At 48.7% G+C, this 60,948-nt stretch overlaps 1 protein-coding gene across 1 annotated transcript; it reads right to left on the bottom strand.

Moving 5' to 3' along the window:
* Positions 1-1,357: 1,357 nt before the first annotated feature.
* LOC122402032 (frizzled-2-like) lies at positions 1,358-46,172 on the bottom strand. Its single transcript, XM_043404541.1, has 2 exons — positions 45,636-46,172; positions 1,358-7,525 (listed from the first exon to the last, which is right to left on the bottom strand). Exon 2 carries the CDS (start codon positions 7,476-7,478, stop codon positions 5,244-5,246), a length of 2,235 nt encoding a protein of 744 aa, XP_043260476.1. The 5' UTR covers positions 7,479-7,525; positions 45,636-46,172; the 3' UTR covers positions 1,358-5,243.
* Positions 46,173-60,948: the final 14,776 nt, after the last annotated feature.

Raw genomic sequence — 60,948 nt, 5'->3', positions numbered from 1 at the left:
TTTTTATATTAATATATTAACGGTCCGCGAGTTAACGATCTTTGATATATATTTTTCTTGTAAACCCGCCACTTATCTCGCGGAGAATTATTTCTTTTAGGGGAGCGTGGAACGTTTGGAGACCACTGCTCCGCTGTATATGTCGAGATTATTCGTGGTTTTATCTGGCTGCTTCTGTTCATAGTACAAACAGAAAGGGAGGAAGAGAGGATGGGGGAGAGAGAGTGGCGTTATAAACAATCCAGCCCCGTTCCCCGACAACTTTTCTGCCACCCTCCGGCCGATGCGTCTTAAAGACGGATTTATCTTCTCTAATGGATCCGCCGCGAGCGAAGAACAGCCTTCAACGCTGAAAACGCGAAATTTCGGTATCAACCCTTTGAGGTTCGGAGTATTCTTAGCTGCGCGTTTCCTTGGATACGGGCTGCTAGAGTCGGACTTTAGTTTGTGGCGCATTTTTCGTCGAAATAGAATTCGGAGGGCTGCTTCCGGTTCCTTGCGCCGTCGAGCAGATCTCCCGAAACGCGGTCAAAGTTTCAATGTTATCAGGAAAAACGAAATCAAAGAACAATCTCCCACTAAATATAAGATAAATTATCATTTTGGAAGCTATCAGTTTTTTCTTTACACGAATATTCCCAATAAAGATTGCATTGTCGATTAATGAAATTCGTATTTTCGTTGGAGGATGTTGGATCGAAACGATTAATTAACTCTAACGACGCTGAAGAGTCGCCGATGTCATAACTTGTTTAAAAGTACGACTCGTGTTTGAATTCCTTTCATAGTTTCGACTTCGCGTCGGGCTACTTCGCTTCACTCCCAGACAGAAGAATGTGGCCACTTGTTCGAGCCTCTTAAACAGAAGGGACCCTTTTTTGCTTTATACAAACTGAAGTGTGGGGTCTCCGGGACTTCTGTTTATAGTCAGTCGTGATTTAAAGCAGGAAGTATTTACTTAAGGCAACTCGACGATGAATAATTATTCCTCTCATATTCCACAGATCAAAACATAAATATTTTCAATAGGTCCAATTGAGAACGTCTTTGCCCCTTTTATGGACACCCTGTACGTTGTAAAGGACGAAAATACCACGTAAGAATAAAATTCAGTTCCACGACTTACCTTGCTCCACACTTTACGCGTCTCGGATTCAAATTTCGCGCCACAGACTCTACGGGCCCACGAAAAACCAGTAAGAAAATGGCGACCGGAAACTTATAACTGCAAGGATCGGGGACAGCTTCTGAGGTACCAAGAACAAACGCAAGGAACTTAAATAATAATAAAGTATATTAAAAATCGTATACAATTTTGATTTCAGTATATATATATTTATATAACGATATGGTCGTCGGTCATTCGTTAACTACTATGGCAACGTAAAAGTTGTACAAAGACGGTGTCGAGTACGGACCTCGAACAGGATTCGCGCGTTTCAAGGGGCGGGGGAAAGAACGTAAAAGCCAAACGAGGAAAACGTACAAAAAGAAAAAATGGAGGAAGACGCGTCGTGTTCGTTCGACTCCGTCCAATAAGCGCTCCCCTTATCGGTTGTTCCAACGGAAAAGAAAACGTCTCGAAAAGAGCCAACGTGGAGGAAATCCCGGAACACACTCGTTATACACACAGTATTTTCAATTTTATTGACAATCATCGTGACAAAAAGTGGCTTACAAATACTCGTTATAAACTCCTCCCTCTCGTTTCTCTAGCGTCGCGTTCGTTCGCGTCCTGGCGTCGCCGACGGCGTCGCGCACCGTCGACTCGTTTCCCCGACCATGTTCGTTCTTTCTTTTTTTCCTTTCTCTCCTCGACGTCAATCGTCCATCCACGAACGCGACGTTGTCCGTTTTCGCTCGTAACGGCTTGGCGTGATATGTGACACTAAAAGGTTTCTTTACTCTCGCTACTTTACAACATTACACGTGTACGTTTCGTTTGGCAGTGGTCCCCGTCCGGGATGCGATACGGGTCGAGTTCTCTTTTTTTTTTTTTATTTTTTTTTTTTTTTATTATTTCGTTTTCGTTTTAAGTTCGCTTGAGGCAGTTATCGTTTTTCAGTCCTGTCGCCTGTTCCGTTTTGCTCCCTGCGTGCCCGTTCCCACCTGGCTCTCCTCCACGAGAGACATCTCGCGGGACGATCGCGTGGCACGTTGAAATTTCAACCATGGAACGCCACCCCCCGTCCCCCAACACGGAAAAAAGGAAAACAATTACGAGAAGAAGTGTACACGGGACTGTTTCGCGTCGTTCTTCGCCGGTTTCCAGGGCTGTGCTCGAATATTTCAGTGCCAGGGGCATCAACGACACATGGGAGGCCCTTTGGGCTTATTTGTTTCACGATAAACACACACTACTATCTTTTACGCGAGTATTTTGCATCGTTGGAAGAACTTTTGGAGACAAAGTCAAAGTAAAACCATTTTCAAACGATCGATCATGGGAAACGTTAAAACAATTAATCGAATAACCCGGCAGCCCGAGGCACGTGCCCCTTTACGCCCCCAAATCTTGTCACGGGTCTGCTCAAATCTGAACCTCGAGACACGCGATTGGCTCGCGAGATGTTCCCGAACGAGAAGCACCGACGAGAGACGTTTACCCCGGGAATTGTCTATCCTCCCTCTGCTCTCTTTCAAGTGAGTATAAAAACTGTGAGATATCGATACCGTTGGTGAACAGCGCGCGTTTCTTCGACATATATATATATTTATATTTATATATTTATATGTATCTGTAATATTTATATATATACGCGTACCTAAATATATACTTATACACATGTCTTCCTATATACACGTATATATTTACGTACTTTACGATCTGCTCGTTTATGCGTGCATCCGATTTCGCACTGTGTCAACAGCTACTTCTAGATTGCGCGGACATAGACACACCGTGAGCGTGTACAAATTTGCTTTATCTTTCATTTTTTTCTCTCTTTCTCTCTCTCTTTCTCTCTCTCTCTCTCTATATATATATATATCTACTTCGGGGGGTACACAGAACTGTTTTCGTATCTTTCTTCTACGGCGTGCGCGTGTGTACGGCTGTACGTGTGTGGCGGGATCGTGTCCCGTGTGCGTGTGCACGGTCCGCGTCCCTCGGCGGGACCGGAAGCCGTGCGAGGTACAAAAACCAGGTGTCTCTGATGTTGTCACTATACATTTTTGCCTGCTACGTTCGAGACGCGTATATATACGAGTACGTAATATATAAAACGGACAAGGAGCATGGGGGAAAGGGACTTCGTTCGGCGTTAAAAAATTTTTCGACGCGCGAAATCACGTCGTCGCCGACCCGCGCGTATCGTTCTAAATGGTCCGTATATCACGATCATTTGAAACCTAGTCCCGAGTAAGTATCATTTTAATACGTTCTATCGTTGTTTTTTCAAGTTTCACCGTCCCACCTCCTTAAAGTAGAATTAAACTATTCTTCAAACACAATTTAAACCTCTATAAAAGAAAATGTACTTACGTGTTAACGATCGAAACCTCGACAGTTTCATTTTTGATTGTTTACCAAGATAATGCACGAAAATAAATATTTAAAAAAAAAAATCACCATCCATTTACTTAGAATTTATTTAAAACTATATAACAGTGGCGGAACATGTAATCATCGAAACTAAATCGCACCATGCCGATTCGCTTCTCTGGTAATAATTATTTGAGATTACGTTTTATGTGATTATGATATACAGATCATCGACGCGTTCCTTCGTCCGTGGCAAGACTAGCGGCACCTTCGAAGCTTCTCTTCGAGGTATTCCGATCGCTAACTGGGCATCCGTCGGATTCTCGTTGCGCGAACGAGCGAATTGTCTGTCTTTTTCGTGCCATTGACGTATCTCGAGGGACAGTCGGCGATTTTCGAAAGATTCGAGACGAATTCGAGGCTCCACGAACTATACGATAGACCAAGCGAAAGGAACGCGGCGTTCATCGGCGACAGTGACATCCACGCGTCTGCGCGACTTCCGCGGATCTACAGCTCGCGTCGATCGATACAATCGTTTCGACGATCGTTTAATTTTTCTCCCCCCTCTATTTTGTTTTATTTACAGCGCTTTACGTAACACCTAAGAGTAATATTTACAATTACGTCGCCTCGTTCTCCTATCTCTTAACATCTGCGCTATACACTCGCTCGTCGTGCTTGTCGACGATCGACGGCGGTGAGCCTGTATTCGTTACGAGTATATACTTTCTTCGTTTTTTTCCCCGTAAAAAGTCGAGCTTGATCGATCGTTACGACTAGCGACAGTATGAAATTATAAAAAACACGCGTTGGAATGCCGGACCACCGCCGCCCTTCGGGTACGAACCAGAAGAAAACCGTGTTTTACACCCTATATTCAGTTATGGCCTAGGTTAGATAAATAGACGAGACGATACACGTTAGACGGACATGCGGACTGTACGAGCTCCGCTACGGTATATAAGTAAGAAAGAGTAGAGATAGATACGTGTAAAAGAGTACCTGTCACACGTCCATTCGCGCACACCATTCGCTCCTCGTCACTTTCAATCGATGCACTAAAAATCACAATCTCACTAACCGAGCAGTCTCGACAGCCATATTGAGACCATCCACCGCCCTCTGGCGTCGACGCTTTTCCGAGGGTCCATTGCCGTCGCTGCGATGAAATTTCACCGGTAAATGTACGAGGAATGGCAAATGACAAAAAAAAAAAAAAGAAAAAAAAATATTGCAAGATCGGTAAACCGTCCGCGACTCTCACGCTAATGCACGCCGCGCACAGGCGAGAGAGAAGAAGGCGGCTCGAGACTCCCGGCAAAGACACGTACGGGCTAATACGTATATCGGGTAATCGAGAAGCACCGTCGCGAGTCATCGACGCCGTTCGAGGCGTCGCGGAGCGCCGCGGCTCCTCCGGGGCCTTGTTCGCTCGTTGACGTACCCGCTGTCGGAAATCGATTCAGACCTCGGTTGCCTGCGTGTAAGATGGCGCGAGTCCATGGGCCGGCGTGAGGGGACCAGTGGTCGACGCCAGCGACCTCCTCGAGTAAATGGTAGCCGCCGAGTGCGGCGTGTGTGGCGCCGTGTGCGGCGCTGTATGCGGCGTGTGCCTGCGCGAGGCCGAGGCGAAGGGCTAAATGGGCCCGTAGTTGCTAAGGGCGGAAGGCCTCTCCTGTTGCTGCACCGACTGCTGTTGTTGTTGCTGCTGATCGCAGCCAGCGGTGTTCATGTCGCCCCCCGCCGACTGGTGACGTCATACGTGCGAGAGAGGGGGTTGCTTGAGAACGTGGTGATGGAGATGATGCTGGGAGGCGCTCGCTACGCTGCCCGGGGGCAGCAGGGCGCTCCCGGGTCCCGGTGCCGGAGGATACGGGACTCCGACACGTCCTACGACGCCCTTGATGCTGCTGCTGCCGATGCCTCCGCTGACGCCTGTCACGCCTGCTACCATACCGCCTCCACCGCCTCCGTGACCGCCGCCTCCGCTCCCTCCTCCGAACAAACGCCTCCATAGACGTTTCCACGAGTCGACGGTTTTGCCGCTCCAGATCCACACGCCTGACGTGATGCCTACCGCGAGCGCCATGAAGTACTTGAGCATCAGGACGGAGTAGAGAGGTCTTGCTCTCGTCCGACACGGACAGGCCAGCGAAGCGAGCCACTCGCCTCTTAGGGCGGTCTCGTACATGTGGCAGGCCAACACCACCCCCGCCGGTAGAGTATACAGCACGCTGAACACGCCGATGCGTATCATCAGCTTCTCCAGCTTGTCCGCCTTGGCGCCCGGTTGCCGTTTTATCACCGATCGGATTCGGAACAGGCTCACGAAACCCGCGAGGAGGAAGCTCGTTCCCAGCAAGAGGTACACGAACAGGGGCACCAGGATGAACGAACGAATTCCGTCTGGTGCTACCGTGCAGACTCCCGCCACTGGATCCCCGGCTACCCCGCCGGCCACGTACGCCGAGACCGTCTGTACCGTGGGCGCTAACCAGGCTGCTAGGTGGAAGTACTGCGAGTAGGAGGCGATCGCCTCGTTGCCCCACTTGAGGCCCGCCGCGAGGAACCACGTGAACGCGAGGATCACCCACCAGACGGAGGACGCCATGCCGAAGAAGTAGATCATGAGGAAAACAGTCACGCAGGCCCCCGGTCCCTGAGCCCCGGACTTCAACGCTGGACCGTCGCAGGCGATCTCCTCGTGGCCGAAGACGCTCCTCGATAGGTAGCCGACCGATACCACGAAATAGCAGGCCGAGAGGAAGACTATCGGTCTCTCAGGATACTTGAAGCGCTGGGTGTCGATCAGGAACGTGGTGACGGTCACGAGCGTGCTTGCGGCGCACAGGCCGCTCCACAGAGCCAGCCATACGGCCGCGAACCCTCGCTCTTCGGGGGTGAGAAACGCCCCGTAGCACGGGAGCGCGCAGTTCGGTACTCCGGCAATGTCCTGAATGATGTTCCGCGCGATGCTTATCGGCGGTGCCGGAATGGCTCCACTTATGGCCATGCCTGCCAGTCCAGCCCCGTTGGCGATGTTGCCGGCGCTGCTGACGCTTATCGGGCCCGGTATTACCGTGCCCCCCGCCCCCAGGGGTACGAGGGGTGCCCTGCACCGGCACGCGCACTCCCTCGCCCTTTCCCCCGGGGGATGCTGGCAGTTTTTTTGATTCTTTCCTGGCTTGCACCGCGGTGGCTGGGTCGTCTTGGTCGGCCTGGTGGGCCTGGGTGGTGCTGCCGGTGGCAATGGCGCGCTGCTCGCCGCTCCGCCGTTGCCCGATCCTGGACCGGTGCTGCTCGTCCTGTTGTCCTGCTCCATGCATAGGTTGTCCGGGTCGCCGTGGGTCGGCAGTCGCTCGCAGGCCATCCTCTCCGGCCACGAGAACCCGTACTGTTGCATCAACGGCGCGCACCCCGCTCGTGCTCGCTCGCAGACGCTCCTGCAGGCTGGCAATGGCTTCGTGTACTCCGGCAGGCAGATCGGCGTGTACATCGAGCACAGGAAGAATTTGAGATCCGGCGAGCACTTGATCTCCACCAACGGCCAGAACTGGTGCACCTCCATGCCTGCCTCCTCCTGCGTATCGTGATTCAGTTCATTCGGCATCGCCGTCAGGTTGTAACCGATACCGCGACACATCGGGATCGTGATCTCCTCGCATCTGCCGTTTCCATTAGCCGCTCCTCCGCTCAGCGACGAGTGTCCACCACCCCCACCGCCGCCGCCACCGCCGCCCGCGACAGCACCCCCCTCCGATCCTACCATGCCCCCGGATCCCGATCCGCTGCCAGACACGACGCCCACCATCGACGAAGAGGAGGCGGAAGAAGAGGCCGACGATGCGCCGCTCGATATCGAGCCCACGCTGCTCGCCGGATTGATTGCTGATTCTAATCGGGCGTTCGGTAATGCTGCGAGCACCAGCAACGGCAACAGGGTCGCCATCGTTCGGCTTGGAAGCAGCTTCGTCCGTCGAACGAGTCCCATTCTGATAGATCCTTCGCTTACTCCTGCCTGCCTCGCATTACTCCGGCCTGCAACAATCAAACACTTTCTTCAGTTTATTTTACCCTTGATGCAATGCTTTTCAGGAATGTAACTGGTATTTAGGAATCATGGGGTTCGTTTCAAGAATCGTTACTGTACTGGGGTTATAAGAGACAAAAAAATTTGTAAATCAGATTCTATACCACTATGAACATTTGATTCTTTGATAATGTATCAAATACGGTAAACGATTTCCCTAACATATTAACCTAAACAATAATTCCATATTTCTGAAGCTAAAATTGACCCGATCTACGCGGCTAACGAAGAGCTTCCACCGACAGTATTATGTCGAGACACGTAATTAAAGATGCGCGATATCGGTGCAAGTCTCAGCGAGTGCCTCGTAAATATGTATGGTCGATTCGCAATCTTCTTTGGCCAACTATGACACGTACCCGCTCCATACTATGTACGCGTATCGAATCGGTTAATGGACAGATATTGTTGCACTCTTATCGTCCGCAACCTCTTTCCAACCACGCTTCGAGTCGAGTTCGCGCGTTCCTCATCTGAGTCAGACATTCCTCCGCGCGTATTCAAAAATACTCCGTGCCGATAAACCGGCGACATCGTTCTGATTCGATAAAGCGGCGGCCGGACGACGGAGCGACGCGACGAAACGGACAAGTCGCACGATTAGATTAAGGCGTTTCGAAGACCCCGCCGAAAAATCGCGTTATAAATATATCGCGCCACGAAATCACTCAAGCATCGTACGCGTACGACGTCCTTCGCGCTTCCCCCGAGCCACCGCGGCGACACAAAAACCGTGGAAAGAAACGGCCGACAAAAACCAGAATTTCTCTCCCCTGCGTGTCATCTATCTCGGAGCATCATCAGCCATCCCCCCTTAAATATAGTCATTTCTCCGTACGCTGCCATCCGAGGCATGGCAAAAACGTGTTCAATCTCGAGGCCCCTTACGGTGGTCCTAATTAAGCTCCGTCGATCCTCGAGAGAGAAAAAGAAAACGACCCGCCGAACTAGCATAACATTATATAACCCCGAAACACGATTCTAGACCGATCGCGGGACCTGGGTGTGTATTTGCATAACCCACCCGCCGACAGAACCTCGAGATTCGCTGGTTTATTCGTGGCCCGACGGACTCACGACCGTCTGCGACCTTAACGAACAAGGGCAAACGGGGGTTCAGGTGGCTGGGCGCATAAATCAACGTCCGTGCCTAGATCCCCGGCTAGATCTCGGGAGGATCGATCGGGATCGGGCCGGGAATCGGCCGCAGGGGTGAAAGGGTAAGCCAGACGGACGGCGGAGACGAGTAACGGGGGAGGAAGAACGAGGAGAGGACCAAGAGCAACGCGAGACGACAGCCACGGATCTTATAATAGTCGGGCCGCGGAAAACACGTGACCGGAGCGAAATGTTATTGTAGGAGGCGGTGTTAGTTTTACCGTTTGTTAACTGCTAGCACCCCGACACGCGCTCCGTGGCTATTTATAAGACGACAGCCAGCGTTGCATCTCAGCGCGGAGGAACAAGCTCAGGCTACGTGTGTGGCGACCAGAGATTGACGCGCGCGAGGAAAGGATCTGACGGACGGACGCGTCCCGGGACTCGCCGCGAACATCCTACGATCTCTGGATTTTTTATGGGAACAACCGACGATAATTACATCCGTTGGAACGTCTCGAGAAACGTCGGTGTCTTGACAATGGTTTCGAGACACCTGGAGAGAAAGGAGGAAGGTAAACCTTTCGTTCTAGGGTCGCCAGAGGACCCGGTGAGGCTACCTGACGGACCTTCGAGCAGTGTTTAAGGGTTTCTTGTACGCGATGCTAGCAGAGGGTAGACTTTGAATCTTCCAAAGTTTAATTCGAACGGGTGAAATTTTAGAATACACGAGTCAGGGTTTTGCTCTTATTTATACGATTCGATCTACGCGGGAAAGCTTCGGAACGATTTAATCGCATAAGTCGAGGACTTTGCCGTATATACCCGGGCTTTAATCGATCTCCAGCGATATGACTGGCTGTCACCGGCGCGCCTCGCCTGGGGTTCGCAGGATCCATCCATGGGGGGGTGACTACCCCTCCGGTAACTTCTCCCTGGTATTCGAAAACACGTGACTCATGCCACCGGGTCCCCAGCCAACGGACAACCCCTGGATTTACGGGAGACTCGTAGAACGCGTGAGTCTGCAAAGGTGCACCTTCGGGTTAATCGACGCGCGGCTAATGGATCCACTATTTCTCTCTTCCGTGTCGACGGCCATTGCTTGTCCCAGACCAAAGGGTGCTCCGAGTGGTGACAATGCCCAAACCTCTCCCCCCCTCTCAAGTTTCTTCGTTAGGGTACGGAAATTGTTAGGTTAGATTAGAGGGACCATGAATAATGCATAACGAATCAGGATGAGATTTCGACGCATTAGAAACGCGTTGCTACTTCGGAATAATAATCGAGAAATATTTCAGCGATTTCGGATACCGGGGATCGTTTGTCTCGTGGGAACGTACAAGATATGTACTTCGAAAGTGGGTGGTCAAAATTTAGGATAGGCAAGAACGACGCTACTGTACTCAATAGCTCTTTCGTCGTGTTTAAAAAATCGTTCGAATACCGTCTTTAATTGGCAAATTCGTTTTTAGTAAAATGCTTGTTAAAATTAAAGTTACAAGTGATTTTCTTTTTATTAGAAACGAACGATGAGAGTAGTTGGGTTCGAGCATGTATTTCTAAAACATTCTAAACGGATAAGATGACAAATCCTTTCACGTGTCATCTCGGATCTGCTGGTTAAGCTCGTCAGCGGGGCTGGTGTAACAGACAGTGCTCCCGACGCGATTAGAAGTTCAACCGGCTTCTATTTTCGGAACACTTCGGGCAAAGTTGCTACCGCGAAATAGGATAGCAATTTGCAACTATGACTACGTTTACTATGACGGACAAAATACACCGCAGAGCAGAGATTCTTGACCACTGCGAAGACCGTTACTGCCCTTCTTCGTGTTTTAAAATTTAGATGTCAAAATCTTGTCTCCATAACCATTTCGGATAGCGTATTTAATAGTTTGAAAAAGTTCGAAAAGATGACTCGAACTAGAGTCGAAACGTTTCGAATCAAATATAAATGTTAAGTTTAATAGAAAAATAGTGGAATATTTTCTTCTTTTAACCGTTCCGTGGGCTCGAGGTTAAGAATCGCTGCTTCGAAAATGCCAATCCACCGTACAGCTATTTGGGTACACCGGACAATCTATTCTCGCGCGGGGATAGCAAACCAGGTGTGTGTATCTTTATATCGTTTGACTCGAAACCTCGGCAAGTACTCCTCTTATCATTCTATGTCATCGTTTAACATTAAACGCATTGTGAGCTCGGGCAAGTATCGTTGCTCGACTCTTGGCGAACGATTCAATTAAGTTCCGTAACGTCGGTCGCGGCCAACTCCCACGACTTGCGACGCATTAACACGTTCGAGGCCTGGAATTCGCGTCCAGTTAACTCCACAAAACTTCCTTGATACGCTGTAGCGACGCTTCCCGCGCTCGCCAACAGAGGGAGACGATCGACTTGTCTCTCTCGCTAGTGCTCGATCATTCGATGTCCCTTTTCCTCTCGAATTCTTTGAAAGGAAAATTCGGGAAAAATAAGAGACCTTTGGAGCACGCCAATTCGAAAGACACAGTTTCATAAAGAGTTTGAACGAGTATGGAAAGACTCAAAGGCATTTTCTGAAAGTTCTGAAAGCGTTTATTTGCAATTTTCGGCATCGAGACGGGCCCCGTGGAGAGACCATTCGTGGAGAACGGAAACACGCGCGCACGCCTTTTCGATTATTAATCGCCACGTGGCCGGGACCATCGTAATTCATCTCGAAGCTGAATCGTACACGCCTAGCGAGCCTTAATACCGGAACACGGTCACGCGCGATACGAGCGATCGATCGTTAATCGTCGTACAACAACGTGCATGGCTTATTGACGCGTCGAAGCTGGCCCGTCGGGCCCCGGGAAATTATCGCGTTCGAAAACGCGATTGGAGCCCTGAATCGCCACGGGAACGACCGCTTATTATTCCCAGCCTCGCCTCCGCCGTGGATTCATGCTTCCTTCTACGTGACCGCCTCCAACGAGAACGCGAATCTCCGCGATGATATGCCCTCTTACTCCCCTATCCACCTTTTTCCCGCGCGCTATAATTTCCCATTAAGGAACATTTTCGCGGGATACTTTGAGCGTTACGGGGTCGCGGCAAGGACGGGGAAGAAGGAGGATCCCCGTGTCGGGGTAATGAATCAGTTTTAAAGGCCTCGCCCCTGCCAGGAATACGCTGGCAGCGCGTTGTTTGGGTTATGATTTACGCTTCTTGCATGTAAATTCCGTCCCTCTTTTTCTTGCCTGCCTTCGCGCGGACGTCTCGCCGCGAAACTCCTTCAAACACTGATTCCAACCCCGAAAAGCAACCGCATCGGTTTCTCTCGGTCCAATTTGGGTAAACCAACGTGTAAAGATACCAAAATTAAATATGGACGTAAACGTAAAGGTAGAACTCTCAAACGATCGCTTTTTAATCGTTGGATCGGCAAAAAACTGTAAGAGGAGACGAGTCTCGATCGTCGCGAGAAACGGGCAATTTGTCGACGCCCGTTGGAGCATAACTCATAGCGAACGAGGCTCTCCGCGAGGATCCGGAGGGCCGGAAACCGCGTGAAAAGGATCGTGGAACGAGCCGCGTCGACGCTCAGGCGTCTTTGAAAGGACGTCTTGCGGTGACACGCGTCCCTCTGACGCGGTTCCACGAGAGACTTTTTTCAATCCCGACACGGTCCACGGTCAAAGGTAAACCGTTCGCCAAAGACGCACCTCGGGGCAAAGGGACGCGCAGGACGAGAAAACGAGACGGCGTCGCAGTGGAGGAAGCCTCAAAGAAGAAATCCTGAGCGAGTGCGACGCGAGGCCGAAAAGATGCATAAATCAAAGCGATCCCGGAGATTTATGGCGAGGTATGGATAAGGTACGCGCGGTCCTCGCTCGTTAGTTGGCAAAACTGACGGCGCTCGGTGTCAGGTTTTATATCAAATCGCGCGTCACAGGCATTAATCTTGAATTCACCGAGGGGCCACGCTGCGAGAGCCAACGCACGGAGATACGGAACAACGAAATCTGCTCTCTGTCGTCGTCTCTGTTTCGTCCCTGTCGCGATCGACGCGAGCGTTCCTCGTCTCTGTTCCCGTTTATCTCATTGTGCGCCGTGGGTTTCGCGCGGGACACGATGAATACGCTCCGAGCGAGTTCCACGCGGAATGTTAATAATTGAAGCCCGTGGAAACGAGCACGACCGTATCGGCTCTGAATGTCTACGCTGAAAACAAACTTGTTAATCCTTTCGCGCGCCCGTCACGACTACGTCTGCCTCGAAATCCTTTGAGCGTAATAGAATTTCCAGGCGTTATTGTGCAACCCGCTTGGGCGCATTTGTCGGACGCGTATCGACGATAACACCGACTCGACGCCGGAATTAAACAATGCTCATTATCGCAAGACTACGGTCGACGAAACGTTACTCGACGCCTTCGTTCGGCGAAGACGTTAGCACCTAATACGGACTCGTGCTCCAAATAAGCCCGCTCCAAATACGCGGAGGCTCTAAAGTGGGAAGACATAATGTAAATGCAGTGGTATCTCATCGACGATCGTTGGGAAGTGTTTTAAACGATATACAAATTTATTCGACCGTGGTAATTTTGCATCAGTTTAATAAAGTGTAACTCTTGTATATTCTAGTAAAAATTACCCTGTAATAAAGGAACTCCTGGGATAACCTGGAATTTTTAGTTGAGACTGCTTGTAAAAAAAAACAGTGTGTACATGGTAATAAGTACTGAGAACTCATCAGTGAGGCAACCCTTGGTTGAAGAATGTATATGTAGGAATAGGTGAGCGCTTGCGAGAGAGATAGGTTGAGAGTAGCCCTCTGCTGGCGAGCATGAGAACTATCGTCACACTACTCTACTCGATAATAATTACAATTGTTCAGATTTTAACATACTCCAACACAAAAAGCAAGTGTTTACAATGACCCAACCTATTAAATTATTTCTCCGGAGGCCGTGAAAGGCGAAATTTTTATCCTTCTCGGAAAAAGTCCGCCGATATTCACGAGGGCATCCTCGTTATGCTATTCCACGGCCAAATATCGCGAGACAAAAAGGCCCGCTCGGTCCCCGGCGTGTCTCCTTTTCCACGAAACCGCATATTCCATTCGCGGTGTCGATAAAAAGCCAGGACGGCCCCGTAAGAGTCGTAATTCATCGTGAATAAACAGGAGACAAACGCGGATAGGGCCCCCATAAACGGGCGAAATTAATTCCTTCCGAGAAGCCTGGATCGGGGGCAGCGGTGTTAATTATAGACAAAACGAGCTTCGTTTCCCCATGGTACGGTTACCCCTGCCCCCGGAGTGCTCGCTGGCCAGAGGCGAAATATCTCGTGGCGGAATTTCGAAACGGCGTCCCGTCGCGCGACGCGTCGTTACATGATGGATCAAGCCATCCTCGAAGGATACACGCGAAACCTGCGGGAAAGATCGTCCACCGGTTGGATGACCTACGAGTTTCGGGGAAGACACGAAAGAAGCGCGAATAAATTCTATTCGCGCCCCCCCCCCCTGCCTGACAGCGTTTTTGCATAAATTATCCCCTTGCCGCGGGAGGTCCGACGCTGTGGCCTCTTCGAATCCCGATGGGGACAATACAGGGTGCCTCTGCAAAAATTAACACTCCTACGCAAGCATTTTTTGGGCAAACTTTATTCGTTTGTTTTGCTTTTATCCGTCGCCCCAAAGTGGTGGTTGCATACGAGCCTGTACGTGTGGTTTCAAATGCTCGATAAAACAAACAAGAAGTGGCAAAGTACAGCCGAGTCAAGTAACGTAAATACATAAAACGATATAATAGGATAGGAACGAAGAAGCGTGAAGGATCAGCTTTCTCGAAGAAGGCGTAAGTTTCGAGAGTTTCGAGCATCGGAGGATCGCAATAACGAGCAGAAGCGTAGGAGAAAGGGGGCTCGGGATTTGAAAGTATGATGAGCCGGGACGAGCAGACAGCATTTTGCTAATCATACAACGGAGGATTCATCTTTGTTTTATGTTTAGCAATGACGATTTGTCGAACGAGGGAGATATACGATCGTATTTACGAGTACAGGGTGAAAAACGATGACGGGAGTTCCGCACACCTTTGGTGCAGAAGGCAGGACACGTTTTCGATATTTAAGTATAATTGTATACAGGGTGAGGCATTTTAAACAGGTCACCTGAATAACTCGCTTGTTTTTGAAGATAGGAGAAAATGCATTAGACCAAACTTATTTGGTATCGGGGGGCTCATAATCTGGTATTACCAATTTTTTTGTAGGTGGAGGCGTCAAGGAGATATGAAGGTCAACTTTGTTTTTTTAAATGGAACAGTATATTTTATTACTTACATTCTGATAGAGTGTTTCAAGGCGAATACAATGACCTATTATTAAGGTCATTCAAGGTCACCCAAAGTCAACTGCAAAAAAAAATAATTTGTCTCAAAGCACTCTTCGAACACTTGGATACTTTGATACTGCTATTACAAGTGTTCAAAATGGCGACCTTGAACATGGATACATAGTCTAAATCGTTGCAATAGTGATGACACTACCTGGCAAATTTCATTTGTATCTATTACAGAGCAAACTCTTCTTATACGTTCTTGCATGTCAAGTTTGGTAGTTGGTTTTTGCGGTACACTTCTGCCTTTAATTTTCCCCACAAATAAAAATTGAGAGGTGTCAGGTCTGGGGATCGTGCCGGCCATTTGTTACTTCCTGATCGACCTGACACCTCTCAATTTTTATTTGTGGGGAAAATTAAAGGCAGAAGTGTACCGCAAAAACCAACTACCAAACTTGACATGCAAGAACGTATAAGAAGAGTTTGCTCTGTAATAGATACAAATGAAATTTGCCAGGTAGTGTCATCACTATTGCAACGATTTAGACTATGTATCCATGTTCAAGGTCGCCATTTTGAACACTTGTAATAGCAGTATCAAAGTATCCAAGTGTTCGAAGAGTGCTTTGACACAATTTATTTTCTATTGCAGTTGACTTTGGGTGACCTTGAATGACCTTAATAATAGGTCATTGTATTCGCCTTGAAACACTCTATCAGAATGTAAGTAATAAAATATACTGTTCCATTTAAAAAAACAAAGTTGACCTTCATATCTCCTTGACGCCTCCACCTACAAAAAAATTGGTAATACCAGATTATGAGCCCCCCGATACCAAATAAGTTTGGTCTAATGCATTTTCTCCTATCTTCAAAAACAAGCGAGTTATTCAGGTGACCTGTTTAAAATGCCTCACCCTGTATATTTGCATCCGTTATTGTGCCTTTTTATTTCGACTTTCTCCTTTTGCAAAATTAATTCGAAATTAATTTTGCGAAATAAATATGTTGATACGATACACACGTGTTATCGGTACCTTTGAAAAGGTTACCACCATATAAACGTTAACATTTTTTTCGAAGCACCCTGTATTCGCCCGAAGCTGCCGTGTATCCGGCGACAGAACCGACCGCGGTTGTTTTATTTCTCGTCTTCCTCTCGTTCTGGCCCGTGGCCTTTTCGTTTCTCGGCCCCATTGGTTTTATTGGTCGGTCGAGCCACGGCCGAAAAAATATACGAGCGGAGATATTTTTTTTTTTCTCTCGTCCCGCGGGAAAGTAGTAAAATGTTTAACAAGATAAGGGTTTGAAGTCTGTGTCTCGATCGGACGACGCAACCCTATCTCCGCTCGGAGCGTTTACGCGAGAACCAATCGGATAGTTATCGGGTTTTGGGCGTCGAAGACGTTGATACGGTAATGCGTTTCCATTCTCGCCCTCGGACGCTTCGCGATCCCTCCATTCTCGCATTTATTCCAGTCGATCCGGACTCCGAAAGATTTAGAAATTCATCGGATCGAACAACTAAATTCAAGGTGTACAAAATATAATGTTGCCTCTCGTTTTCGCGAAGTTTTATTATACGAAAAATCTGAGACGAGAGGCAAAAGTTAAAAATATGTCTCGAAGCAAAGGGGGATGAACGGACAGGTCTGCACTTTGAAACTTTACACCTCCGTCCGATATCCTGTTTCACGACTACTATATTCAAAATAACGACAACGATAAATTACCGTGTCAAAGCACGGGGGCGTGTTCGTATCGCGAAGACGGGACGAGAGGGGGGCAGAGAAAAAATCTCACGACGCGATACTCGAATTTATGCGCCTTCTCACTCCGTAGCTTTCGGATCGAATTTCCAGTTTCTCTTGAGAATCGTGCGATTGGGTGACGATTAATTGAAATTATCGCGCATCGTCGCGAAGGATTGAGAGGCACTGAGGCCGGCCACGGTGCATCGGGAACGAAGAGACAGGTAAAATATGTCTGCTGTCGCCTTAACATTTTGCACGTGACGAAGATATACGTCGATGCCCGGACGGGGACGTTACGAGCTCACGAAAGAAACGCGAGTTTCGCTTCGCGGGACACGTGTGCGCCCCGTTCGATGAAAAATGTCATGGCGTTTCTTTCCCCGTACGTCCGATCGATTCGTTCCTCGACGTCGAATCGCCACGGAAGTCGATCCCTTCGATGATTCTTCTCATGCCTCCGGAACGACGAGTCACGTCGCCCGGCGATTTTTCACGCGCGGATTCCGATGCAAAGCGCCTGCTCGCCGGAACGCGACGTTTTCGGTGATTTCGCTGAAAGACATTGGCATATGTGTCGTTGTAAAATGTTTCGAAATCGAAAAGTATGAGTAACCATTAACCCTTCGAGTTCTATGGACTTACTTAAGCATGTCGACCAGGAGTCAGTCATCTCCAAGGGTTAGTAATTCTGTTATTTAGCGATTCGAGTCGGAGAAACTGATGTAATTTTTGTTATTTTATTAGGAAAGCGTGAAACGGAAGTATTTTTATACGTACAAACGTGTTCGAACGAATTTATCGAAACGGCTGAAACCTGTTAAGTAAATTTAGTCTGGAATTAATTTGATACGTTGAACGAAGAACGAAAAACGGCGAACGCGCAGAAAATGAAATCTCCGACTAATAAATCGCGGATAAAAAGAGGAGACCAAGCTAGATTCGATGGCGACTATTATTTCGAAACGCACGAATCCCGGAAGGAACTCCGTGGTTCCGGCGCGAACAACGCGCCACGCGAGGCATTGAAATCTCCGAATGGTGTATTCCGGCTGGCTTTTTGCGGACAGTGGTATCGTAAAACACTCCACGAAAGCGTGTCGCGACCGCGTTGCTATTTAGCGATCATTAACGCAATTCGTGTAAACACAAATCACGATCCGCGTTAATAACAGGATATCCTGGTATTAATTAACGCCTCTGGCGGGTCGACGCGACGCAAAAGTGGCCCGTAAATTCAAATTAAAACCAACCAAATATGTACGATCGCGCCGCGTTCAAATTAAATGCGCCGCAACCGGAACGCGGTGCACCCGAATCATGCGCAGAGAGATTCTTACCAACGAGTGGCTCGTGCATCGCTCGTTTTCACGGATAAATGGAAAACGTCGACTAATGAAGCGCGGCCCAATCGCCGTTCGCGATATAATTTACACCGGCGCGGACGAAAGGAATCGAACGACCGATGAATTCCGTTGGGCATGCGATCCATCGATCCTCCCTGCATTCGGGCGCAGTCGACCGAAGTTCTGCCCCTCCGGAGGAAATTTACACCGAATGGATATAGACCAGTCTGCGGCAATTTATCAAACGTAAAATGTATCGTTGTTCGTTTTACATTTTAATTTCTTTTTATTTGAATTTCTCAACATTATGTACGTTAATGCCTCGAGCGTTGTAATTTAGAGCGATTGTTTGTAATTTTGCGTATTAAATGTGGTCGTCGTCGCGCGTGGGAGGATCGTTTCGAACGATGGCGCGAACCACGGGAGGGATATCAGATTTTTCGAAGCAGAGGGCGACGAGTGGACGAGCGGTCCTCCGCGCGTCCATTTCCCTAATGGATCCAAAATTGCCACGTTTCCCCAATATCAGCCTATGCTAAAGTTTTACGAGACCGCTCGTCCCGTATTTCCACGTTGCCGGGAACAGCTGCGATATCCCGTACGAAATTCTAAGCCCACCCAGGAAGCGGCGCACCGTTATCGCGAAAAAGGCGCGTTTCGTACCCGGAGCGTTTCTAAGATTGCCCGTACGCGGCGCGTAACAGCCTCGGATACGAAAACCTCGATTTCGCTGTTCCGCGACGAGTTTATTAAAGCCCGGGGGGAGAAACCGGCCGCGAGAAAGAGAGACAAAGAGAGAGAGGGAGAGTCGGAGAGTCGCGAAAGGACCGATAACCGGAACTATTTATTAGAGCCCCGGGGCGATACGCGTTCGCGGCGAACGATGTACCACGAGGCCTTTATGCGATTATAAAGTACGCTTTATACGTTTCCGAGCGTGGCTAGTGTCGACCCGCGACCGGTCGTTGCTAATAACTCTATATATCTTATTCGTGGGGCAGGCCACGGGAGGCACCGGTGGCATGCAACGCGCCGCGTTCCTTTTTCGAACACCGGGGACACGCAACGCGCGATTACGCGCGCTACCAATGGACCCGACCGATAAAAAGCGCGGAAGGTATTCCTGATACTCGCCCACGTCGTGCTGCGCCACGGTGAAATACGGTCTCTCCCGCTCTTCGTCGCCCCGAGTCCACGGTCGTAGCCACTGTGAAATCCCACCGCCGGGATTCCCCAACATCGAACAGCCAATTCGTCAATACTCCGAACGCCAAACATTATTAACACGTACATTGCTACGTCTGTACAAATATCTTCGAAAATTTAGATTTCTACCTATTCTTCGCTAAAATACGCGTAGTATACGCATGTTGAAACATTAAAATCGTCGAAACTGTTCAGAAGTTATGACATTTTTCTGACCAAAAATTATATTTTAGGTAAGGAATTTTTTTCTCGAAAATGTGTAGGATTTCGGGGGTATGTCTATTCACCAAAAATGATTGTAATTGACCATAATTTGTAATTCAACCGAAAATAATTTTTTCAGAATGATTTAAAAAAATTGTATCTTCTCGTATATTTTGGCCTCACCTTCTCTCCAAATAGAATTTCATAACCGATTAAATACACACGCGCGCAATTTTCTAACCGGTTTTTTGGCACGTTCGGGCCCAAAGTGCCTATAAAGTAAATCGATAGTAGAATTTCGGTCGATAGGTTCGCGTCCGACGTCGGCCGGGAGAATGTGAAAAAAACGAAAGATGGACGGAGGCACGCCGGCCGTCAAAGAGTCCCATCGGTCTCGTCCAGTTAAGAGGGAGTTCTCTGAAACGCCCAACACGGATCCACGGTTATGTTTGCGGGCTGCTGCCTCACCTACGCGGCCCGTCGCGCTTTTACGCGCGTCGAGACTATTTCTACGACACGCGGCCGTTTACATGGCCGCGTTGCTGCTGCGTGTCGACTCCGGGAACAGGATACGACAACGGCTGATGCGCGTATTCACGCCGCGAGAAAACAAACACGTATTCGTGTTACGGTCCAGGACACTAACCGGCGACGGGTTCTGGGCAACGTGTCGCGCTCTTTTTAGCACGGCTTCGTTTTGCTGCTCGAGAGGCCTCGCCACCTCCGTCCTTCTCCTCCCCCTCTTTCTGACCGTCTGCTCACCTCCTCGCGTACGACGCGAACGAATCCGAGGCGAAGGTGAAACCCGAGAGTCCGCGACGCAGGAAGTGGTCGGTATTGGGATCCACTTTAAAGTTGACACCTCTCGCGTTAAGCCCGTTTTCAACGTGCCTCGTTAGAGTTGAGGGGGGACGCTACGGCCGTTCCCGCCGAAATACCGGTTGCGTGTTCCGGTGTGCGATTACCGACCGTCTGCATCCTGATCACGCGACACCGCGCGCCTTCTTTCCTTTCTACTCTTGTTAATCGCGAAATACTACCCCGGGATGAATGCGCGGAGGATGGATAAAGCAGACCAAAAGGAGGCTTTAAGAGAACGGCCCCCGGTAAGTTTTTGTAGCGACTGACGGAGCACGCCTCTTTCAGCTTAACCCATTAACTGCCGAATTATTGTTTTCCCTTTTCTCTCTTTTTTTTTCGCGAATTCGTGTTTATTTTGCGGTGATTATTTACCGCGTTAACGACCTCGTCGGATTTTCGTCTCGAGGGGGAGGCTCGTTGACGAGGGGAGGATCCACGACTTGACGATCTTGACACGATGTTCGCGGTATGCGTAAAATATTAGGTGTAGATGTTCAAAGTACAGAATTTTGTTTAACGCATCGAAGTGCTTTTATGGAAACGTTTATTCAAAACTGTGTAAAAGTGCTCACTGAATCTAGTAACATTTTTTGTTATTGATACCGATTGGTAAGCGTTGGCGGTAAAGATAATAGGCTGTCCAGGTGACAGTAACGAAGGAACAAATGTTTTCTTCTCCCCGTGCAAAAATATAAAATAAAAATCGAAGACAGTCTCGAGTGTTGACCTAGCTGTCAATTACCTGATTAAAAATGAAACGCTGCGTTGGTCGTGACAAGTATACCGGCGTTCCCGCTAAAACGCGTTAGTAGCCAGCGAGGCTAGACCACTGTCATTTCCAACGCGAACAATAATCCAGCGGTTAATAGCAGCGGCATGCCAGAAGCGGTTCGCAGCGGCTTTTGTCCTAGCTGGCGAGTTTACAGCTCGTTCGTCTCGTCGGGCACGAGCAAACGTGGCCAGGAAAGGAAGGATTACAGTAGGCCTGTGTCACGCCTCTCTCTTTTTCCGTCGTTCCGCTGCTCGTCTCCGTTTGCTACGCGTTATATACACCCGCCCCAGCCGCGCTGCCCCTTTCTCCGCGCGAGTACGCTAATTAATTAGGAGTGAATTATGGATTCGCGGGGCCCGTTAATTGGATCCGTCGCTCCTCCCGCGGAAACGACGCCGATGCGTGTTCCGCTTCTCCGCGTTTCCTCTCCTCGCCGTGGCAACACGACCGGGGCCGTGACTCCTTCGGGGCGGATGCGCCAAACGACCCGGTACACGCTCGTGACTCGCGCGCGAATATCGACGTTATCGAGCGTCGTTTCGCCACGACGGAGAACGCGCAGGGCCGCAGCTCCCCAAGAACCCGGATCAACCATACATTCCCACCTATCGACAAAATTCTAGCAACTAATGTGAAAAAAACTAATGTAAAAATGTTTATTTTATCGTCAAGTTATATCACAACGTAGAGGCTTTTAACTAGTAACGGTGAAGCTCGAGAATTTATGTTCAATTAATTCTAACTAAATTTACGTGCAATCTAGTCACTTTTTGAAACCCTCAACTGTGGTGTTTTGAGGTACTTCGACACCCCCAACGATTAAAATTTCTTTCACTTCTACTGGATATTGCGACCGTGTAAAATGAAGGCAATCGTGCGAGTTGGCCACTTTCTATCTTTTAGTAGTACATTTTAGTAGTTATAGCGAATATGAGATACCAGTTGAGGGGTATGTTTTGTTTCGTTATTAATAAAAAAATTAAAAATACATGTATATGAGTGCTGACATTAACTGCGGTACAATAGTCTTATAGACTTCCTTCCTTTCAGGTTTTAACTGTTTAAAGTTTTCTTCAGGCACTTAGACCTATAACCAGGATTTCCTATCGCGTCAACACCTACTGCAAGTACATAGTTCCATACCGGTTATAAGAGCGATCTATTATACCAATTTACTACAATCTTCTCTATCATTTCTTCCATCATCTACACGCGAGATTTATATTCTCATATATTTAGAGAACTCGTCCAATTTGTAGTAATAATAAATACGTGAAAAATATAACGATAATGTACCATAAAACAACGGGAAGGAAAAAATCAGTCTCGTTAGTTTCAACGTCGCATTAACACGCGACCTTGGTTCATTGTACATCTCGGGACCGATTCTACCAGTTCCGAATGTAATACTCTCCGTCAGATTGTCACGAAATTATCGCAGCGACATCCTGGATGGAGCCCGCTCGGCGCCGCGTTAACTGTATCTCATTCGCATTCACTGTTCATCGCTCTGTTCCCCGTACACAAAGCCAAACAAACCGAAGAGATAACAGATTGAATTTCATCCACCTCTCTGGCAGGTTGTTGCTGCTCGACGCTGTAACAACCCGACAGGATGTACCGTACAATGCATTACATCTGTAAACCTGCGTTTCCAGATGCACAGCGCGCAGAGCTAACGCTGGAACGCCCTTCAACCACCTTTTTCACCGGGCTCTGCTTGCACGCTCTTTAAATAAATGCATGGCTGAATCGAACAACTCATTATCTTTTTTGATGTTCGGGAATGGAAGACTCTGTTGTATTACATTTATTTTGAAATTAAGTACTAAATATTTGAAAACACCCCTCGAGCAATGCTTGAAATTTTCTTGAAAAATTTACCTAATCCAGAACTTTTATGAGAATTAACTTAGTGGATCTGGCGCTTTGGCGACCATTATAGAACGCTAAAATCCTCAACCCTTCACCTTGGACACTCGATATACCAAAGAGTGTAGGCTTAGGAGCTCCCTAGGTACCTCCACATTTAGAGCCAATCAGTCAACTAGAACAACCGTGTAAATATTTCTGTTTGAAAGTGGATTCTATCGTGAGTCCCATAGTTTCTAATATTTTGCTACAAAAGAAATTGTGGATAGAACCGACTGGGGTGAAAAGTAGGCTACTTAGGGAAAAATTTTAAAACGAAGCTTAGAGAAATTGTGGTCTAGACGGGAATGGTCGTTTAATGCTCCGCTGGAGGAGCCAGCGAGGTTGTTCCAGGAAGCGAAGAAGGTAGCCGAGCGCGTCCCTGTTAGCTGGCTAGAAAGTACTGGCACCGTCCGTTTTACCTGGGTCTATCTCTATCGTTTAGCCAGCGGGCAGCGAAGGGCGGTGCAACGATGACGCGCTGGGCAAGTCGTTGCCACGGCTGGCTGTTTACTTTTCAAGAGCTGACCAGCAGGCAGGCAGGCGAGCAGGCAGGCGAAGCAGGCGTGCACCGGTCGTCCTCTGCTCGTATATACTCCGGCGAAACCAGCTCGAAAGATCGAGCGGTCAGGTAGGGGCGGCGAAGGGAGAGAAGGTCCTGGTCTCGACCTCGGTGGATAGAGGAGCTTGGAAAGAGGCTCGAGACCGTAAATCATCATCCCACTCTGCCCCCTCCACCCCTGGCCGCCACGAAGATGACGCATCTGATGGAAAAGGGAGGAAGCGAAGAGGGAAAAAAGGGAGAAAATGAAACAGAAGCGAACGACCAAGGGAACGAGGGGGGTACGAGGGAACGGAGGATCGGAGAAAGGGAACGAGGAGACGGACCCGGTGTGCTCGTTATACCTCTCTTGCTGCTCTTATCCGCGACGATCTGTCTCCTACCCACGGCTAACCTTGAACCCGGGGTGCGCATCGCCCAACGAGAGACCCACCGATGGCTCTCTCTACTCTATCTCTGTCCGCAGACAGCAACACAACGGACGCAAACGCGGCTCTCGATGGGTACGAGAGATCGACCGTTCGATGGGACCGAACGGAAGCTCTAATCCAAGGGGAGAGCACCGGAGTGTCTCGATGACACTGGGCCAAGGTGTCGTCCACATGTGCCCTTAATTAGGAACCTCCCCCCCTTCCTCCTTGATCGCGATGGACTCCGATTTACGGGCGAGGATGCGAGGCTCCCTTAATGAGGGGATGCCCGGGAGATAAACGGCTGGCGTGTTTCGTGTTTACAAGCTCTTTAAACGGCTTGTTGTCACTTAATTATGTTACGCGGAGGCGAGCTGCGTGACGGCGTACGCGTCGAAGGCGGAACACTACGGGGCTACGCAACACGAACGTCGGGAAGTGATGAACGACCGTGACGTCGCGAAATGTTCAGTCGCCTCGATACCGGGTAATCGTTGGAAACAATGTCCCACGGGAAGAGGACGGGACCCGGGTGTCTCTGATATCGCCTTGGCCAACGGGACGCGATAAATCCCGCGATCCACGGGATCCAGTCTCGGAGCAAACGATACCTAACACCGACGCGTGGGAAGCGCGTGGCTCGCGAGACAAATTGGCCAAGTTCGCTAATGGAATGCGCAGAATCCCCGCTACCGTCCCTGAAATTCGAAGCTGGAACCGTTCGATCCCGGCGCTGGAATTTATTTCGCGACGTCTTGGATGCCGCGAGTTGCGTGTCTCGGGATCCCCGACTGTCCAGACCATTCCCGGGAATTTCGGGGCCCCCTCGTGTCTCCCGAGTTTCCTCGGTACCTGAGAATCGAAGCTTTTTAGCGGCTGACTGACGATGCATCTTTTGCATAGTTACTTCTGTAAAAAATTCTACGGTGGATGCCAAAGATTCGACAGTTGCGACCATACGAAACGAAGATGGCATCAAAAAGGCAATTGGTAAATGGGAAAAGGTCATACGTCGATGACTGATAACGAAGTATTAATTCCTTGTACCCAAACATTACTTATGGGATAATAGTTGGAACAACTGTCACCGATGCGATTGTTTCAAAGATAATTGTACGAGGCGGAGGGTCGTCTAATGAAAGTACGCCACTGACTTGTGGCTACGATTCCAACTCGACTAACAGAGCCACTATTATTGCAATATGCCTGTTCCGACCACTTTTGCAGCGATGGAGGTTCGGGTAATAATCATGGTACCCAATTGTAATCTCAAAGTCTCCAACAAAGTATCTCCAGTACAGAGCTTCGATCATTGCACGAGAGGAGTCTTGTCATTGCAAGAATGAATGGTTAAGCAACAAATAAAATTGCAAATGCCACGTATGGGTCATAAGTAGTACCCCAAGCGTACTCTGTGTGGGGTTGGTCGTCATTGGATCGGTTACCTTGATTATTGCAGGAATTTTCAGTCCCGATTTCCTGCGATAATCGAGCTCTACCTATGGTTACTACTAGCACTTATTCCCTCCGTCCAACTTCACTGTGAAGCAACAATCTCTTCCACTTAGAATAATGGCGGAAATACTTACCCCCCATGAGCAAGAATTACATGTACATACGTACATCCCACTACACATAGTTTCAAGCGAATCTGTGGTTCCGAATTTGTCGCACGAAAACGGAAACTAAGCGAATGGATACGTACGGTTCGATAGCCTTAAATAAATTTACAAAAAGTAATATATCGTTCGGTGGAGGAAGGAGAGGAGATTGGGCACCACTGGCGTACGCAAACATGGACGTCCATCAAACCTTAAAGATTCAACTAAATTCTTTTTCGTCGTGCCTATAACCATCAATCTGAAAGAAAAAACCGGTGAAGCGATTAAGCGTATAAACTCTGTAATCACGTGGACGCGAGTCCGGCCCATAAAGCATGGAGGCAAAGAGCGTTCCAAGGCCGACGTAGCCTTATCGAACGGATCTCGTCGAATTACCCAGCCGATCGAACGTCCAATTTTCACGAGAATTCCCTCTCCGTTTACCGAGAAGCGTCCTCCGAGCGTCCGCCGGAGTAACGGTGAAACGGTTAATTCCCGACCTTCGCGGACGGTTTTTGCCAGTTCCCCGAGGACCGAAGGTATCTCCCAGAAGGGACGAGGCTGGTTTCCGTGCTCTCGACGCCAATGCAAATCGCTACCGATGCATCACCGAGCTGTCAACCGTTCGTTGCTTCGCGATAAACTTTCCCGCTCGTCCGCTCGAACCGGCCCAGCAGGGAGAAAGAGGTCGTGCACGACCGATACGCACGCCTGCCTGCCCTGCGTTCAACGTACGCGTATCTGTGTGCGTGTCTGTGTGTTTACATGTGTGCGTTCCCGCGTCCCGTACGATATCGCGCGCGCCAGAACCGCAAAATAAAATTCACGCGGCTGTAAACGGCGGAACAATAGCGTCGTCGTTCGCGCACCGTTCCGCCGGGTTAATCACCTGGGGTTAAATTTAGTCCCGCGGGAGACGAATATTCCCATAGTCCCGAGGGATTTATCGGCAAGATTCCGATAATACCCGGCCCCTATCTCCGCCGTATTGGGAAAGATTACAATGGCGTACGCGTCGCGTCCTGTAAAACACAGCCAAGGATCGGGCAGGAAATTGATTCCGCGGAAGTTGAACAAAACGAAGGAGAAAAAAATATGGAATTTTTCCCCCTCGAAGGCCTCCGGTTCACGAGGAAATCGATTTCGAGTCCGGGGGGGGGCTCGTTGACGCGGGGTTAATTCAGAATCCGGGCTTGTCAAACGCGCGGGCTCCGATCAATTTTCGTGGCCCACTTGACCTTTTTATAACGGTCGTGCTCTACGGTCGAGCCTTTATCTTTTCTTCGACGCCACGGCATCGATTCGCCGCGGATAATGATAATCCGCCTTCGTGATTAGACAACACGCGATTAGACAAGTTGAGGATTTTATCGTTCCGAACTACGCTAAAAATGCTGTTTTCCGTATCGAAATCGAGAGTTCTTCACCGTTTTTTTATTGACATTCCGGAGACGCGTTTCCAGGCGAATGGATTTAATTGCAATATGAAATTTCGAGAAGTTCCGGCGATTTCAACTCCGCGATATTTGCATAAGCGAGTACTATTTAAACGAGCGCGTTCGACCGACCCAAATATTCCATGGAATCGTTAATATTTTATCGATCAATATTGTGCCCAAAGGGGAACCAATCGTACGAGTTTCGTGCGACTATCGATCTCAACGGCGCAAATAGAGTTTCTTTCATTAATATTGAAACAGTATAAAATCTAGTTCCCGAGACACGCAACCTTCTACATGCATACACACGTGTTTTACGTATTTTTTCAGGCAGAGTCACTATTATATCTGTGACATGCGTGACATATTCGAAAGTTTGTCGAACAAACGTCGTGTAGAATGTTCTACGACTAGAAAATAGGAGGGAAAGACCTTGTATAAACAGAGGTATAACGATTCTTTATTAAAAAGGTACAAGAAGATACGATACTCGAACAAAAATAGTAACCGGTTTGTCGTCGATAGAAGCGCGTCCAGTCGTCGATGTTTATCTTATCTGTTTATTCAAGTCGTGTTTACTATTTGAGATAATCAAGGCATCGTTTGATCAGATTCGTTCGAATCGCCACACACAGACGACGATTTAAAATGTAAGATTAGGCGAGCTTTGCCTTTCCACTTATTTACATTGCTTCGATCTACGTACACGAGTGACTTTTTTTACACCTTCCGTATTTTGCTCCAGTCCGTTTCCCTAAAAGCAATCGAATCGGATCGAGACTCGAAGAAATTTTTTAACACCGGCAATAACGACGATCGAAAAATTGTTTTCTTTATTGGAGTCGGTTTGTTTGTCGTTCGCGGTACACGATTTTTTAATCGTTTCCTGGAACGGAGCGTTGCCCTCCGCGCGATACCTATCGATTTTCCGTCCCCAGACACCGGGGCTCGCGGATCTTTTTCGCGATTATTTCGCGCCGACGCTTTCAGGTAAATGCGAATTTGCAGGTAACGCCGACCAGCCTCTGCGCGGAGAGCTTTTTCCGCATTCGTAGCGATTGGAAAACGCCCGGAACTGGTCCGAGCACGGCGATGAAAGGCTGACGAAGTCCTCTGCGAGCGCGTCGAACTGGATTCCGCGAGCTTTATTACAGAAAATCTCATCTGGTCATATGTAATCACCGGATTTAGAATCGCCCCAAATCCGTAAAACGGCGGAAAGTTCCGATCGACTCCAACGTCGCTCGAATCCTCAAACCCCATTCGATCCGGACCGCCTCGAAAAGTAATTTCGAAATCGAAATTATCATCGATCGCGTAGATAGTACGTTCGAGGGAGAAATTTCGAAAAATACGAAGCGGCGATGATGACTCGGTGATAGTGCAGCCATCCGAGGCATCGAGTGCACAAAACATGGCTTCGAGGGCAAAAATTGATACACTCGAGTGGCCAGCAATTTCTCTGGGCACAAACCACATCGAAAATGTGTGGGGAATCTGGTCAGAACAGTTTACCGCGGACAAAAGAGTTGGGATCGGCCACTCGTGACACGTCTGGGCCCGACAAAAATCAGCGAACGTGGAAAAAATCATTCGATCTGTTCGAGAAAATTGTATAAATGTCTGCTGTGAAATGGGAGTCTCACAAATTGTATTTTTTCCGTTCGTAACCGATCTGATTGGAATCCTGCGATTACTTTTAAGGATTTCTATTATCAGAAAGCTCGGGAAGGGTTTGAGGGATGTTGAGAACCGCTGATTTATTAGATGGGATTCGAATGCGAGAGGCAGAGCGGGCACAAGGCTCGCGCTTGTTCCATATTTCCGTGAACGGGAGCATCGATGGATCGTCGTGTCGCGTCGACGGGAAACGATTCGTCGAAATCTGTCGCGATTCCTTTTAATCACGCGCGTCGTCGACGAACAGAGACCCCGATCGAGATTAATCCCCCCTGATTTGGTCGTTATCAAAGTTTTGCACGACGCTTGGAAACGTCGAGTCAGTTGTTCACGGACGCACGACTTCGGACACGTTTCGGAGGAATTCACGTCGCCGCTCGCGGGAGACACCTGTCCAATTAATTCTATTCCCGAGGGAGGTCGAGGAACGACCTATCGCTACACTGTTTCAAATTTTATCGCGACGATTGTCTACACGAAGTTATTCTAATCCCTCATGTCAGCTCGAAAAGTTGTTGCCGTTTTGTTTTCCACTTTAGAAAGTAAGTAAATTCTTGAAAAAATAAAAATTAATTCTACAGATGTTAGCTGATAATACAACGGTGTTATGGTGTTGGTACGGTCGAGAAATGAAAGTTAAAATAATTGTATATTCGTGGAATCCGAGTAAAAAATAAGGTTGATATGCCTGGACCGAAACGTAATTCTTCTTCCGGTGTGCAGAAACGCCGTGATAGAATTTTACGCCACTAATATTTACGTTTTATTCATAAACCTTTCACTTGCCCCCTTTCAGTATCACGTCGAAGCACAATCCTTTCAACGCCGAACAAAAAACTATCGCAATCTAATTTTATCACGGACAGAAACCTTCGATGGAAGGCTGAGACTGCGTTCTCGATACCCGCAAACATCGCGACTTTTTCGAAATATTATCGTCGCCCCGAGCGATCTCCGATCTTCAGATTAGAACGATACTAGCGATTGGTATCAAATCGTACGAGATATACGTGAAAAATTGCAAATTATCACTACAGAGCGCCCATTTCATTAATTCTATTACCAAAAATATAAATTTGCATAAGATCCGCAGTCTAATCGTTCATATTCGTGACACGGTTCTAACAGAGAATGATTGGTAGCATTCGAACCGGAAGTAGGGAGGCCTGGAGCCCCGAAAAAGCAAACCATCGAGCCAAGACCTTACCAAACGATGCCTTGGGCTGGCTGAAGCCACGTGCTCGGGGCAATGTGGCTATTAGAAAATGCTTATTCTCTTAAGCATATACAATAGATGGATAGAATAGAATATAGATTGGTTTGCCCGTCAAGGATGATGTATTAGATCCTAAAATTGTCACTGCATACTTATGAAACCGAGGGTCGTTAATCGCTTCGTCTTAGGAATGATAGGCTGGTGCAATAATAAAGGTAACCAATCCAATGAAAAGTAGACTCACACAGTGTATCTCCGCTGCACATGGTTCACTACTACCAGTTACTTTCCCCTCCAGTGTCACTCATTGCTAAGTTCACTTCACCAATTGACGATCCCCTCCATTTACAATAATGGTAGAAACACTTACCCCGTGTCATCCCGCAAAAATTATCGACACCGTACGAATGGGAGTATGGCTACGCACCTGGAACAGAATTAAAAAAAAATACGGTCAGAATCAAACGAAAGCAGTGGAACGGCGAACGAATTAAGCATTTATTGCGCATTAATGTTTCTCGTTTTAATGGCAGGGAGCATCGAATTATTAGGGGCAGATCCAACCGCCCCCGATCGATACGTACCGTATCGATGCGGAGGCTAACGACGTGTCGAACACGGCGGTGCCTTATCACGCGATTGAAACGGGAGTCGGTCGCCCGGTTAGCCGCGCGTGCAAACTAAAAACACACCTCGTCGAATGGGACGAGAGCAAGTACGTCATTATTTTGCGGCTCGTTTATGGAAACGGTGGGTTTTTCGAAACCGCCGCGCGCAAAAAGAACCTGTTCGCCGACGACGGTTTCTCCGCTATGGAACAACACCGGTACCTACCGTATGCACGACGGAGGACGCAACCGGAATCTCCTTCTGCGACGCAAAGAAAACTTATTTTCCCCTGCCTCTCTCCGTACGGGTCGCCTCCGACAGAACTGGACAGTTCAACCCTTTCACTGTCAACTCTCGCGACGGCTGCTTCGACTCTTCACGCTTTGCTCCTGAATCTCTTTGGTGCCTCGTAAAACTCGACTTCACTATCCAAATGAAAATTAATTTCGATCCCAACGATACGAGTACAATTTTTTTTTTTTAATATAAGACATTACCAAGAATTTAATTTAAAAAAATTTGAAACTTTGTAGACGTTCCATGATGAAGTCAGGCCCAATTTTAGGAGAGGACCTAGAGATTGAGAGGCACTGCTCTAACGCGTCGGTTTCGGTCAGGTGGCTGCTTCGAAATAGGTATCCCGTGCACCGTGTACGGTGCACGGACAGGGAAAGGGTTGATTGATCGCAGACAAAGCGAACTGTACCGATCGGTCCGTTGACCAATAGAGGAACTTACGAGGTCGTTTCTTCGTCGTTCGCGATGCTGTTTCTTCTACGGCTTCGCGAGGAAAACGTTAATTAAGACTCTGTGTTCAGCCGATCTCGATTCCGCGGAACGACCGCCGGTTATCACGAAACCAGCCATCGGTGGCCGTCTGTTCAACCGTGCTAAACGAATCGACCACCGTTTCGAGGCTCGTTTTTCGCGGAATCCCTTCACCAAGAAACACTGTACGAGCCTTCGAACGTTGATGTTAATGAAACCTCGGATAGACGTTCATTGGTTTCATCCAACAACTAGAGATCGTATTTAGTTCAAAGTTAATTGTCGAGCTTCAAGAATTTTACAATTATTCTTTTATCAATTCGCTGGACAAGAACCGTAGCCTGACCCAACTACTAGAATCACCCTGTATACTACGAAATGTTCTTTCGGTGCTACTACTAGAGTATTTTCTTCCAAACGTGGTGCTTGGCCCAACGTAAAAGGAAAAAACGAGACATCTGGTTGCACAACGCGAACGTGTTAACAGATTGACGGCATGACGTAATTTAACACGCGAGTACTGTGCAAGGATCCTAAGTAAGTACCTAGAGCTCGTTCGTGACGATTAGATCGCCATTTATCTGCAATTTTTTCCTGCCAATCGACTTTTTAAAATATATTGAAAACGACCAGTGCACCATTTTGTAATTACAATTGTATCTTCCGTTTGGGGAAATATTTAAAAAAGGGGGTGAGTTTGCGAGTGGAAAGAAGTGGCCTTTACAAAGACGGACGAAGTTCGAAAATTCGGGCGAACAATGGCGGGTTGGTATTGATTCGAAGAAAATTTGAACCGTCTGCAGGAAGTATGCGGTGTATCCTCGTAGATACCAATGCGAAGGGAAGACCGTAATGGAAAATCTTATGGTGCGGTGACGACGTTCCTCGTTGGCACACGGTCGATAGGGCCGCCACTCCACCACCACCATTCCAACCACCGTTATTCCACCCACCATCAGTACTCCCCTTAGAGAAGCTTTTCGACCCTGCCGGTGCTATCGACCCAACAGCTTCCCGTGAGATCACTAAAACGCAAAATTTCGACCTAACCCAAAAACCATTGTCACGCACCGCGGCTCTATTCGACGACCAAACATACTAAAGATTCTTTAGCAAGTTATACTCGTTCTCGTTCAATTTTCTGTACATTACAAATTGCGTTTTAGATGAAATAGAATTTGGATTTTGTCGTGGCGATAATTTCGAATCGAAACAAGGAATAATATATCACGCGCACCGCGCAAAGAAGCTTCTGCTATACCGTGCCTTATCTAAACAGACAGCCTGTTTAAACTAATTATACGTTAATCAAATATCGTGTAATTGCAAACTGTTCAAACGATCGAACCGTTATGCCAGATGAGTATTACACTCGAGCTCGACAAGCACATCTGGAACGAAACCCAATAATTAAACTCGCGTTTTGATTAAACACCGATTGCAAACTCTCGATTCCTCCTTCACGATTCCGTCGAACAATGGCACGCGGAGGGCGAAATTCGAACGCCAAACTATACGCGTACGATATTCTCGTGGTTTCGCTATCGCGGATATTTAGAACGATGTGTAATCGATCGAAAATATATCAGAAAAAATTCTCTATTTTGATATATTCCGTGTTCCTAAACGGTAAGCGAAGAAACTGCCCGGCGATTCGACGGCAATAAACTAAACGTCCGACGAACTGCGCGTTAACCAGTGTCAGGTATCGGTTTCCGCTAGCGGGAAAAAAATCAATCCACCGGTACAGAGACGGTGAAATATAGATCCCTGGAACGTGGTCGGCGGACCGAGTGTATTCGGAGATTACTGAAATTCACCGCGGTTTCGTGAAACCCAATCCTATTCTTTGTCGCTGGCCAGTTCCGCTCCGCGTATCGTCTTTTTCCCCCGAACCTTCTCCCGATATTTCCCCGCGCAATGATCGCCCGTACAAAAGGGAAGCTACTTATTTCGAGCCGCTCAAAGATTCCTCGAAGCCGGCGGTAAGACAAAGAGCACCGTCGGGTTACGTTTATTGCCATGGTTCCGTACTTTTTCTAAGGATTCTGCGGCGTAACGCGACACCGCGAGGAAAACGCCGCAAATTTCATCCGGCACTCGGCGGAGCCACCGACCCGACAAAGTGCCTCCTCGATCTTTATCGCGGCCAGGTTCGCTAGGACCGATCCGCAAGAGCCTTAAAAAGCCCCGGGTAACGTTTACCAGTTTCGTGTTACCTTCTGGCCACGAGGATTCAAAAGGGCCCGCGCTGGCGCGTCATCGAGCACCATCTACGAGGAGGCGGCGAGAACCCTTTTGGCATTCTAACGCCGCGCGTCGCTTCGCGGGTCCTTATAGGGCTGTGCATTTCGTGCACGATCCATTTTAACCATGGAAAGGGTTTCCTTTAAATTTTGATTTATTTTCATTATCCTATAATTTCGTAACGTATAGTGTCAAACATTTTTTACTCGTTGCGTATTCACATTTTTTATCAGCGAGAGCAACTGTAAATATTGTTTAAAATTAAAAAAACTACCGTTAATTTGCATAATACGCAAAGCAGCAGATGTTACACGCGTCGAAGTATAAACTCGCGGCTCGACTGGCCCGCATAGCAGCCAGCACGCTGTCGGCAACCTCCATTGCAGCGAAAGGTTTGAGCGTAGATCGTAAGATACACACGAAAAATTCTACCATAAGAAACGCGAGCGTAATCCCAATGGGGGAGGGCGCCACGTAACACCCGAGAATTTTGAAATTAAATATTTGGAAACAAGGTTTCGGAAAATCCCATTGAAAAGCGAGGGGACCATGAATAATTTCGACGTAAAATACTCGCGAAACCGCTAATCGTTAGTTGGAGTGTTTCGAGGACTATCGTTGCGCAAAATCCCATTAAAAAGTCGAGCGTCACACTGGAGGGCCTCTCGTTTGCAAGCAACACTCTGAATCGGCTCTTTATTTTGTTGCTTCAATTTCCATCGCGTGTCCCCGCGTGCTTCGTCGCCGGCCACGGGAGCCACTGGGAGACAACAAAGGAACAATTCTTTCCCTTCGACCGCTATCTCCTTTATTTATCTATCGTTCGTGGAACCGAGCCGAACCACGGATTCCTCCTCCTTCGAAGAGTTACGATCGCCGATCTCGCCAGGATTCACGGAGCTCTCCTGACCTTTCGAAGGGGACCTAGCCCTCAGCCTTTCTCGCTCCTACGTTCCTCTTCTATCTGCGTTTCGATGCAGATTCCAGCCGGGGCTGGTCAGAGTCGAACGAAACGGGAGAGAAGCGGAGGATGAGGCACGGAGGAGCGGAAGGTAGAGGCGAAACAACCGAGCAAACGGCCGCCAACCGAACGGAGGGGAGAAACCAGAGAGAAAGGAGGGAGTCGTCCCGCAACTGGTGTTAACTCGCATGGCTACGGAGAAGACGACGACCACGACCACGGCTGCCCATTTTTTTTTTCCTCCCTTTTCAGCCGCACACCCGTTATGCAGATACGTGGTCCGCGAGCGGTATTCCGTGAATCGCGCGGCCCACACTGACACGCACACTCCGATACCACGCCACTCTAGCCACGCTAAATGGATAATATCATAATACTTTCGACGTTGAACTTCGCTGCTCGCGACACGATAACGCGAGCAATAACCGATCACCGATTAATTAACCCTTTGGGCCATCGGTGAGCCAAAAAATGCCCCGCTGAGTTCTCAAAACACGAAAAATTGAAACAACTAGAATTACTAATATTATATTATTTGAAGGGGGAAAATGTTTGTATAATTATTGGTATAAAAAGGGGTCTTTGATAACGAGTTCTAGATACTGCAAAGCGAAGTTGGGTTGTTAAAATGGCACACGTGCTGTGGGACGGGGCCGCAGCAAAATTATGCGGAATTGTGTAACCGGGATAAAAAGTGGGCCTCGCGCGTAGGAAAGCCACGCGTGGGAGGATATAATCGAGGCGAGCGTTGCGCGAAACCGGGCGAAAAATTTCGCTCGGCGAGCCTCGGTTTCAGAATTACGCGCGGTAAACAACTCGCGGGAGGATATATTTTACGCTCACGAAGAGTAATGCGCGCTTAATTTACTCTTGCCTCGACGAGTCGAAAATCGTAGGCGCGGTAAACAACTCCCCGGGAAGAGCGTATTGCGTTATGAGAAATAATGCGCGGTTAATTGTCCTTTGGTACCGTGGCGTTGCGCGCCATTGTAATTCGTTGTTAATTCGTGAACGTTATCGTCGACAAGTAGAAGCATCGAAACGGGGACAGACGTTGAAGCATCGCGTGCATAGCATATTTCAGAAATGGATCGCTGTGTTTCGGGGAACAGTAGTGGAAAATTTGGTCCGCCGGATGTAATTTGTAATAAGAAAAAAATAAATAATCCGAGACTTATTTTTTTGTTGCTAGAGACGAGTAGGTATAAGAACGGGAAAGAATGGACAGAACTGAGGGAGTCTAGAACACACTGAGATACAAGAACGCGAGGGTGGTTGGCTTTTCGAGGTATTTAAAGGAGAAAGTGGAATACGAGAGAAGATACGAGCATGGCAAGGTTGAGTGGCGAAGAAAATGGTAGCAGGTATTGGGAGGATTTGGACGAAAGGAAATGTGAATTATGTGGGAAAGAGAGTGAAAATACTGGAGCACTCCAGCGTGGAAATGTAAAGCTCCGGGAGGAGGAGGAGGGTTGATGACTTGCTGGGGATGATAGGGACGAAGCATTGGGAGGAAACAGGAAAATGAGAAAAAGATTGCGAGGATAACGGGGGTGGACGATGAAATTCGAGAAGGGGTTACATGACTGTCGAAATTTAAGGGTGGTAGAAAAATATAATTAAAAGTCAAGAAAGTAGTCTTAAAAATTTTCGGAAAAATTCAATTCTGTATTATCGAGTCGACGGAACGAAACGTTTGCATAATTATCGGATGCAGCGGGTTAATGCAAGCGTCCCGAGTAAATTCGTACCTTTAATTAAATTCTGGTTGCACCAGAAGATTTCGAGCGAGCCTCCTCGCGATATTAACGCGCAGTGTACCCAAATTATCGGCACACCTTGTAGGTTCCCTTACAGAACCGAACTGACCGGCGTGCGCCAGCTGTTGCCGACTTAATAGATTATCGTAATGCAGCCGTGTGAAATTACTATATTCACGTAATTCCTGAACAGTGGTTTAATTCTTGTACCTAATAAATAGCCTCGGCGGTGTGTCACCTGCGCGGAACAATATATACTTAGCATATGCTTACGAGGGAAGGGCTCAACCTGTCCTCCTCCGATTTCAACCTACTTTTATAGCACGCTTTATCACGGGTCCCTGTCGTTACGTGGAAAATATTAGGTGCGGTAACTTTACGCTCTTAGAGATATTACTAATTAAACCAGCATATCCAGGTGCGTAGACGAATATCAATCTCTGTCACTATGACTTATGCGCCCCGGGTCGTGGGTTCGAATCCTATGTATGTTTTCTAAATTCCTTTCATTTACAACCACATTGACAACAATACCAGAAATTCTCGATCCTCCACGCGATCTCACAGTCTCTTAAACCTCGTCTTCGAGACAAGCGTAAATAATATTTCTTTGGGATATTCCCAAGGAAGTGAATGACCAAAATTTCTAAAAATCTGCATCACCAGCGAAATCCTCGTAAGTGGGTCAAAATTGTGGAGCAGGTCGGATTCATCCCTCGTTATCGCACGCGTAATTCCTCGCCGCGGCGTTCGGCATTTAACGCGTGATTTCATTAAACGAGACGGAACGCCGCGTCTTCGAGCGTGGAAAGGTTAATCCACCGTCTGGAGGCTTCTATCGTGAACACCCATACACACACACATACGCGCGCACACGCACACGTACAGCCCGGAGGGAACAGAGCGTAGTTGTGCCTGGCGTGCGTCGATTACGGTTTCACCTGCCCACCGTAGAGAAGAGTCAAAGGGACGGGTGTCGCGTACGCTTCTTCTCGCTTCCCTGTGTGTGCGCCACGGCAAACGACCGTGCGCGCCAGAAAGGGGAAAAGGGACCAGGGGGGGTGAGGGGCGTACGAGGGGAGGGTTGGTTGGTTGGTCGTGGCGCGACTCGGCGAGGTTGACGCGACATGAAAAGCGCTCAGAGTGTCCGGAGGAGGGGCGGCTGCCAGGAGGAAAAAGTCCCGTACAGCGGGACGCGTTCGCCAAGTTTTTCCGCGAAACAACAGCGAGGAACAACGACGTCGCTGGTATAATGCCCGCCTCGTTAAAAAATAATTCATTTAACCACTATGCTTCGACGACGTGGCAGAAGCAAAAGTTTCGCGCCCATGCTAGACGAGCAACAACCGCATCGAGTCTTCTCTCACGACCCCCTCGTGGCGATACGCAACACAACCTCCCCCACCCTGGTGTCCGCCCCTCTTTGTCTCGCCCAACCACCCCACCCCCTAACGCCGCTCGGCTCACAATAACGCGGCACCATTGCAGGCGTTATAGCAAGGGAAAACAGCTCGTTGTAATTAACGCAATAAATAAGCATCGCCCGCGATTCACGTTTTGAGACGAACCTCCAAGGGGGAGACTGGATATATCTCCGCGCAGTGTTTCTTTTCCTTTCGTTCGCGACAAATTGTCTGCTATCTGACACGAGCAAGATTCGTTTACACGATACAACGTTTAAAAATCTTTTTTAACAATGATTTTTAACGCCGAATAATCTCGAGTTGCAACCCGGCCTGTTTCTAAATTTGAAATTACATCGTCCAAAGCATAAATCTTACTTAAATTTAACGAGTCGTTACAGACGCGTTAAGGAAATCAATTTTTATTCGTTCGCGACGAGTTTGCCAAGGCTTTCCCGACCCGCATAGAGGAAGGTGAAATTAAAGGGTTAATAGGGGCCATAGACGTAACGATTTATCCTAAGAGACCTACTACGAGCTGCAACGACAGACAGCCACGCGGTAGTGTGCTATAACCCACCTTCGTGCACTAGTATCGACGATAGTTGCACGGAATATCGTGTATGCCTCCTATAACGCGTTGCAGACGGATCGCTATACGTCTCGTCTGTCCTGCGTCAGCGTTCGAAGACGGATCGCGACGTGTACAGATGGGATACAGGAACATCAATCCTAGGAGAACCTAGGAATTGTATTAGACCAGACACCTCACGGCCGAGCAAAAATTACTCGACATTATCCACATTCCTCGCGAGCAATTTGCATCAGAAACGGAAATATCCGTTCGCCTCGCCTGGATATTATCGCGTACGGCCCAAGCCAACAATCACGTGTTTTGTGCTCCTTCAATTTTATTCAATATCAAAGTAAAGAAAAACCTTCGGTGATACGATCGCATCGAGCGTCCTGAAAATGCAAATTGGCCAGAGGCTGACACTTTGATTATAATTGGAAACATCAAAGACAAAATAAGGATTACTCGCATAACTTTACAAGATCAGGTTTTATGGTTACTTATCAGAATGATTTCATCGGTTTCGAGGCGCACACAGAGTGCCCACATCGTCTCGCTACGATTCCGTCCTATCTGCGGATTAATTTATCCACGATCCCTTCAAAGAAATCGGGTCATTTATATTTAAATACTCGGCCAGTGAAGTTTCTGAGTTTCAGAAAATTGTCTCGACGGTTGTAAAGTTGCACCGTAGCGGAAGGCGCGAGTGTCTGCCCCACAACGTATGAATAAGAACGCAGGTAAAAGGATAAAGATATTGACATCTTATTGAGCGAGCGACACTCCAGTTATATTAAGAAGCACTTTGCTTTCACGTTCCAGACTGCACGCGAGATTTACGAAACTTCGAATAAAGGTAGAATTATACCACGTACGAATTAATGCCAATGCACGGCCACGGTGAATGGTGCGGAACATTGTTCGGTTTTCGGATTCAAAAGAGTTCGTAAACGCGTGGAAACTTACGAGAACGTAGAATAACGCAAAAATACGAGGTACTTAAATCTGTATCGTTCGTGTATCTGGCTATGAATGTCTTTCAGAGCGTTTAAAATGTCTGTTGAACGCCATTTTGGGTTTACACACGCGAGCATTGAATTTGTCGCAAGACTTATGATCGATGGGGACTTTCAATTGATAAAATGTGGCGTTTCACCGAATCAAAATAATTCTTCATCTTAGCTGGTGTAACCCTGGTGAAAAAAAAAATGAAAATTAATATTATTTGAGCGAGGAGATATTTCCATAGGAAATGGCGTGTCCACTTCGACCATTCTTTCATCGGAAAACACTCCGAGGGAATATGCTCCTACGATCGATTGGTCTAATTCCATAAAGCTCCGGTAGATTTATTGAAATGAAAGAAACGTCTACGCGGGAGAGGCGTAATTCGTACTTATTCGCACACATAGGAAAACACGAGGGAAACCGTTCCCTCTGTCCGGAAACGATTGTACGTAGTATTTAAAATCGTCGAGGAGCCGATACAACGAGGGTCGCAACGAAGGGTGCGGGGGCGTTCAATACACTCCTCGAGAAGAAGCATCCCTGCGAAACGACTGAATTATAAAAACTATTTCGTCGAATTGTCGTCAATTAAAGCGGCATCCAACTTGAATAAATTCATAAGCACGGGGACGGGGGCGGCGATCGATACGAGGCGAAGTCGCGGTTGAATGGAGACGATCCACGATTCAAATGATAATAACGCGCTCGCGCACCGTTCATCCGTTTTTATCCATCGTTTTTCTATTTTCTTTTCCTACCGATCGCGTATCCCACGACGCGAGCGCGCAATTTTCAAGAAGAATCGACTATGGCCGAGGGCACCGATGTAACCATTGTCCGTCTCTTTGAAAGCGTGTCACGGCCTCAAACGCACCGTTCCCGTTTCCGTTTTCGCCCTTTCCAAACATTTTCTTTCTTTCATTAAGCGCTCTTTTCACGCTGACTCCGGAGAGAGACCCGACCGTTCACCTTCGCCTTTCATGGGGGTTTCACGGGCCGGGGAGCCGTCGAGGGTGGACCAAAAAGGCCATGGATTCTCGGGGAACCCGTTCGCATAATGGGAGGCACCTCCAGATGTAGGTTTACCGGATACTAAAGCGTGGAACGCGCTTTTTTGCTCGACCCAAGTGGGACGACGCGCGAAACGACGTCGATAATGACTCCCGGGGCCCGTCTATTCGAGCGCCGCGTGCCCCACGGATCACCGGCACGACCCACCTTTCCATCGGGACCCGAACTGCCCACGGAATTTTAAAAAACAAACCAACGTGTCGCGGGGAAAAAACATGGAAACACACCGGTGACAAATAAGAACTAGAAAGTTCCATTCAGGTAACAGGTTACGCGAAATCGTTCGCGCGCGTTGATCTCGCCTGCCTTCTACGGCCGCGTCCGTAAAGTTTCTCCAACCTATGCTCTCTATGCATTAATTACTCCTAGAGAAAGACGTTTTTAACATCTCTAAGAGAGGTACGTTCGCAACCTAGATAAAAAGGTGACAAACTCTGTCAGATAAGAATAGATACATATTAAAAAAAAAACAAAAAATAATTATTCGAACGATCCCCGAGATTAATTGAAACGATGGCGACGCGTCGCGACGCTGTGAACGAAAGAACGGAACGCCGCCCGCCTCCGTTGGACTTTGCTCCGCGGCGACGACCGATCTAATCTAACCGCCGAAAAAAAAAGAGTAAAAAATAAAAAAGATACGAAAAAACCTCAGCGTCGTTTATCTCTCGGGCCTTTTTACGACTATCGTGCGGCTTCCTTCCTGCCTGCGTCCCGGCGCTCTCGTTAAATTTGCACCAGCTCCGCGCGACGGCGATATTTGCGGCCGTATATTTTTTCTTCGCCCCGGCAGCGGCCGTCAGCCCCGCCGCCGTCGACGATATTTATTCCGGCGTGTCGTTCGAACGGAAACGCGAAACGATAAATCGGAACGTTTTCCACGGAATCCGTCCGCTTCTATCAGATACTCGACCGCCCGTGCCCGATAACAGCGGACCGGGCAGCTTCAGATTACGACCCGGATTTGCGCGAACGCGCCAAGACTTTTATGCCATTTTACCGCTCAATGCCGACTCGTGCACTTGAACGTTTTACGCCCGGGACTCGATACGCGAATATTTAGAGGCAATCGCGGAGATAATCTTTATTCGTTGTTCGACATTTTTATCTAATCAATCGGTGACGTTTCCCGTTCTCGTCGTCAGAGCGCATGCTCTCTCCTTTCCTTTTCTTCCAAATATCTCAGAGTGAAAAGGGTTTGTAAGAGTTATTCGCGAATTCCTAATCATCTGTTGCAACGACGGCGGTCGTATTCGGGGTTGTCGGAGAGATCTTGGCCGGTGAATCGCGAAAAAGGAGCGAGAATCGCGGTGAACCGGACCGCTCGCGACGCTGGTTGTTTGCGTGAGAAATTACGGGGGTCCGGGAAAGCGTCGTTCGCCGCTGCAAAGGTAAACTAGACGGCACCGAAGCGGGACAGCAATAATTAGTCATGTTGCTCGGAGACCGTGGGTCTCCGTTGCCAAGCCAATAAGAAGTCGATCTACCCGGCTCGTTTCGCGTGATATATCGTCGCCCAGGTGGGTGATGTCGAGCCGGCGAAACTCCTAGCGATCGTTTTGCGCGCTTTCGGGAAAGGGGCGTCGCGATGAACACGTACGGGGCGCGACTACCTCATTCTTCGCGTTAAAGACTCGGTTAAACGCGTCCCCTTGCTATAATAAATAGCGCGAATGATAGATCGCTTCGGGGCTCCGTTGCGCGTTGGGCCGCCTGGTACCCCCGTGTACTTCGAATAATAAATAGCAGTGTCTTTCAAACAACAAATAGCAGATAACACACGGATTAAGTCTGTTTACAGGACTCGGTGAAATATGGATTTCAAACAACGCGCAGCAGATAGCGCCAGATTAGGGCATGTAAGGGAGTGGGTACGACATACCTTTCGAATAATAAATAGTAGATAGCTGCTGAGATAGCCAGATTAGGAGCCTGGTGGAATGTCAAAAGATCCGGGGAGTACGAAACGCTGCTTGGAAAATGCTGCGCCAACGTGACGCGGGGGAGGGGATACTTTCTCGGAACGTAGAGGGAAACTGTGGAAATATTGAAACGTCTCGATGGGATTGACAGACGCTGTTCACCGATGCCATTTCATGACTTACGACACGCATACCACGTAAAGTTCACGGTTTTATACACGCTATAAATAACTTGACAGTTTCCTCCTGCTGCATTTTCAGATATCATTCTATATAAATAGCATTCGCTATAGTATATCCTCTTCTGAACTCGTATCATAAGATAACACAAATACCAAATCTATTTATTCGACTTCAAACTATTATCAAATCGGTACACCTATTTTTCTCAGAGACGCTAAAAGTAACAACTAGTTTATCTAATCGTAGAGCGTAGAAAATTTTTGCACGTGTAACTTTGAACAGTTCTACAAAATTTATGGGCCCCTTTTACTCTCCGGGTCGAAGACGCCTAGTGATAAACAAGGGTCTTCCGTCTGTAGAACTTTGGTTCCTGAGATACAGCGACTTGGAGTTGTAACGATAGGTCAGCTACTGTTGGGAACTGAAAAGAACTGTCCCGAGGGGTATCATTAGGTAAGAATGCTTCTCGAGTCTACTCGTGGACTACAGTTTCTTCTACCCCGTTCGGTAGCTGTATGTTAATGAATCTGAATTCTACATCCGGCCAATAGGCAGCATTCTCTCAGGGGTCGAAATTCTGACCAATAGAAACCACATTCCTTGCAGAGTGGTTCTTACAGCCTTCGACGATATACATACGGCGTCCTCGGTCGCTGGAAGTACGAATAACTTCTCTATTTGCAAGGTCGGTCGGTCTCCATTAAACAGGTCTGGTCTAAGAAACGGCAGGAATTGCGAGAACGCGAAAACAATGTATTCCATACAGTGGGAAATCAACCTGTCGATAATAGGTACACGTAATAATACGTGCGTGCAACGGTCAATAATACGGCGTATCGACGCGTGCGTAGTGTATGAGGTAATCTAGCATGCAACGTGTATATAATACAGAAATTCCACTATTGGATTAATCGCCGCGAGATCGTTCCTCGTGGATCGTTCGGAGATCATGAATGCATTTTAATTGGAACTCTTACAGCGACCATAGACTACGCGCGATAATTTGTATGCGCCGATCGATCGTATCTCAAGGTTTACGTAAACATTATGGTAAAACAAGCTAATAAATTTTCATTAAAATTGACGCTGATTTAACGTTTCGCTCGTTCAATGTTTCGAACGATCGAGCACTTTTGGAACAAAATTATATTTGTCGCGTCGATCGAACTCCTATGCTGCGTTTATGATGTGCAAGTTACTCTTTAATGCCCGTTTGTAACGATTCGATATCAGAGGGGAGGTCAGCCGAGTCGCGGTATTAATAAACCGGAGCGCCGATAGCCGAGCCTCAATTAGCGCGGTGAAACAAGTTTGAGAAAAAAAAAAAAAACTAAAGAATCTTTTGTCGAACGCTTTGACGCTTTCACAATATTTTTCAGTCTAACGACTTTCCCCATTTTTCTCGGTCACCGTTTACACGGTCCGTTTCACGGCTGACGATATAAAAATAACGAGCACAAGAGTTGTTGTAAAGTTGCAACACCAGTGCCCCGTGGGCCACTGGTCGCTTTCGTGTCGTTAATTCTCGACAATCGGACCCGGCCAACGAGACTTGTCAACTTTGTTCGCCGATGACATCTGCGCGCTCTCGTAATTGCGTACCTGCTATTCATACGCGATGAGCTCCGTTTCGAATAAGGACTTCGACGGAGGACGCTACCGCGACCACGGAACCAGCACACGATCATGCAAATAAAATCGAGCAGACATTGTATGGGATCGCAACAACCGTCGAGAATCGCGATTCCTTGTTTCCTCGAGATCTGAACAGTGACAGAAGACTGATATCGTATTCACGGTGTCGCGAAACGGATAAACAAATCGTGGACATCCTTCTGTTATTGATTAAGTAATTTTTAGATCGGTTGCACGATAGATTCGAGCTAGAATTTTGATCAGGAGTATATTCCCGTCGGAATCTATGTGAGAACTCCTGTAACAAAAGTTTCGTTTCAACTGTTTTGCTCGATGAAAAAGTTCCGTAACTGTTTCGACCCCGGATCTCGATTGTTTCCCTTCGAACGCGCGTATGCAACGGAATGGAAACGACGCGGAAACGTAACGAAGTTACTAATCAACGCGTCGAGCAAAGAGAACGAGGCAAATAAATGTAGAAGAAAATAAAGATAAGCGAGACTGATACTCCATTATTTATGAAGTGCCAGCAAATGATGACTCCGGTACACGAAGATATTCATCTCGGACATCGTAATTCCATAATAAAAAAAATGATTAATGCCCCTATATTATGTTCTAATTATTGTACAGAAGATGAACGATAAAGAATAACAATAGGAGACTCTGGATTAAATATCTACGCAAAATAAAACTTACAATGTCCGACAGGATAGAAACGAGAACAAGAGGAATATGGAGTATTGCTATCGAATTCACGCCCGGAGCCAATAATCTTGCTACTCGCTGTATACGATAATCGATCCGTACCGATACGTTGGTAAAAATATCGAGCAGGCATTCTGTTTCGAGCGCGCACGAAGCAACGCGACGCGAAACAATAGTATTTAGCATCGAACGTCGCTCCCGGTGCGCTCCACAGCCGTCGTTCCGATCGGCAAGTGTTCCGAAAAAACGAAAAAAGAGAACGTAACGGCGGTCTGTTTACCGAGCAAAGGCCCGTATTCCTAAACTATCGATCGCGTTTGCATGTATGATTTCGCGAAAAGAGAAGAACGACGAACGAAGGAGGTTGGCGCGCGGGAAGAGCAAAACGCGGGAGAGCGAGAGAGGACGGAGGATCGTTGGAAGATTCGGTAGGCATCGGTAAAATAGAAGGGGAATTGGAAGCAAGGTCTGTCGTTCGGCATTCAGAATGCAGAAAGACCGAGAAGAGGCAAGAGAGAACCGTGCAGGGTGGCTCGAGTTCGCGTGCATGTGTTTCTCGTTCGTCCCTATGCACGAGTCCGGCGAGTCGAGAGAGGAGACAGGGGAGAAGGAGCAAAAGAGGGAAAGGGAAGGAAGCGAGAGGCCGCAAAATATATGCCGCATGCTCGTGGATGCTCGTTTGCAGCGTTCGTGGAGGGACGGAGATAATCGCGAGCGCGGCCACGTAGGTCGGAAAGAGACGGCGAAAAGGAGAACGTGGAACGGTTCGGCGAGGAGGCTGGTCAATGATAGGCCGGCTATCGGTACACCCTTCTCGAAAACAAAGCCGGATCTCACCTTGATTTATCGCTGAGTGCTGCCGCGCGTTGTTGCTGCTCCGATCCGGGCGAAGCCGCCGGGGTGAGCTCCCCGGCGAAAATTAATCCATTATCGGCTCGACGAGAGAACAATAATAACAAATCAGCGCCGATGCGTAGGTGACGCGCGGGCACCGCGTAGCGAGAGGGCACGCCGTCGACTGCTCGTTTCCGGAGTCTCTCTCTTTTTTCCCTTCTGTTCCGACGGTTCCTCCTCGGTTGCCCCGAATCGCCTATATACACACCAACGAGTAGTATATGCCCGCCACTAAATCAGCTCTGTAAACGTATGCACGGTGTAACGTGAGTCACGGCCGAGGAGTCGAATGCTTGCACACGGCAGCGGAGATCACACAACGCCGTTCCCCACCGCGATCCGCGCCACGGCACAGACACACCGGACACGTTTCTCCAAATATTTTCCTTCGTGCGCACGCTCCTGTTGACGACGCGTCCCGACGCAGACACGACGATATCGATGCACGTGCGAGACACGACGGCAAGTCACGAACCACCCCTAACGCCGACCGAAAACGCACTGACGTGAACGAAACCGAGGAAACACGAAAGCAGAGATTCCGATCGAGTCCGTGGCCGGTGGTGGGGGAACCCGCTCGGATGACTTCGGGACACTTCGGCGCGCCTGATCCCCACTCCGCGGCCCGCTCATCGGTGTATACAGTGTACAGTGTAGGATCCTCCCGTTCCCTACACGTACACACACGTGCCCTCACGTAGCCTCGCGGAGTCAGTTCCGACGTGTACTCCGTTACCCCTCTCGCCCTTTTCGCTCCCGCTACTCCCCTCCCGCGGTGTTGGAGCACACGCACACCTGTTTGTACGTTCGTGTGCACGCGACCTGACCACCTTACCGAGCGGCAGGCTCTACACGCGCGGTGACGTCACGCTGGGCGCCGTGGCGTGGATAACGAGATGGCCCGAGTCTTCCTCGGGACCCTCGATCGCTAATTATCGTCCTAGAGGTTTCGCCTCGTTCCGAGGGCCGGTTTGCTCCTTTTTCTCCCCGGTTGCTGGCAGACGGAGAAATCGTGTGGCCCGAGAAGGCACCCGGGAGTACAGCCACCCTTACCTCGCGCGGACGTGGATTTTCGTTCGGTCGCTCGTTCCCCGGTGGCATTAATGATGTCTCGTGTAGGTACAGTCACGACCGGTTCCTCGAGACCTACCTCCTATCAAGATCGAGTATCTACTAGCGGACTACGTGGACACCGTACCCGGGGACCCCGAGGAACAACAATTCCCATCTTAGGTTTCACGCGGTGTGTAAAACACATTCTTTCGGCCCCGAGCGACGCTCGTGATTTTAACTTTACCGTTTTCGAACACTGCCCGGACCAGGACGGATTCCGTGAACCGCCACGGGGACGCATGCACGCAAAAATGACCGTCACCTCACGACGTATAAATAACGAAACACCCCCTTGCAGGACGCAGCGAGAGCCCGTGCAATAAATAACGTCCGACCGTAGCACACCTGCAGCGACAAGGCGTGTCCGATGGACGATGAGGTTTAACGTCCCTTCCTCGTTTATTTCTCTGCCCAAAGCTATTGCAAGACGCGACGCCAATAAAATGCTAATCGCCCTTCCTCGTTACGTCGCGCCCGCTGTTCGCCGGACCTGTGTACCCTTTATCGCGATTTGAGATACGAGCGCGTCGCGATCCCCCGGCCAGGATCCGTTCCTAAAAGACGACTCGTGTCTCGAACGTCCTCTCGAATTAATTTCAAGACTAACCGAAACTCCGGTTCGTTAACCGATTCTTCGTTCAGGGTGGCCTTTTAACCCTTTCGGGCGTTTCTAATTATTGTAACGATCTTTGTCCAAAAACTTTGTTAATTCCTTAAAGTGCAAGTCCAAAGGCTCTGTCGCGTCGAGGATTTATTAACGAGAATTGAGACGTAACGCAGGCTCTCATCGGACGATCTAATACAAGCGGGACCGCCTCGAGCAGGTGTGCAGGTTACTCGCAGCGCAAGGGAGATTGGCCAGCATGGCGGCAATCGGATCAATTGGTCGAAAGTTTTATTTTTAATATACGTGCACTTTAATTTAAAGTCTCCCTCTCCCGAAGCTCGTATCGATTGAAAGCTGGGACCGTGATATTATATTATTTGAAAGTAACGATGACTCAGGAACAACGTCGTAGCCAATTTTTCTTACTTTTACGTCTTCGATCGATTGCTTAAGTGGGTTGCGCGCGTCAGGATCTACCCTATATTCCGTAATGTCGAGTTTTTCCTGTCTATAAATAATGACGGGAGCCTTCGATCCGGGGCTCTTTGCGAGCTCTAGGCTGTCCCCTCCCGTAGACGCAGTATCCTCGGCGTCTCCTCGCGCGAAGGGAACTCCGAGCCCTTGGGGCCACGGACACTTTCCCCCGGTGCTCGCGCAATTGCCGGGAAACCGAGGGGTAGCTCTTTTCACCCCGAGAGCCAGCCAGGCAACGGCGGTGCATAGGAACGACGAGCGACGGAGGATTGGTTCTGATTATGATCTCGCGTCACCCCAGCCCGAGGACCGCGACAATGACGATGACTGTAATTCCACGCACGCGCGCGCGCGCAAGGTGGTCCATCATGATCCTTCGACTGGAACGAGAGACGAGACGCGGAAGAAATTACCGAAGGAATACGTTTCTCGTTCGTTCCAGCGTACGGTGGAACAAATTCCCCCAAAAGCGGTCGAAATTCGAATAATCCTGCGTGTAACGCGAACGGAAAGCGTGAGATATCAGTCGCGGAGCGCACTAAACCTCGTTCGAGATACTTTCCACGAACACGTTACTAAGATACCCATATATGGCAATGCACAGTCACCATCGCCACACCCAATGCCGTTAATAAGACCATCGAATCTAACCTCGATAGGGGATTTGTTAATCAGAGTTTGAATCGTCAACACCGTTTCTATTATCTAAATCGCGAAAACCCAGTTTTAGTTCGTTTCAAGCATGCTTGATCCTACGCTTGTAAAGTGTGGATGATCCTGGCGAAATAAAGACCGTGTCTAATGGGTCCTTGGAGCTATTCTTCAGGTTTCCAGAAATTTCAGGGGAAACCTGTGGAGCCTGTAAAGTCTTTAGTGGCTTCTTGAAATTCCTTAGGGCATTGATCAATGGAGAGGAGTGCTGCTACACGATGGCAGGTCCATTAACGAGTTCGTATGACTTATGAATGGAAGCAGGTATATGAACCCAGAAATAATCTGTTAGATACAGTTTGGCTATAATATCGACCGAGTCGCCAGTGATCAGCGAGTAGGATCAAAGCTAGCCGCTGGCGAGCACGTGTGTACGGGCCCATATTTTCTCTTGTATCTAGTGGTCATCGGCGACTTGGTCGACAGTGCGTAACGGGTCTAATTGTAAGGTCTTTCGAACTATGAGAGCTGCAACGATCCGCAGTTAATTTTTTTCGGCTCGATTATTTCTATTTGAAAAACGCAGAGTTACCTAGCACTGAATGTTACTACCGGCTTGGTCGAAGTCTTTATTACACAGTCTGAAACGTTTAATATCGTAGCTGTTAAACCGTGTATCGGAGAAAACGAAGTGCAATCTGTCGGTAATTTCTTGTTCTAGGCGAACGCGTTGTAAATGTCTATAAACGAGGGCTCGGATAGTTTGATCGTTAGCTATAATCGAGTTTAATTTAAGACTTTCGCGATTGTTCCACTGCGCTCGGCGCTCCTTATTAAATTCGCGGAGGTTCATTACCTCCGGCCGGAGTGCTCGGATTTTCGAAAACTATGCGACCCCGCGGGTCGCTAGCAGTCCTCGATACGATTTATCGAGGCTGATATTAATTAACGCTGCAAACAGGCAAAGATTCCCGGCGCACAATGGCTGCAAGTTTCAGCCGTCGAACTCGATAAGCCAGCCAACCGGCGCATGGGTGGGGGGCGGTGAAAACGAAGAATTTCCGCGATTGTTCCGGCAACAATGCCCCGGCCAGAATTTACCGTCGAACTTAAATTTTAAGAGTCACCGGCACGATCGGACTTGCCGACCGTTAAAAAGCGTTTTCCCCTACGGCCGAATGGACCCGCGCGGTCCGCAGAAGCTTGCTTTCCGCGCGACGAATTATTCAAGAGACGGAAACCGATCCCCGGAACGAAAGTTACCCAGAACTTTCCTTCGTTTTTCCATCGATTCCGCCGATCAAGCGTCTGGAGCGGATTCTGGCCGCGGAGTTGATCGTAGCTCGCGGTCGTTCCGTCGATTCAGTTACAGTTCATTCTCGTCGAACCGAGGGGACCCGAACCGAAGGGTAGGCGTCAAAGCGAAAGTTTCCATTGTGACGCCTTCGTGGCGATGCTTCGTGTCCTCCTCGTCGACCAGAAGCCAGAGAAGTTGCCCAACGGAACGCGAAAAATAGAAGTCGCGATGGCGTGAAAATACCCTCGTGACTTCGCTACCCGACTCTCGATGTTTAACCCCTATTGCACACGGTTCTTAAACTTTCTCGTGAAACTAAATCATCGAAGCTGGTATCAGCGAATCAGCACATTGACGATTCTCTCTTGAGTTTTAACGAGTGTGTAAGTGAGAAGTTCAATGCCAAATTGTGGGTAGGCTAATTTAAGGGATTTGGTGGTGGCTACGCCGCCAAGTAAAGGCTGAGGGCAAGAAGGGAAGGAAACTTCTGTTTCCCCGTGTTTTTCTACGCGTGACAGACCAAGGTCTGTCGGGGATGAAGTCCTCAGAAAAGCGACGTTCTGGCGGGCAGGTCGGAAATATCGGTTTTTGTCGCCCCGATGGAAGTTAAAGTCCCCGTTACCCCTGCGGAACCGCGTGGCAGTGTTTTCTGTAGCCATTGTTGGGTCACGGTTGACATTCACGGCCGTCCATGCTCGTCTCGGCGACGACACCAGGATTCTCGAGGGAGGCCTTTGCTCACAAAGGATCTGCCCGGGCACCCTCGAACTTCCTGCGCCGTAGGACCTGCTTTAGAAATCCCCCGAAACCAATTTATCTTGAGAAGCCCGGCACCGAGCTAAACGGATTTTCTCGTCGGTGGCATTAGGCGCTTTTATTCGACGTGAAATTAGCTTACGGGCCGGCGCGAGCGGGCGCGTCGCGAGGATCGATCGTCGCGAATTACTCGCTCGTTCCGCGAAAGAAGTCGCGAACGGGGCTCCCGAGAGCGTTCCCGCGACTCCCGAATCGCGATTCCAATCGCTCCCACACGAGCCGCATAACGTCTTCCCGCCATTATCGAGCCGTGCGAATGTCGATCGTCCCTTGAAACCGCCATTTTATCTAAGTACAGGAGTGATTCTCAAAATGAATCCAAGGGGGATTCCCCCTGGTCGGAAGGGGTAGAAACGTTCAATTTACGAATCGTAAAACCGAGTGTCGATGCACTCGAGCATCCCGGGGGACCTAATCTAAGGTCTGGGAGGCGAAAGAATAGATTCGAAGGACCTCGAGGCACTCGGGCTGTCTATCTCGTACAGCATCGAGCAGCTCGAACGTTCCGGAGTGCGATATTCAATGAAACTAACGACTATCGTTCCTGGAACCTCTTCCCTGGTCGATTCTTTCGCTTGTTTGTTTAATGCATAGGAGAATGGCCTTTGCCGGGCCCGGGGTAAGTGGTAAGTCTGAGAGGGGCCTAACGGGTGTGCGATCGAGGCGTCCGGTCGATGATCGCGGAGCGGCTGGATTCTCCAGAAGCGAGATTACGACTTCCTGTGACCTATCTTGCAGGGTATACAGTGCATCGTGTGCGTCGTGCTGACCGTAGAGCGCGGCCGGGTGGTCGGGACCAGGAGATAACGCGGTCATATCGGCGCAACGAGGAACGTGATCCAGGTGCATACACACCGGGACACTCTCTCCGTCGCCGTGAGAGAGAGTCTCTGTTTTTAAGCTTTCCATTGTAACGGTTTAACGCTCGAGCGTTCCAGCGCGCGTCGTTCGTTATCTGCTTATGGTTGGCGATACGTTACGAAAGCCGTTTACTCTCGCTCCCCCTTGTCACGGCGAGTCGCTCTCGATGCCGCGTTTATTCCGTGGAGAGAAGAAAAAAAAAAAGAGGAGCTCTCGGAAGGTGGTCGCGCTCCTCCCGACAGAAAATTCTTCAGATACAGAGAGGGACCACGGGGCCGACGTTACGTGGTATATACTCTTCCGTTTCGAAACGCGCGTCTCTGGAAAGGTCGAGGCAAGTAGCGACCGTCGAGTCATCGTTGCCTCTTGAAACCCGCCGTGGACGATGGAAGGAAAGCCAATGAGCGGGACGGAGACGGAGACAGCGACTTAAATGACCGATAGACTGACGCTGCGGGGTTCCGTCGAGGCCCAACCAGTTTCTGGACACCATTTCTCGTTCGAGGCTGCCCCCCTCACTCCCCCCCCCCTCCCTCTTATTCGAAAAAAAGATGCAGTTACGCGCGTATTTCACTCCAAATGGACTTGTTTCTTTCTTGCGCGTCTGAAAGGGAGCTTCCTCCCTATTGTTTGCCACGCGAAGGAACGTACGCGTCGCTCCTCGCTCGTTTCACAGAAGTTTGCAAACACTATGGGCGACCTCCTGGCTCTTACGGACGCGAGTGTCGCGCAACGATGATGGACGAGGATCGTTTCGGCCTCCAGCGACCATTTCGGACCGCTTCCAAGAGGAAACGTGGGCTCGCGTTATCCGTGGGATCTCAGCCTTCGTGTATTGACAGCTACACGGATGCGGAATAAATTATGAAAATAAATCGTCACTGCCAGAGATGGACTATCTATCGGGAACGGGACGCGCTCTACGCGCCTTCTTCTTCGAATCTGACATATAAATTGTTTTCCTAGAAGTGGACGAGATTCAATTCTCGGACTAAACGTTTCGAAACTTTATTAACGTAAAATAAGACGTTTCTCCTCGCAGAGAGAGTCTAGATTGCGCGACGCTCGTTTAGGATCCTTCTGTATACTTATTCGATTCTTGGAAATTGCGATTTCGTCCAACGCAACCGAAAAGGGAGGCTTTTCAATTGTAACTTAATAACGCCCTGTCCCTCGAGTCGTCTTCCGACTTTCTCGTGGAGGACTTCTTCCCCTCCGGATGTCGCCTTCGATTTCTACGTCGACTCCACCCTTGATCGACATATTGTTCATTCGCGGAGAAGCGGCGTGGCTGAGCCGAGCCTGGATTCGTTTTTGTTGAACGGGGAACGTTAAATCGACACCTACCCACGATCGTTGTATTTGAAATTGTTGTATTCTGGGGGCTGAACTGGGATGGCAAAATCGATGGTTGCGTCCTAGAGCGCGTCTTTGGGAACGATGGGGACGCGCAGAGGGGTAACCCGAGCCGTAGGAAAACGAGATGCCAGAATGAGATTTAATAAATGCCACAGACCACAGGTAGGCGACGTCTTAGCACCGCAAAGCCGCCTACGGGGAGTCAGATTTCTTTGGGCCACGGCTTCGCGCGATCCTGTGTTCTCCTAACGAGGCCCGAGTGGGACACGCATCCGTTTTCTGTTCGACGCATCGCGCGAGAAAAGGACATCCTCCGAGCAAAATTCTTATCTAGATACAAAGGTCACACTTTTTATTCGACACTCGTGACGCTAAGATTGGAATTTTAATTATAGAATTAAACAATTCCTTCAAATATCATCAAAATCGCAAGGCCTCTGATTGAATTGTAAATTGCCATCAACGTTAACCCCAATATCCTGTTGTACATTAAATTATAATCAAGTTCGATATCAGAGCGACACACCTATGCGTTTAAGTCAAATTTTAATGTATTCCGTTCCACGGTGAACCGACGAGAAGTCCCGATTGACGATCCTGGCACCGCGGTCGCGCGAAATTTCATATTCGGAGACTTGAACGCGTGGACACGCGGCAGGCGCGAACGACGCTGAAATTATTCCGATCTCCGACGGATCCACCCTCTCGTCGAGCCTCGGAGACGTCGCTCAGCGTCGCTGTTCACGCTTTGGCGAAAGTTCGAGCACGAAAGGAGCTTCGATTCGTCCCCATTTTTATGCAAACGAGGCTGATCGCGTCCGCTGGAAGCTCGTCGCCCCGGGAAAGGCCGGTTTAATTCCCTCGGTTTTCGAACAATACTCGAGCCAATAAAACCGTTGATTTAAACGTTCCGACGATCGTCTCGTCTCAACGTTGAATCGACGCATTCGCGATATTCGCATACCAATGAAATAGAGATCGTTCCACGTTCCGGGATCGCGGTTACTCCGTAACGGCTCGCGTATCGAGGGAAACCGTAAAAATCGTGGGCGCGCAGTATAACGGGTGAAATGTGGCCGCTTGTAAAATTTTTCTTTCGACTAAGGATTACATTTTTACTCCCCCGGAGGCAGCTAACCGCCGACTGCCAATTCTATCGCCGCTAATAACGACCCTTATCGCCCCTGAGATTTGTTAGACGTTGAATATGTTGTTTTCAGGCCGGCGAGGGGCATGACCGAGCCAATAACAGCATTCTCTGGGAAAGTCGTTACTCATTATTGCGTCTAACAAGCACCATGGGAAATAAATATGGCCGCTGTAGGATTGCCGGATCACGTTCTGTGCCGCGATAACTTCCACGATATTTTGCATACCGCTTTCTCGTACTTGAAACAATACCAACGCATGGCGATACCGGGAATAAAATGTTTCAGAAAATTACGAGAAATTTATGCAACGGAAAGCGCAGAAACATTGGTAATACGCGTAGCTGGCATTATAACGACCTTGCGTTGTATCTTCGTCATTTGCATATACGATCTCGTTATCTCGGCAAGAAGAGTTATTAATAGAACGCGATCTCATAAATTGTAAGTCGCGATTAGCCAATAAAGCGGAGCCGATTAAGGACAGGACAAGACGTTTCATTTGAATATGAGTCACGAGCGAAACTGTACGGACGGTTTCGCTGGGGCCCGCACCACGCGACTGATATAAAATTATTCTACGGACGCGGAACAGTATTTTTTCGGAATAATTCAAAATTACAATCGTACCGTTGACACGAAGCGGTTGGCTGCTTTCAAGACGGCTCAATTAATTCGGGAAAAGATGGATACTCGATAAGTAAGTTAGGAAGTTGAAACCGATAGGCGTGCCCGTGGATGAAGAGAAAAATGTTAAGACCCCCCACGAAAGTGGGCGATATCAGAGACGCGACAGCCGGTCTCGCGCGTAATACGAGCGTATCGACGCGTCTCTCTTATAAATACCCGTCGATATACGGCGCGAACGATCGGAAGGACGACGGGCAGAGAGGGTGTGCGGTTACCAAGCGATCTGACACGTCGGTAAATTTCCCGGTGATCACCCGGGGCCGCGACTTTACGAGAAACGAAACAGGCCCGCCGCTGTGCACCGTAATATTCTGTCGAATTTACGGGGAGAAGTGCGTTACGACTTTATTATGGACACGGGTCCCCGGCACGCCGGCAGCGCCCACTTTCCGTCCGGTCCTCCCGTGTCTTTGTAAATTCCGGCTTTTTATAATGCTGCCGCTCGCGTCTAGCGATTATGGGAAAAATTCGGGACGCGGGAGCAGAAACCCTGGTAGCGCGCGAGGCACGATGGAAACGACGCGTTTAAATCGAGCGGACGGTCGACCGGGGGAGAAACACGAGCTCTGGTAACTGTTCACGGCCACGTACAGAGTGTTTAAAGAAAAGGGTATTCATAGGATTTTGGGGAACCGTACCGGCCATGGAAATAAACAAACGATCGCGGTTAAGCACGGCGAAAGTACGCGGCTTTTTTGTAGACCTCTTGAATGTCGGGGGGCCGGCCTTTTCATCGAACGCAAGCACAATTTTCGGGCTTTCCGCATTAAATTTCGAATGAAAATAGCGAACAAAGTTCGAGCAAACGTCTTTCATTGTTTCGTCGACGAGCCAACTGTTTTGCAATGTCGGGTCGGTGGTTCTTAGCACTTTGACTGCCTCGTCATCGACGTATGGCTGACAGGACTAATTAATTTTGATAATATATTGAGCATCGACTGTGTTTCTGGAAGTCTGTCCCCCACTGTATTGCACGAAGAAATCCCCGTGTTACTGCACGCACCGCCGGGCCCCGTATTTACCAGGTAACTGTGCGTACTGGGCCGTGAGTCAGCCGAGATAAATAAAGATAAGACACGTCGGTGCCGCGGAGAAAGTATCGCGCGGACGATAATGTACAGTTGTAGGTTTAATGAGCGGCTACGTTTCGTATGATTTACAGGAATGGACACGGCTGGACGAGACGGCGGAAAAGGGAGAGGAACCACGCGGCGTGTCGATGATTTACGCGGATCGAGATTAGAGTCGCGGACTACCGTAAACGGGGCCTCGTTCATAAATCCCGGCTTTGGGAATTTTGAATTTCTATTTGAGCGCGGGAAAAATGCCCTCGGGGTCCTTCCATACTCGTTCAAATTCTTCACAAAACAGTGTCTTTCGAATGGAAAATATGGATATAACTCATATAAACAAATTTTTTAATTATAGGAGTATAGATTTGTACTTCTTCCTTTCGAAGAATTTGAAAAGAAATGGACGGTCGAACACTTGTGAGAGAAGTAAGACTTGAGCGTAGTCCTCTGCCGGCGAGTACAGGAACTCTTGCCACGCTACGATCGGAATCCTCCAATATTTTTAAATAATTATGAATTTTGGATTGCCTAGAGCCCCGTAAAGAATGTTCGTGGCCAGGCCAGGTGCAAAATTATTAAATTTCTAGCAGTGTTCTTTAGGCAGCGGTCAGCGATCCCTGATCGCGCTTTCGACGGACACTCGTTTCGCCGCGTGAAACGTTGCCCGGTGATTTACGAGCCTCGCGATACCCGGTCCGATGAAGCGCGAGAATTCCCGTTGTAAACCGCGCTCGGCCAATTAGAATACACGTGTACCAGAGGTGGCTCGAATCGCGCCTGTTGATTCGGCGTTCGGATTGCGCCGGGATCGTCGATGCCTCGTTTCCACGCGGATTAAGAATCGTTCGCGTGTAGCCTAATTTACGACGCGGCTTCTCTCTCGCCTCTGTCCGCCACCGAGCGCGCGTTAACCTCGCGGTTAATTAACGATCGCGTTATTTAACGGCGAACGAGGGCCTCGCGTGTGAGAACCGCTCGACGTGGCGCCCCGAGCGTTTTTCGGGGTGTTGTGAAGAATGGCCCGCGATACAGTTATCGATGGCCTTCGTTAATAATCAAGCTGCGCGGAGTTTCACTTTCGATCTGATAAGCCTGCTACTTTGATTAATCACGCTGCTGGAGTACCACTTGAGCCCCGCAAATATGCATCCTACGCGAACGAATTTGCGCCGGGCAGGCTCCGAGGGATGCTGCTACCCGCCATTTTGGTACCAAAGATAGAGAAATAGATCGCGTTCGTCACGGAACGGCTCCCTCCATGCTGCGATCCGATCTCGGGAGATCGCGTTTGCGCTCTGGGGCGATCTCGAAGCCTCGCTGTGTGCTTTTGTACCTTATTTTGCACGATTACCTTCCATATTATTTATTCATACGAGTAATGCAATATTAAGATAACTGTTGGACGGAGGCGATTTAGTGAAATAACAGATATTTAAGTTCAATTTTTTCAGAAGAGAAAATTGAATTAAATTTGTTTCTCATTTTATATTTAATATGAAATTCCGTATTAAGTAAAAGAACTTTGTTCGTTGAAAAAAAAAAATTGGATTTGGTTATATCGAATTTTGGAGTATCGATGGCCGCGCTCGACGAAAGAGCCTGTACATGGTAACTGGGCACACCGTAAATCGACGGTGGCTGGCAGACAGCGCGTATCCCACCGAAGACGCTCGATCGCGGTTACACGCGGGGCGTTCCGTGCGCCGAGGAGCGAGAAAAGCCCCATGAATTATTTAAGATCGCTGAGCCACGGTGCGCCAGTGTTATTTTAATTTGTTGGGGTATTTTCATATTCCAACGGGCGCTACGCTGACGAGGCCCGCGCATGGACGTCCGTCTTCGATCGCCGATGAATAGACATTGTTCGTCCTCTCCTCGTCGCGCCAGACGCGGATGATCGCCCGGTTCGCCTCGAGTGGCAACCGGAAGCCGGCTCTCTTCGTAGAAGAACGATCGTTGGAAACGTAGAAAGCGAGAAAGAGAGAAAGGGAGAACCGGGAGCCGAGCGCCGAAGGGTAGGAGCGAACAGGAGAGGGGAAAAAAATGGCGAGGAGTGGAAAAGTAGTGGGCGGTTCGGGACGGTTTCGTATTCATGACCAGTCAAAACAATCGTGTCAAAGAGAACGTTCTGCTACTCGTGAATGGGATAGCCAAACAGCATTTGTAAAACATTACGCTCGTACGATCCGATCGAGCCTCGAACGGTGGATCTGTGTGGAACGAGGTGCGCAAGTCTCGAGTGCCTCGGTCGAGCATACGTCCGGCAATCCCGTTTAACCATGAATCGACCATGTACGTTCATTCCGCGCCTGTGTTTGCACATTCTAATCTAGCGCGCTTCGTATTATCACCCGCGATTTCATTTTCACATTTTTACATTTACTCAAAATCATTATTCACCCTCTAGTTATTAGACTCTCGCTTTTGGTGGACTAATCTTTCTGAAAAATGGAACGAGAAATCCTGCACAGTCACTACTCGTGGCTCATACGGAACGTCCACTTGTCGAAGCCATGCAACGGAGGAGACTTTCGTGCAATAATCGAGGGAGTATTGTGCTCGCTGCATTGCAAGACCATTAAATAAACCTCTATAAAATTTTCTCTTGTACAATTTTTATTTTCCTTTCCCTTACTTATTAACCTCTTGTACTAGAGTAACTGTCCATGTAGTACACGGCTTTACGGGGAATCCGTAACGTGGCATACGCACCCTTCGAACGCAAATAGGTTCCCCGAGCCTGGTCTATAAGTCTAAAGCCTATCCAGCAGTTGTCATTCGATATTCTTTGCGAGAACCAAGACCGTGAAGGATGACAAGGAGTGATGCCTAACCGTGTCCAGGAATCTCATTTAACTCGTTAAGCTATGCCCTCCGGCTTCCGGCAAGTTACGGTTCAAACCTTTGACCAGTTTCGACATCCCTCGGTGAACACGACGTCCATAACAACACTTTTTCTGCCAGTTTAATTTTTTGCCCGCTACACGTTATCTGCATAATTGGGTCCGTGGCTCGCTAATTATCGAAAATAAATAAATAATCGTTATCTCCGTTGGGCAGATCGAATCGTGTTCGCTTCAATCAGTCGTCGGTCATTCAATTACGGTCGCGTCCGGCAGCACGCGGCGATACCTCTCGGATTATGCGTCGCGCCGTTCCGCATAAAAATCATTTACTCGCTCGTTAAAAGATCGAACGGCATCGGGAAGGCGTTCCGGCGCGGACAGCCGGAGAAAGATTTAAGGGCCTCGTAAAACACAAAAGGAGGATTTTCGCGCGAGGTTCTCGAGTTTCCGTTTTTCGAGGCTGGCCTTTTTCGTACCCGAGGCGTTCGCCGCCACTTAGGGGGGACGCAGGATGAATAACCCGCGCGAATCTACCTGCACGACGGTGTCGCGTGACGCTTTATCCCCGGTCTCGTGTTTCCCCGGCGACGTTTAATCGATCCTGACACGATGGAAAACGAAATCCGGCAAGATCACGGCCGTCGTGGCTAGCGCGAGATACGAGACGCGGTTCAACCTCGGTAAATAGAACCTCTATGATCGCAGGAGCGCACCGCGACAAGCGGAAGGGATGGTTTACTTAGCGACGAGCAAATTTCGAGGCGGAAGTAATAGGTAGCGTACGGACGAGAGGATGACTCTCGAGGGAACCACCGTCGAAATTCTACGGTAATTCTTCGCGGGTTGCTACCGGCGAGGGAAGGAAACGAAATTTGTCGCTACGATTGTTTGCGAGCAGAAATAGGAAATAGAGACGGTTACACGGCCCATTAGCGACTCGAGCCGTTTGAACTTTCGGATTATCGACGAACTCAAATATAATAATATGGAAATAACGTGTTATTAAACTGTAATCCGTTGGATGAGACCTTTATCCACGAACCACGATAAGCCAAGTCGATGCTCTCGCGCTTTTGTTAAGCCGGGTGCTTCGGTGAATCGATTGCACCGATAATCGCCCGAGTCTCGAACCTCGCAAAACTTTTCAGCTCGAAATTCCAGCGCGATCCAGCGACGCGGGTGAATTTATGAGCGCGATCCGACGCGGACGGGCGCGTAGCGAATTTCGTCTCGAGCGACGGCGATTCGTCTGAAAATAGAATGCCGGGCGCGTGGCTTCCCTCCCACGTATATACATCCGTGGAATCGATTCCAGGGCGAGAAAAATGAACCGATCCGTTGTTCTAGCGTTCTCTTTCGCTCGCTTCCGGTCTTAACGATATCTCGTGAAATATATCGAGGGGCCTCGCGTTGCTCGGCTCGACGCTGTTATCTGCAGTCGCTCTCTCCCCGACACGCTGTAAATTCTACTATCGTCCACATAAATAAAATGCCGCTGGAGACTATTTGACGCGCGTGGTTGTAGTATCCGCGCAATAAGGCCAGCGCGAGAGTCTCGGGGAGTGTTAATGGATAGAATGGAGGTCGTAGATAAACTGTTTACCGGAAGTCGGGTATCCTTTCCAGCCCAGAGCGTTCCCCGCCGGTCGATGTCGAAACGAAATCGAAGATATCAGAGAATTCGGAGCAAGAATCGATGGATTTCATCAACAGATACAGTGATCAGAATTTTGTGAAGGGCGATATTAATTTCATTCGTATCGTGAGCATCACTGAAAGGCAGAGCTATGATTATAATTATTATCGAATATTTCCTCCTGTCTTGGGACTTTTAATGATCAAGTACTTGCGAGAGATCAGGTTGAGCGTAGCCCTATTGTTTCATTAACGAATGTGAGCCTTTGATACAGGTAGAATCTCAAAGCTAAATGTGTTTAACTATCGTTTAAGGCAAATATCGGTAAAATAGCAAGGCAAATATAAATATCACGTGTTTCTAGCTTTAATTAAGAGCGTAGAATTAGTCCCGTGCCCTCATAATCCCAAAGAAGAGGATGTATTATGAAAGCCGGACCAAGAGAGTCCCGGAGCGTCTGATACTCGAGTTCCTCCGGATAAATGCAAAGCAAACGGCTCGGAGAGGATTAAAGAGGCGACTCGGAAAATAATCGGAAAAAGAAAATTCCGGTGGACGTATTGTAACTACATGGTCGAGCCGGGGTATACGGCGGGCTTATCTTCGTCGGGCACGGAGTGGCTCGAAATCTATTTGTTGGATTAACGGAGTGAGACCGCTCGGTATCGGCTCTACGGGCATGGTC

This window comes from Colletes gigas, unplaced genomic scaffold (genome assembly GCF_013123115.1).
Source record: "Colletes gigas isolate AHSC1104 unplaced genomic scaffold, ASM1312311v1 Colletes_gigas_Sc00031, whole genome shotgun sequence".
In the NCBI taxonomy this organism is placed as follows: domain Eukaryota; kingdom Metazoa; phylum Arthropoda; class Insecta; order Hymenoptera; family Colletidae; genus Colletes; species Colletes gigas.
The sequence above is the reverse complement of the archived record's forward strand: the minus strand, read 5'-3'. Positions and strand labels throughout refer to the sequence as shown.

Bases quoted from the DNA above. Each gene is read 5' to 3' on its own strand.
- LOC122402032 (XM_043404541.1), bottom strand. From the start codon at position 7,478: ATGGGACTCGTTCGACGGACGAAGCTGCTTCCAAGCCGAACGATGGCG.